The sequence below is a fragment of the Tachysurus vachellii genome, chromosome 21 (assembly GCF_030014155.1).
Source record: "Tachysurus vachellii isolate PV-2020 chromosome 21, HZAU_Pvac_v1, whole genome shotgun sequence".
NCBI lineage: Eukaryota > Metazoa > Chordata > Actinopteri > Siluriformes > Bagridae > Tachysurus > Tachysurus vachellii.
Window position 1 is genome coordinate 3,838,320 of NC_083480.1, and position 72,089 is coordinate 3,910,408.

At 38.8% G+C, this 72,089-nt stretch overlaps 2 protein-coding genes across 5 annotated transcripts; one reads left to right on the forward strand and one right to left on the reverse strand.

The window, feature by feature from the left end:
* Window positions 1-9,432: 9,432 nt before the first annotated feature.
* zfand2a (zinc finger, AN1-type domain 2A) lies at window positions 9,433-18,068 on the reverse strand. 4 transcript variants are annotated; one of them, XM_060857161.1, is made up of 10 exons: window positions 17,925-18,068; window positions 15,115-15,200; window positions 14,911-15,005; window positions 11,219-11,350; window positions 10,985-11,136; window positions 10,591-10,701; window positions 10,392-10,476; window positions 10,201-10,277; window positions 10,025-10,109; window positions 9,433-9,687 (listed from the first exon to the last, which is right to left on the reverse strand). In XM_060857161.1, the coding sequence occupies exons 2-10, from the start codon at window positions 15,167-15,169 to the stop codon at window positions 9,649-9,651; spliced, it is 831 nt and encodes a 276-aa protein (XP_060713144.1). In that variant the 5' UTR covers window positions 15,170-15,200; window positions 17,925-18,068; the 3' UTR covers window positions 9,433-9,648. The 4 variants fall into 4 exon arrangements, with proteins under 4 accessions (XP_060713144.1, XP_060713145.1, XP_060713146.1 ...); XM_060857162.1 differs by having other exon boundaries at window positions 9,969-10,109; XM_060857163.1 differs by lacking the exon at window positions 17,925-18,068 and adding an exon at window positions 13,203-13,284 and having other exon boundaries at window positions 15,115-15,132.
* A 16,500-nt stretch (window positions 18,069-34,568) lies between these two features.
* On the forward strand, window positions 34,569-38,180 carry uncx (UNC homeobox). Its single transcript, XM_060897595.1, has 3 exons — window positions 34,569-34,913; window positions 35,524-35,699; window positions 37,026-38,180. Exons 1-3 carry the CDS (start codon window positions 34,655-34,657, stop codon window positions 38,019-38,021), a joined length of 1,431 nt encoding a protein of 476 aa, XP_060753578.1. The 5' UTR covers window positions 34,569-34,654; the 3' UTR covers window positions 38,022-38,180.
* The last annotated feature ends 33,909 nt before the right edge of the window (window positions 38,181-72,089 follow it).

The window sequence follows — 72,089 nt, forward strand, 5'->3', positions numbered from 1 at the left end:
AATTGGACAAAATATTCTTCCCACACCCTGTTATTCTCTGGAGAGCCACGGTCTCATCAGTCTCATAACAATAGTGCAGCATGTTGGAGTGAGCCTCTGTACACTGGCCCCTGCCACCTCCCTCATTAAAACATAGGAAATGGAGGCTCTTGTCAAACAGTGCAGCGAGGAAACCGCCTCGCTCTATAATTCGATCTGTGGAGAGCAGTCTAAAGGACACATATGTCGAAGGCCTTTCACACTCTCTCTTTCTAGAGACACTCTAATAGAGGTCACCTAGAGCCATACAAGAGCTGCACTACAGGATATTTCCGGCTGTTTTTAAATAAAAGAGGAATAAAATAAAAGCGTCTGTATTATTATTTCTATTCGTCTTCTTATTCTTTTCCAATCTCCTTCCAGAGAATATTCATATTTGTAATCTAAAGTTGGTGGTCGAACACAGACAATACTCAATCCCAGCTCCACCAAGCTGCCATTGTTGGGCCCCTAAGCAAGGCCCTTAAACCCTCAATTGCTCAGCTGTATAAAAAAAAAAAAAAGAGAGACAGAGAGAGAGATAATGTAAGTCGCTCTGGATAACGGCGTCTGCCAAATGCTGTAAATGTAAATAGCTGGGAATTAAAAATCAAATCAACAACAACAACAAAAACACAAGGAACTAGTGAAGACAAAACCAAGAACGCTAAAAGAATTTGATTTATAATTGCAGTACTGAAACATACAGAAAAAGAGAAAAGTCTTTTTATACATAGGACATAGGTTAATGGGACAAATCTGGGAAGAAGTCCTGTGTGATATGTTTTTTTAATTGTCAGAACCAACATTACAGACAATTGTTAGACTTGCAAATCTGCAAATGAACCACCTGTCAGAAAGATGAATCATCTTTACAGGCAATTGACTGGGATGACAATTATATGCTGGTGAACTGACACCAGCTTTAGTTCATGTCACTGATGTGACTGCAAAGAGTGGTATGAGGAAATACTAAACACATCTGTCCTGTGTTTATACCTGCATATGCCTCATAGGCTCTGTGATGGACATTTTTTCAGGCAGGGATGCAGCAGTACTGATGCCAGATTGTCACTGTGAAGAAAAACCTCACATGTCTGAGCAGCCCTGAGTCCATATTTTGTCCAGATTTAAACATCAATTATATGAAACCCCACCTGTGACTCATAGCTTCAAAAACAAGCTGTCAAAAACACTAGCAACCGGAGACCAACATCAACAGATTTCGAGTAGGACCATATTTAAAAGGTCGGTCTATCATCAGTTTATTATCAGTGCTTGCTAACATCCTACGTCCTCTGTTTAAACCTGCGATAAAACTTGTATGCACACAGTGCACTGGTCCTGACAGATGGAACAGGAGCATTGCTTATTTTGTTAGATTAAAAAAATCAGATTCAAGGATTACCGTCAATGTCATGAAACGTCTAAAAGAAAGTCACATCACCCAAATTGCAGATATAAGAAAGAAGATTTGATTAATATGATTGTAACACTAGTAGATATAGTAGAATAGTAGAAACTTACGCAGCCCTACACAGGAGAGTTTAACAGACCTTTGATATTCTTTTATGATAAAACTATGATGGTGCTTCATTTACAACTCATTAGCTAAGTTTTGTTCTATTGCCTATTATAAATTAGCATCTTATTATTAGCATCTTTCATTCATTTCATTTCATCTTCTACCGCTTATCCGAACTACCTCGGGCCACGGGGAGCCATCTCAGGCGTCATTGGGCATCAAGGCAGGATACACCCTGGACGGAGTGCCAACCCATCGCAGGGCACACACACACACACTCTCATTCACTCACACAGTCACACACTACGGACAATTTTCCAGAGATGCCAATCAACCTACCATGCATGTCTTTGGACCAGGGGAGGAAACCGGAGTACCCGGAGGAAACCCCTGAGGCACGGGGAGAACATGCAAACTCCACACACACAAGGCGGAGGCGGGAATCGAACCCCCAACCCTGGAGGTGTGAGGCGAACGTGCTAACCACTAAACCACCGTGCCCCCCTTATTAGCATCTTATTATATGTAAATTGATTTATTTTTGCAGTAAGAGCTTCTAGATCCAATGAAACCTCCCTGGCTAATACAGAGCATCTCTGGTTATTACTTCCTTTTAGTTCATGCTAATATCAGATGTATAAAAAAAAACGTATATGTGAGCAGTATTTAATAACGCATTAGAAGGAGTTATAGTTTGATCATGTACGTTTCAGTATAAGAGCTATAGTATACGTTATAACTCTTCACTGTGTGTTTATGTGTGTACTTTTACTATTTTAATACTATAGGCAGGGTAGATAATAATATACAATTGAAGTACATCAGTGTCAGGCTGATCAGTAAGATTCCTGAATTGTATTGTTCAAGGGTTATGATAAAACTACACAAACACAGTCTTGGGAAGACTTTATATCTGTCTGCTTTAGCGTAAGATCTTTACTATAGAATACAACAGTTAAATATGTTGTTGAGATCAACAGAAGCACTCAGACATTACACACATACATGGATCTAACATGAAAGTGTGTTTCCAGTGGCCTGATATTTTACTGATTTGTCATTGACGTCAACGAAGCAAAACTGAATCAGTGGCCCTCCAGCTTGTGGATTAGAATACTTATGGATAATTATCTCGCTGAGGTCAGATATGATTGTGAAATGACCCAAATTATGAAGGTTATTGAGCAATGGCTACTTAGCTCTTTGATGCTAATGCATTTATGTCATGGTATTATATAAAAGCCTTGGTTTGAAACATGTGGTTGATGAGAAAATCCAAAAACGTGACTAACTGATAAGATCCATGACAACCTTAATCATCACCATTCGCAGTTGAAACAATCATTTTTGCAGTGTGGAAACTAGCTGCACTTATAGATTGGCACTGCTAATGAATCGCTAACTACACCATCTCATTTGTAGTCATTTTATTGTTAAATAATGTAATAATATTTGACTATATATTTTCCTGGTGTCAATGTTTTACCTTTTAATTGTGATTTATTGCGAACCTCCTTACTAGGCTCATAGTGCAAGTCTGAGAGCAATTGGTGAACTCTTTCTGCAGAAATGACTGCTTACGCTTACATAAAAATAGAAATAAATTGCAAAAACAATGCATAGTAATGATCTGAGAAAGAGTTGCATGGTGTATGCACATATGGCGAATATTACTGAATAATATTCTAAAAAATTATCTCCATTGCTTGATTATAAAAATACAAGATCCTGACAGCATTATACCCTTCTCCTTTAAGCTATGTGCTCTCAGGACCTAGAAACCACATGAATATGAGATTAAAATAAAATTAGATAGGAGCAGTTGCCTAAAAAAATAATCAGTAGCGTAAAACTGAGTTATATTACTTCTGTTATTATATTAATAACATAATATCATGACTATGAGCCTGAGTTCATGGTTTATATGGAAGTATTGGTAGTAAATGTAAATGTAATGCAATTTATAATGTAATATAATCCTGAGCAATCAGGATGTTATGGATTAAACCTGGTCTATCAATTAATCTATAGATCTGCAGTGATATTTTCAAAATGGATGTGTCAGGAATGTTAGTAGTGGAAAGGACACAATCTCGATACAGAACGAGTTAAAATAATGACAGGCTTAAAGAAATAAAATGTTTCATTATACAGTATTTTACATATCGTGTGCATTATTGATGCTCAGGTTTCTTTCTGAATGGTATGTTTAAAGGAAAGGATGAAGTCGTGTGACTCCAGTGCCGCCGGACAAGGATGATGAAAATAAAATAGAACATGGAAGTAAGAAAGCTAGTAAAAATTGTGTGCGCTATTTATTTATATAAAGATACAAAGCTCTGTTGATCTTACGTGGACCTTTTAGGAAAGCTTTGTCCCAGTGTTTCAAATGGATAAACTAAGTTACAATGTGTATGTATTTCTTCAAGTTCTTGCTGCACTGTTGCTCATCCTGACCCTCTTTCTACGTCTGCAGTGAATAAAAATCATCAAAGGATCTAATAACAATAGGGAAAGTGGCTAGGGGCCAGTTATCAGTAATGTTGGTCAGCTTCTAAATTTAATTAATGTCATTATGCAAAATATTCACATTCACGTACTCATACCCAATCCTCCTAGGGGTCCGGTTCATTTTCTCATCTTGCCTGGTCAGGCTTTGTTTAACTGACGTGAGATCTAAAATAATTGAAACAACAAACATATACAAACCAATATTCCTCATTTACATTAATGTTCATTTGAATGCAGATTAATATTTTATGTGTGTCAAATGACCTTTGAACTAGAAGAGTAATGATAGACCTGTGCAAATGTGAACCATTATAAGGCATGGAAATCAGAAAGAAAAGCATTTCTGCTAAAAAATATTGTTTTTTAATGTTGTTTCGCTTTCAATTTTAGCATCAACGCACTGGAGTTTGCACTCGATATAAGATGGAGCATTATATTCTCTAGGCTGCAATACAAATAATAATAATTCATTTATTCATTCATTCATCTTCTACCGCTTATCCGAACTACCTCGGGTCACGGGGAGCCTGTGCCTATCTCAGGCGTCATTGGGCATCAAGGCAGGATACACCCTGGACAGAGTGCCAACCCATCGCAGGGCACACACACACACTCTCATTCACTCACGCAATCACACACTACGGACAATTTTCCAGAGATGCCAATCAACCTACCATGCATGTCTTTGGATCAGGGGAGGAAACCGGAGTACACGGAGGAAACCCCCGAGGCACGTGGAGAACATGTAAACTCCACACACACAAGGGAATCGAACCCCCAACCCTGGAGGTGTGAGGCCACCGTGCCCCATCAAATATTAATGAATGAGTAAATAAATAAACAAACAAACAAAAAAAAGGATTTTAAAAATGGTATGTGTATCGACATTTCACGCTAATGGACCGGAAAGACAAGACCAAATCTTTTGTTAGCGCTACACAAGACATTCAATTGTTTAAACAATTGATATCTCTAAATGTCTACTCTTGGTGTGAGCCCTGGGTTTCACCTGTGAAGACTATTTTTGTTTAAAAAGAATAAACCAACATAAAGATCACAAGCAGGTCATGTTGAAGCTGAGAAAAGAGCCATTGATCAAGCATAGGGCATACACTGATCAGCCGTAAGATTAAATCCAATGACAGGTGAAGTGAATAACATTGATTATCTCCTGGCATCTGTCAGTGGGTGCGATATATTAGACAGCAAGTGAGCAGTCAGTTCTAAGGAAGACTGTGTAAGGATCTGAGTGGATTTCACAATAGTGATGGTTAGACGACCTGACATCGTCAGCATCTCCAGAACAGCAGGGCTTGTGGTGTGTTCTCAGTATGCAGGCACTTGTTAGTATCTACCAAAAGTGCTCCAAGGAAGAACAATCAGTGAACCGGTGACAAGGTCATGGACACTCAATGCTCCATGATGTCCATGGGGAGTGAAAGCTAGACTGCCTAATGCGATTTTTACAGAAGACGTAGCACAAATTGCTAAAAATGTGAACGCTGGCTCTGGTAGAAAGGAGTCAGATCACATAGAGCATCTGAGCTTTCTGCGTATGGAGCTGCGTAACTGCAGAGGATTCAGAGTGACCCTGCTGTCCCATGTACACCACTGAAAGCACATACAAAGAGCATTGTGCCTGCAACATGGACAGTGGAGGAAGGAGGCCTGGTCTGATGAATCACGTTTTCTTTTTTATCATGTGGACGTCCAGGTGCGTGTGCGTCACTTACCTGATGAAGAGATGACGCCAGGATTCACTATGGGGAAAAAAAACAGAAGCTGGCAGAAGCGGCGTGGGGCTTTTCACAGGGAGAAGGCAATCATGAATAGCTACAAATACCAGTCAATTTTAGTGCAAAATCTTCTGCTAGTAAAGTGTAGTAAAATGAAAAGGAATTTAACCTTTCAGCATGACAGTGACCCAAAGCTTACATCCAAATCAATAAAGGAACAGTTTAATCAAAAGATGCTTGACATTTTTGAATGACTCAGCTAAGGAGGAGGAATCAGGTGTATCTCCTGCTTGATTGAAATGAAAACCTGCCCCTACTCTGGCCTGTTGTGGACAAGACGGGACACTCTGAACTAGAATATTTTGGGTAAAATATTTCAAAGACATAATGTTCCACACTGATGAGTGGTGTAGAAAAATCAACAAGGTTTAATGACAGGTTTATTAGGTTTGAATACATTTTATTAGTTCAGGGGTGTGCACATCTATTTAACCAGCTTATTCAAAAAGAAAAACATTTTTCCCTAAAAGTTATTTCACTGATTCATCTTGGTTTGGTTTTCTTTATTTATTACAACAGGACATATAAATTGCAATTCTGATATATCGTTTCTTATTCATCTTTTGATCTCAAACCCAAATGCCTTCCAATGGGGACCGTATACTGTATAGAACGGGGCATAGAAGCCTTTATTATCGCCACATATACATTACAGCACAGTGGAATTCTTTTCTTCACATACCCCAACTGAGGAGGGTGGGGTCAGAGTGCAGGGGCAGCTTTGATGCAGCGCCCCTGGTGCAGTGCCCCTGCTCAAGGGCCCAGCAGTGGCAGCTTGGCTTTGCTGGGTCCTGAACCCCGATCCGCCGATCAAGAACCCAGAACCTTAACTAGTTGAGTCACCACTGGTCATCTTTTATTGTTTTAATTATTAAAATAATGCTCTGTAACTATAATATAATCAATGTTCTATTTTATAAGAACTAAACTATTCTATTCTTTTTTAGAAGCTTTTTGTATTTCCAGCTAAGGAATTCCAAATACATAAAAACCAGGGGAAGGCAAACTTTTTTGGCTCAAGGACCAAACTGGGTTTTAAAATTTGACAGACAGTCCCGGTCAGTAGCAGATGGGAAGATGAACTAATGTAGATATATAATATATATTTTTATTATACAGTTTAATATTATAATATTGTATAATTATTATATACATTATAATAATACATTATTTTAAATATGTAAAAAATGAATCATATTTAGCCATACATTCCTTATTAAAAACTCAACACTCATCGTCGACTTGACTTTACTTGTCTTTGGTCTATTCATTGGTAAAATAAGTTTCAATGCAATAGCAAACATAAAGAACAGGTCAGTAGTGTTTGGAGTGCGCCATCTGTATTGCAGGAAAAAGGAGAAATGAATGCAGTATTTAGGACAAGTTTGTAAATATTCGACATACCACCACTGTGTTAAACCATTTCAGTGAAGAGATTTTATATGTAATGTTTTCACATGGATCAAGACTGTCATCTAGTGGTCCAACAATTCAGACACTTCACACACACACACACAAAAAAAGAAAAAAGTAATATCTTAGTCATTCATGCCTCTGATAAATTCAGATTCAATTCAGAATACTATCATTGTTTTGCACGTGTTCTTGAAATAGCTTGTTTTAGTTTGACAGAAGCCTGACGTCATGTGGCATGTCCACTGGAATCGATCAAGCTAAGCTGTACCTCAACAATGATCTGAAAATTTATACTGTATTTTTATAAGCCAATATACAATCACTGTCTGCTTTATTATTTCTTTATTACCTCCCCATTTGCCCTCAGAACAGCCCGTGATCTTTGGGATACGGATACAACCAGGTGTTGGAAACCTTCCATTTAGACCGTGTTGACTTGAGCTTATCATATAATTGCTGCAAATTTCTCAGCTATTAAATTCAGATCTGGGGAGAGCATTGAAGCAGTCTAAACTTTTTGTGATACGGAACGTTATCATGATGGAAGAAGCCATTAAATGATGCGTATGCACACGGTCAGCTACAATATTCCGATTGGCTGTGACTTTCAAAATGATAGACTGGTATCAAGCATCCCAGCGTTTGGTCTGCTGCCGTCATTGGTACTCTTCCTCACTAGTGTATAAAGCAAACTAATGTTTGCCTGGAATACATTTCTCATGCCATTACATCAGCAGCTGAAATGTTGACAATAAGCAGTTTGGTTCCACAGATTCAGGCTGCCGATGCCAAATTCTGATCCTACCATCTGCAGGGTCCTGTTCTTGGCTGAAAGAAGAGGAACCAGATGAGATCACAACCATTCTGGAGTCCATAGTTTGTTGTACTGCAGTCTATTAAAACCCATTAGAGCACATTTAGGATGCTGAACAGAAACAGATGACTCTGGAGTGACCTTGTTGGTGAACCAGATTCGTTTCTACCCAAAATTTAATTAACCTTAATTCTACTGAATTCACAGAATTGCATGAAGGGGAACCCGCTGAATATTGTTATGCCCAGTATTCACCCTATCATAATATTTGGATATGGTAGCATTTTGAACATCAGATCAACCGTTTATCTGTCTTGGAAGAAAAAACAGTGGGTGATGGATGTTATCCCTATGGCCTACGGCCAGGCTGGACACCTGGTCTCTACTGCGAGATGCAACTCTATGAGCAACTCTATCTCCTCATGCAGACATGGAGCTCCAGGAGGTTTAACATTGCCCCCCCACACACCCATAGTGCCAATAGTAGGATCACTGTGGTTATCACTAACCCAAACAGAAAAAAAAAACATTTTTTATTGCCAAGACATTTTGGAGGTTCAGGGAACAAATAGGCTTTATGCAAGCAATATTTTCAGCAAAGACGTCTTCAGGCCTAATATTGAGATGAACCTGAATTTTGATTAAAAACGAAAGCTTCAAATTTGTGAGCACAAGGGTTTGCATTTCTTCATTAACAAGAATTTACCATCATCAACCCGTTTTATTATGTTCATGCATAATGCTTTAAGAATGTACAGCATATTTCTGTGTAATGAACAAATCAAGTTCAACATTCAATAACATTATTGATGACAAATTATATATTGGGGGGCACGGTGGCTTAGTGGTTAGCACATTCACCTCACACCTCCAGGGTTGGGGGTTCGATTCCCACCTCCGCCTTGTGTGTGTGGAGTTTGCATGTTCTCCCGGTGCCTCGGGGGTTTCCTCCGGGTACTCCGGTTTCCTCCCCCAGTCCAAAGACATGCATGGTAGGTTGATTGGCATCTCTGGAAAAAATTGTCCGTAGCGTGTGATTGTGTGAGTGAATGAGAGAGTGTGTGTGCCCTGTGATGGGTTGGTACTCCGTCCAGGGTGTATACTGCCTTGATGCCCGATGACGCCTGAGATAGGCACAGGCTCCGAGGTAGTTCGGATAAGCGGTAGAAAATGAGTGAGTGAGAGAGAGAATTATATATTGCTCAGTTCCTGTTTGAAAGTTCATGAAAATATCTATATTTTAGGTTATTAATGACAGAATCCACATTAGAACTTGATCTGAAAACTCGATCCTTGAAACATCCAGCCACGGGGCATGAAATAAAAGCAGGAGTTAAAACTCAGCAGGGAAGAAATGTTTAAAATAATTTATTTCCAGAAACATCTACATTGAATATTGATGAACATATTCACTGTATAAAATATGTACATAAAGCTTTGTCTGAAAAATAATTGCATTGGCAGACCCAGAAGATTGTGTGCTGGGTTAAGAAATAGTCCATTCAGATTACTGGGGTGTGTGTGTGTTTAAAAAGAGGCAGATTGCTTTGGGTCAGCATGATTTGATTTTAAGACAGACAACAGTTGGACTGCTTGGACTCCCTCCCCTGTTGGGTAAAAAATAAAAGTCACAGTCAGTGTTACAGTGCTTACAAGTCATCCATTCAACATGTATACTTTTGATATGTAGATATGTTCATTTGATATGTCCTGAATATTCTCTGAACCAGCTTGACTTTATTCAAGATGTCTAGTCAAGAGGAGTAAAGATGCAAGATGTAGTTGGAAAAATAAACTCGTTATAATTAGTGACATTAGACAAGACCACATGCTGCAAACCATCAGCCCAGATTATCATGCACCCAATAGCTAAAATAAGGACATGTACCTAATTTGAGGTCCTGCTAGCATAGCATGCTACTGACTGCTAAGGGTTCTTGATACCTGTTGTCTCTGCTGTTGTCGTTGGTACTCTTCCTCACTAGCAGCGAGGGCCTGAGCCAGGGCCAGATCCTCCTGCTCCTGAGGACTGATCACACACACACACACACAATCATCTATTATAACAGGTAGACCTTCACATAAGGCATTGTAAGATTAAGGCATGTCAGCTTAGCTACCTGAGAGTTGCTGGTGTTTGTCGGGATGTTTCTGCCAGGGACATCTCTAATGCACGCTGGAGAGCCTGCTCCTCTGTCTACATCCCAGGAAAGACAAATGTGCTTCATTATTTATGGTCATTTCTAATTCACCAGCATTTCAGCCAGAGTGAACATTAATTATTTAAAGTTAGAATGAATGAATATACTACCAGTCCAGCCTGATAGGAAGCTGATGAAGGTATTACATTGTGCACCACAGGGGGAACCACAGGAGGGGCTGAAGTCCTTTGTGCACTGTAGAGAGAACAATATTATTCCAACCTAAAGGCCTGTATTACAATTAAATGGTTTAGCAAGGGATTTAAGCAACATGACTGACAAATCTCACAATTATTCACTTTTACTCACCTACTATTCTGAGCACGTGGCGGTCGGCCCGCCGCACTAGAGCTCCCTTTAACAGAGGATCCTGCAGCATTACTGCTGGAAGCACCCTGAGCTCTCATTAAAGCAGCATGTCTGTAAATAAATAAAACAGATGGATGAATGTATACATACAGTACATAAGACGAATCTACGTGGACACCTGACCGATGAAGTGATTCTTCCCCAAACATTTATCACAAATGTCTTTGTATGGTGTAGCATTGCAATTTCCCATCACTGCAACCAAGAAACCTAAACCTGTTACAGCATGACAGTGAACCTGTGCACAATGCAAGCTCCACAAATACGTGGGTTTCCAAGGTTGAGAATGTTGAGAAATGGGTAAGAATGGGTCAGAGATAAGGGATATATTTACCCTGATTTGGAGACTGGCTTGCCATCAGTCTTACAATCATGGTCCAGTGGATGTCGGTGCTTAAGACAGTAGTTCAAGTGGCACTGGTCACATGTTACACGAATCATCTCTTTCTGCTTGCAGCCTCCCTTCGAGCACTTGTTTGTAAAAATCTGGACCAAAACAGGAAACAAGGCTTAGAAAGAAGATGTTCAAGTCTGACAGATGAGCATGTTAATGGTTAAATGTTAATACCTTTCTTTTCCTCTGTGCAGGATCTGACTTGCAGTCACGGTCTATGTGCTCTCCGACTTTAATGTCTGGCATTTCCCCTCTTTTAATGGAAATGGGGATATTGCACAGTGGACACACTGGGACCTGGACATCCTGAACGAGGAAACAAACAAACATTGATTAGAAGGCTCTTGTTAAATTGCTACACGTGCAATGGACCGGTTTTATCATACTTATAATCAACGATGGACAACTAGATGAATAATTAACATACTTATGTAACTAGTCTTTTTTCCATGGATGCAGGGGCAGCAATCATAGTACCCCTGCTCAATTAGCAGTTAATTATTCAGCTCTCCAGCTGGTGGCTAATCAGAGCTAATTAGCTGTGAAATATTTCTTTAAATAAGCAGCTCTTCTCTTTTTAAGGCTTGGTTATACAACAGATTCTAATTAAAGTAAAAGACTTGGTCACACACCGTCAACCCGAGGAAGTCCACGCTTGAAGTACAGCGCAACTTTCGGTCTTTTTTTTTTTTTTCCTGACTTGACAGCACAACAACTCGTTTCTATTAATCGTGTGCTTCTGGAGGTTTCTTGTCCTTATTTTTTATTACAGATGCTGCTCTCCATGCTATTGTGACCTCAACCATCTTATCTGTCCACAGAGATCTGCAGGCCTCAGGAACTAGCAGCCAGCTGTGCACAAAGCTCACTTCATCCCAGCTTATTCTGGTAGTCTTTCAAGTCACTTCTTGGAACTCACAGAGATTTGGTTCAACAATGAGTCTGTCCATACTGCACTCTCTACCACCGTCTTTTTTTTTCTTTCTCTCTCTTCCTGTTCTGTCTTCTGGATGGGGTAGAAGGGGATGATGTTCTAGAGCGTTATAGGAGAGTTATTCTCTTTTCTGGTGACTTGCACCCCTCTGACATAGCTTTCTTAGACTTTAATCACCAAACTCGTACCCGATCATTCACCAACTCCCTTCAACCTGAACCACTTGCAGTCACCAATAAACCCACACCAAGCAGCTTCAGGACTGTATTCACTGACACCTCCACTGTGTCAAATATCTCAGTAACTCCTCTTCTTATATCACACACTATTGTGTGTCATTTCTTTTTCTGTTGTTTCCCACGGTTTGGCATGTGGGAAGGCTCTGGGTTGTTTTCTCGAAAGGTCGGGGTCTCGGCGCAGTCAAGCAGCCGCTGGACTTTAAAATTAGGCCTTAAAGGGTTTACTTAAATCCCTAACCCCAACATCCTCAATCTGGGATATGCAAAGAAAAGAATTTCACTGTACTATAATGAAATCCCTACACAACGGTCCATACAGACTGTATACTGGTCCTGTCCTGTGGCACACTGTCTGCCTGTACTGTCCTTTGTCTTGTACTGTCTGCACTACATTGTGCACTATGCCCTTGTTTTTAATGGCGCACCACGGTCGTGGAGGAACGTTGTTTCATTGCACTATGTATTGCATCAGCTACATAAGGTTGCAATGACAATTTACACCCATTGACTTGACTGAAATATGTAAATCTCCACCTCTGTAGAAATGTTAAAACCAAATCTCTCTCTCTCTCTCACACACACACACATCATCCATACCGCAAATCTTTTCACACCTGGCTGCTGCTTCTACCTTCTGCACAGTCCTCCTAATGTCTGAATTTAGACTGGCCTGACCGTCTCCACAGTGCTTCACGATGCCAAACAGAAAATGGAGGAATATGTACCCACAGAACTTGCAATTACTGCACAATGTTTGCATCATTCAGCTCTTCCTTGCTTCCACCAAGGCTGCCTTCTTTAACTCTAAAATTAACACCTACATCTCTGACCCAAGTAAATTATTCTCTCTCTCTTCTCAGCTGATGTGACTTTGATTTAATAACATACACGCTTCTCTGGAGAGCTAAATGTCCTCATGTGTGCCACCCAGTCAGGTTATAAGGCCATGCGTGCCACATAAAGGTCCCGGCTGGCAGTCACTGACCAGAAAAAGTCAAACCCTGAGAAAACTCCAGGTCATCTGTCCTCATCCTCCTGTCCAATCTGCTGCCTCTGACTCATCATACCTACAGGATCAATCACACAATGTAGCAGTTAACGTTCATAAACTCACAGCCATACAGCTGAAGTCCCTCAGGGGTCAGTTTCTGGACCGCTCTTGTTCTGTATGTATAATAAACCACGGGGCCGAGTGATAAGTTCTCACGGGTTACTGTTATTTTCAGACTTGACTACTTGCTTGCTGATTACTATTTCATATGTGATCCCATACATCCTCTACTGAGGATTCAGGATGCTGCCTGATCCCTTATTTCTCACACATGACATTTCACTGAGTTTACTCCATTGGCTCTATGTTGCAGCAAGAATCAAATTAAAATCGTGTCTCTTATTTCCAGAATTCAAAATGATCTGCAGCCAGGTTCAAAGCTACACACAGCTCAGGTCTTTAGCCTTAGAGCTCCAGGTGAGTCTTTTATAAAGGTCTAAAAATATTGGCAGTTCCTTCAAAAGGCTTCAGGTATCATGTATTTCCAAAAAGCTCTAGACCCTCCTTGTAATTATAATTTTGTAATATCACTTATACAATTAGTCTAGAAGTGAACCCTTTTTGTTCCCTTTTCTTTTAGAGCTGTGTGATTAATCGTTATCAATTCATTCGAATTTGTGGTTTATGTCGATGGTGAAAAATGAAAATTAAGTTTCCCACAAAACACCAACCCCAAACCAAACAAAGCAGGTAAACATGGGGGACACATTTTCCCACTGTACCCCATATGATAAGCAGGGGCCTCGATGGAAAGATATGCTGTGGCGCGTTACATCACTAAAGACATTCTGCCCATAAACACAGTTGAAAACCCTGGATTTATTCGTATGCTCTAAATGATCGACCACCGATATGAGCTTCTAAGCCGAAAGTATTTTTCAGAAGTTGCTCCAAAAAAAAAAAGTTATCCTATAGTCTTTTGGTGTGTTATTCGTTTTTTTTTTGTTTTGTTTTTTTAAATAATTGTTTTAAAATCGAATTTTGTCTCGAAGATTCAATTTATAGGACATATCTATTATAGGACATCTAATTTCTGTATAGGGTTTAGAATAGAAGCCCTTATTTTGTCACATCTACATTACAGCACAGTGAAAACTCTTTCACATATCCCAACTTTGGAGGTTGGGGTCAGAGCACAAAGGTCAGACATGATACAGCACCACTGGAGCAGAGAGGGTTAAGGGCCTTGATCAAGGGCCCAACAGTGGCAACTTGGCGGTGCTGAGGCTTGAACCCTGAGCCTTGATTCAAAAACCCAGAGCCTTAAGCACTTATCACTGCCCTGTTTGCAGAGAATGTGAGGTGAAGAACTGCATCTTCTTTCTTGTACAAATCACCTGGAATTCTTGCAGACCAAATGAATATAAAAAGGTTAAAGCAGTGGCTTCAGCAGAAGTGCTTTAAGTAGCTGATGAAACTTAATGAGAACTGACTTCTGGTTCTGGATGTCAGTCACTGTGTACATGCTTTACTTTACTGGCCAAAGTAAAGTTAAAGTGAGGTGTGACATGATAACAGTATGTACTAATCTTCTAATGCAGCCTTAAGCTCAAAAGGGAAATGTTATGCAGGTTCATGCTTGTGTCTGATCGTTTGTTTTCTTCAGTAATCGGTCATTAGAGTTAAAATCATCAGCTCTTACCTTTTTGTATGAGGAAGTACACTTGTGACTTGCATAAGTGATGTGGTCTTTACAGAAAATCTCTTCACAGGCGTCACATCTCATCGGCAGGAAATCTGTGAAATAAAATCGAACAGCGTGGTTATTTTCCGCCAGTGGAGAAGTGAGCTATCGACTATGTAGAAAAGAAGCACGTAGATCGTCCAGCAAAATGCTTTCACTCACCCAAGCGCTTGCAGGATTTATCTGAACAGTGTTCTCCCAGGTCTGGAAACTCCATGGCACTGTGGTGAAAAGGATCCTCGTTCCAACTGCATTCACACATCAACACAATATTAAGCTCATTTACTTTTAAGGCAAACTGCAGGCTTACTAACAAGCTTTTTTCTGGAAGCTTTTATCTGGAAGACACTGTGCATGTGTCCATTTTAAATTAAAACCCACAATGTGATTTGGTTTTATTATTTTCAATACGAAGAAGTAAACGGAGACGTTCACAGAATTTAAAAAGAAAAACGTCTTGCCGATTTGAACTCCACTTAAAATCTACGGAGCGTTTTAAAAGTGTGAGTCCAGCAGAAAGACTCTCGAAACTTGAACTGATGATGTTTTGCCAAGAAGAATGGAACAAAATCCTGTAGCCACAATACTGTACAGTAAACATCTCAAAGTTACAGCAATGAATATAGTTTGTTTATTTGTTTATTTTTCCAGACTTCTGATTCAGGAACGTCAACAGCATCAATGGTCCGGAAAACAAAGCCAGAGTCGTTTGGGAAGAGTTGCGTGACCTCTACGAGACCGAGTGACCTACAGACTTTAATCGTGCAGACCTGAAATCAGAGCTGCCTAAATTCTAGCAGCTGGATGATTTTATGATTGTGAAACAAACACTTGTGTAACCTCAGACCACATCTCTGTTACACTAATCACAGCGTGCACTTCTGAAGGTTCTGAAGAACCTGGACTGAGGGAACCAGCACACCACAACACACGCTTATAAAAATACACCGTGTCAACGAACAGCTAAGTCAGCGAGTGAATACGTGATGTGACGTCCTACAAGATCATCACCAGAAAGCAGAACCGTGAATGACTTCTGAAGTAAATTTGCTACTGAAAAAACAACAAAAAAAATATATATATACACAAAAAATGATATCCTACTCCTGTTCCTGAGGGTCAGATGTCTAACATAAACACCTCAGAAGATAGAACACTCATTATTATAACATTATATCTTGTTAAATATTTTATTGGCCTTTAACCTGATCTTGATAACATGTTTGACACATTATATATTTGACCAATACACAACTTTATTACAAAAAGTTGGTTATGTGTGCAAATGTGTGCAAAGCTGAAGTGGACAGACTGTGAAAAGAGAGTGTGTGTGTGTGTGTGTGTGTGTGTGTGTGTGAGAGAGACACACTATATCACATCTAGGGCGTTTCCCTGCCTTGCACACAGTATTACACAGTGAAGCGTCTCAGGTTTCACAAATATATTTGATGCTTTAAAATAATTTAAGTATTTTAAAAGAGGTATTTTAATAAGTACACTGCAATGTTTAGGGTAGAACATTAAGAGTCTTGTGGACTTTACAACCTTGGATTCGGATTGTTTCAGATATTAATTCAGATTGTTTTGGGTATTAAGACGGATATTAATACGGATTCAGATTAATTCGGATTTTTTGGATATTAATTCGGATTGTTTCGGGTATTAAATAAAGATTAATTTGGATTGTTTTGGATATTAATTCAGATATTAATACGGATATTCATTCAGATTAATTCGGATTTTTTGGATATTAATTCGGATTGTTTCGGGTATTAAATAAAGATTAATTTGGATTGTTTTGGATATTAATTCAGATATTAATACAGATATTAATTCAGATTCATTCGGATTTTTTGGATATTAATTCGGATTGTTTCGGGTATTAAGATGGATATTAATACAGATATTAATTCAGATTAATTCGGATTGTTTTGGGTATTAAGACAGATATTAATTCGGATTGTTTCGGATATTAATTTGGATATTAATTCAGATTAATTCGGATTGTTTTGGATATTAATTCGGATTGTTTCGGGTATTAATACAGATTAATTCAGACTGTTTTGGATATTAATTCGGATTGTTTCGGGTATTAATACAGATTAATTCAGACTGTTTTGGATATTAATTCGGATTGTTTCGGGTATTAATACAGATTAATTCGGATTGTTTTGGATATTAATTCGGATTGTTTCGGGTATTAATACAGATTAATTCAGATTGTTTTGGATATTAATTCGGATTGTTTCGGGTATTAATACAGATTAATTCGGATTGTTTTGGATATTAATTCGGATTGTTTCGGGTATTAATACAGATTAATTCGGATTGTTTTGGATATTAATTCGGATTGTTTCGGGTATTAATACAGATTAATTCAGATTGTTTTGGATATTAATTCGGATTTTGGATATTAATTCAGATATTAATAAAGATTTTAACACAGATATTAATCCGGATTGTAAACATAGCTACTGTTTACTGGACTTCACCTCAGGTAAGTAACTAATGCTGAATCATGCTGATGTGGATGTAACACATAAAAGCTCACAAATGTATCTGAGGTCATAAAATGATTATAACATTAAATTGTCATTTAATTAAATTGTCCTCAGGATCTGACAGCTCAGTTTCTCCGAAATCACGAGTTGACACACAAACAGTGGCGTTTCTGAGAAACAAGGATTTGTTTATCGGTTCACTTCAGACCTTTTGTGAGAAACTGCAGCCTGTCAGTACAACATTATAATATAATATCATTATAATACAACACGTTATCGGTCCTTTTAACTAAAACTCCAGCTAATAAACAGCTAAGCGCTAATAAACAGCTAAGCGCTAATAAACAGCTAAGCGCTAATAAACAGCTAAGCGCTAATAAACAGCTAAGCGCTAATAAACAGCTAAGCTAAAGCTAGTTTAATATAATACACACTAAACACATAGAAAATCTCTGTAAGGACGTTTCTTACCGATGTCGTGCACCAGATATCCGTCGTTGGTCCCTGGTGTTTGCGTCTAAACACGAATTCCGTCGTCAAATCGCCGATGAGACACAAACACTGAGGGTTTATGTACGATACCTCGGGTATTTCCTACCAGCTTCATCCCGCTGAGCGTCGTGAAGCAAACGACAATGAACCACACACCAGCTAGTCAAAATAAAAGTACTATTCTTTACACACACACGTACACACACACGCGCGCGCGCACGCACACGCACACACACACACACGTAATTTGTGCTTTTTCCCCTATCGATTCCACAAGATTAAATCATTGTGCAATTATTTATTTTATCTGTATATGCTTTTAAAAATCCTTAAAATTTCCCTTCACTTTAGTTAAGAGACCCAAACATGACAATGCTCCTGTGCACAAAGCACAGATCTCCATGAAGTCCATTCACATCCCAAATGCTGTACTACACTCTACGACACTAAGTCATGGATAAAAGTTTTGGGAGTGATGTAAATTTTGTATTTTGCAAAGTTTTCTGCTTAATCTGCTGTGGACGTTATTCACATTGTTTCTATGCATTTTAAATAATTGCTAAATAAAAATAAAAAGCTTTATTGGCCAATAAATTTAACTTTTCCTGTTAAATTTCACTGTTTTGGGCCCTGGCAAAAAATATCCAGCTAACATCGTTTCTCTAATCATATCATCAGCACATTTGATAGTGTCATTAAGTACTAGTCAGGTGAAAGGGAAGAAGTGCTTCCAATTATTGTGAAAGGTTTACCTCTAAAGTCTTGAAGCTATGATATATTTGCATAAAAATGGCCTCACGTGCAAGGAAACTACTAAAAAGAGTATTGAACCTGAAAGAACAATTTACCAGATCATCAAAAACTTCAAAGAGAGAGGTTTGACTGCAGTGAAAAAGGTGTCAGGATGTCCCAGAGTGTCCAGCACGTGCCAGGACCGTCTCGTCCTGAGGAGTCAGCTACGGAATCCTGTCGTCACTAGTGCAGGGCTTGCTCAAGAATGGCAGGTGAATTCATCTGCATGCAAAGTGAGACAAAGTCTCAAGGACAGACTAAAATTTTGCAGAAAATACATGGATTAGACAGCAGAAGACTTGTTCAAAGTTATTTTCTCTCCCATCTGTGAAGCTCCCATCCGACTGTTTGGAACATCTGGAAATTCGATTGTCCAGAGAAGAAAAGGTGAATGCTACCATGAGTCCTGTGGCTTGCCAACAGTGAAGCATCCTGAGACCATCAATGTGTGGGGTTGTTTTCCAACCAAGGGAGTGGGATCACGCACATTTCTGCCCTAAATCACTGCCATGAATAAAGAATGGTATCAAAACGTCCTGCAAGAGCAACTTCTCCCGATGATCCAGGAGCAATTTGGAGATGATCCATGCATGTTACAAGGCAATCAGAATCAGAATCAGAATCAGAAAGAACTTAAATTCCTCGTATGTGAAAACATACCTGGCGATAGTCTTAGTACAGAAGCTCCACAGTGTAACAGAATGACATTGACAAAAACACAAACACATATATAATATAGACAGTTTGTATGTGCAAACTGAATGCGCAAATTGAAATAGAAATAAGTAAGTATGTGTTTTAAATAAATAATGTAAGAGTAGTGTTGTGTGTTCCGTGTAAGTCAAGTGTTCATCAGATGGATTGCCTGAGGGAAGAAACTGTTTTTGTGTCTGGTCGTTCTTGTGCTCAGGGCTCTGTAGCGTCAACCAGATGCCAACAGTTGAAAGAGTGATTGTGCTGGATGTGAGGGGTCCACAGTGATTGTGCGGGATGTGAGGGGTCCAGAGTGATTGTGCTGGATGTGAGGGGTCCAGAGTGAGTGTGCTGGATGTGAGGGGTCCAGAGTGAGTGTGCTGGATGTGAGGGGTCCAGAGTGATCGTCTTTGTCCTTTTGCTCACTCTGGAAATGTACAGGTCTTGGAGAGTGGGGAGAGTTGTGCCAATGATTCGCTCAGCAGTCCGGACTACCCTCTGTAGTCTTCTGAGGTCAGATTTGGTAGCTGAGCTGAACCAAACAGTAATTGAAGTGCAGAGGATAATTCAATGATGACAGTGTAGAACTGTTTCAGCAGATCCTCTGGCAGGTTGAACTTCCTCAGCTGGCAAAGGAAGTACAACCTCTGCTGGGCCTTTTTCACAATGGAGTCTATGTGAATGTCCCATTTCAGGTCCTGGGAGATTGTGGTTCCCAGGAATCTGAATGACTTCACTGCTGTCACAATGCTGTCCATGATGGTGAGTGGCGATCATCTCTACTGTCTTGAGCGTGTTCAGCTCCAGGTTGTTAAGACTGCACCAAACAGCCAGCTGTTCAACCTCTAGTCTGTAAGCAGACTTGTCACTGTCCTGGATGAGGCCGATCAGTGTGGTGTCGTCTGCAAACTTCAGGAGCTTGACAGAGGGGTCATTAGAGGTGCAGTCATTCGTGTACAGGGAGAAGAGCAGTGGGGAGAGGACACAACCCTGAGGGGCGCCAGTGCTGATGGTGCGGGTGCTGGATTTGAGTTTCCCCAGTCGCACTAGCTGCTGCCTGTCTGTCAGAAATCTGGTGATCCACTGACAGACAGAGGAGGGCACGGAGAGCTGGGTTAATTTGGGCTGGAGGAGTGATGAGATGATGGTGTTGAAAGCAGAGCTGAAGTCCACAAACAGGATCCTCACATAAGTACCTGGTCTGTCCAGATGCTGCAGAACATAATGCAGTCCCATATTGACCACATCATTCACAGACCTGTTTGCTCTGTAGGCAAACTGCAGAGGGTCCATTAAGGGTCCAGTGATGTCCTTCAGATAAGCCAAAACCAGTCTTTCAAATGATTTCATGACCACAAACTTTAGAGCCACAAGTCATTAAGTCCGGTAATTTTGGGTTTCTTTGGGATGGGGATGATGGTGGAGCTTTTGAAGCAAGAGGGGACTTCACACAGCTCCAGTGATGTGTTGAAGATCCGTGTGAAGACGGGGGCCAGCTGATCAGCACAGGTTTTCAGACAGGCTGGTGAAACACTGTCTGGGCCTGGTGCCTTTCTTCTCTTGATCCTGATCTTGATCTTCACTGAACTGAATTTTAGGTGTGTTGGAGTCAGAGGTTACAGGAGGTGTGAATTGGGCTTTTTCAAACCTGCCATAGAACTCTTTCAGGTCGTCTGCCAGTTGTTGATTCACCACAGTGCTGGGGGATGGTGTCGTGTAGTTGGTGATGGCTTTCAGACCTTTCCACAGTGAAGCTGAGTCATTAGAGGAAATCTGAATCCGTAGCTTTTCAGAATAATTCCTCTTTGCCACTCTGATCTCCTTTTCCAGTGTGTATTTGGCCTGTTTGTACAGGACTCTATCCCCATACCTGTGAGCATCCACTTTGGCCTGACGGAGCTGGCTGAGTTTTGCAGTGAACCATGGTTTATCATTGTTGTAAGTTAAGTGAGTCCTGGTGGGAATGCACAAATCCTCACAGAAACTGATATATGATGTTACAGTCTCTGTGAGCTCGTCCAGGTCGGTGTTAGCAGCTTCAAAAACATTCCAATCAGTGAGAGAGAACCAGCCTGTAAATCCTGCTCCGCTTCCTTAGTCCATCTTTTTACAGTCCTTAATGCAGGTTTAGCTGATTTCAGTTTCTGCCTGTAGGTCGGTATGAGATGAACTAAACAGTAATCAGAGAGTCCCAGAGCTGCCCATGGGACAGAGTGATATGCATCCTTTATTGTAGTGTCACAGTGATCCAGTGTGTTACTGTCTCTGGTATGTCATGTAACATGCTGTCTGTATTTACAGTGTGATAATCCTCAAAAGGCGAGTGGACAAGCAGAAACCCACAAATTGTGATCAAGTCTGAGCACTAATAAGGCAAGAATGGATCACCATTAGTCAAAATTTGGCCAGGAAGCTAATATCCAGCATGCCACAGTGAATTGCAAATGTTCTTTGAAGAACAAGGGTCAACACTGTAAATATTGACTATATTAAATGTTTTTTTTTTAAAGCCTTTAAAACTTATGAAATGCTTATCTATGTTTTCCAGTATACCACAGAAGCATGTGAAAAAATAATCTTCAAATGCTGAAGCAGCAAAATTTATCACTACCAAAACTTTTGCCCATGATTGTACACTATGCACTATATATATACTCTAGCATTTATTATATGGATTTTTAGTACATTAAAAAAATAATTCACACAGTGGAGGCTAATTTAAAAGACGTTTGTAAGGCCTCGTTCGCCATAGTGTCGTCATCCATCTTGAACATTTTGAAAAATATTTTTAAACATTGTAGAAACTGTAAATAATTTGTTATTAATAAATACATAAATCTCATTGGTTGCTGAGCCGCCTCGCTGCCGGACTTTTATTTTGGAAAACATCAGCTGGTGTATAGTAGCTGGCTTCCTAAAATTTGATTACGCTCAGTCACTCTGAGTCACACTGATTTAATGCTAGAGCTTTCTAGAAAATACTATGGGAGGCAGTGATACAGCACTTTATGTTTACTGCTACTACTAGTCATAATAATAATAATAATAATAATAATAATAATAATAATAATATATATTTTAAATTTTTTTTTTATTTTTATTTTATTTAATTTTTTTTTTTACATTTTGATTAAATGTAATTTTTTTTTCATTAAAAAAAGTGAATTTAGTTACAGATTAGACAAGGTTTATTTCAGGTTCCTGTCTGTGTGGACTTTCTGTGTATGTTCTCCTCTACATTCCCTCCAGTTTTCTCCTGCCTCCCAAAACCAAACCAGGATGAGATAAATATCATGATTAAATGACCCCAAGTTGTAAATGAGTGTGTCAAACTTCACAAAGCATAGAATATGGATCTGTGTCTGTACTTGTTATTGGTGTTGCTGATATACAGGCGCATCTCAATAAATTAGAATATTGTGGAAAAGTTCATTTATTTCAGTAATTCAACTCAAATAGTGAAACTGGTGTATTATATAAATTCAGTACACACAAACCGAAGTAATTTAAGTCTTTTGTTCTTTTAATTCTGATGATTTTGGCTCACATTTAACAAAAACCCACCAATTCACTATCTCCAAAAATTAGAATACTTTATGAACATTTTTAGTGAATTGTTGGCCTTCTGGAAAGTATGTTCATTTACTGTGTATGTACTCAATACTTGGTAGGGACTCCTTTCGCTTTAATTACCGCCTCAATTCGGCGTGGCATGGAGGTGATCGGTCTGTGGCACTGCTGAGGTGGAAGCCCAGGTTTCTTTGACAGTGGCCTTCAGCTTATCTGCATTTTTTGGTCTCTTGTTTCTCATTTTCCTCTTGACAGTAGCCCATAGATTCTCTATTTCTCTATGGAGTTCAGGTCTGGTGAGTTTGCTGGCCAGTCAAGCACACCAACACCATGGTCATGTAACCCAACTTTTGGCAGTATGGGCAGGTGACAAATCCTGCTGGAAAATAAAATCAGCATCTTTAAAAAGCTGGTCAGCAGAAGGAAGTATAAAGTGCTCTAAAATATCTTGGTAAGCAGCTGCAGTGACTTTGGTGTTCAAAAAACACAGTGGACCAACACCAGCAGATGACATTGTACCCCAAATCATCACAGACTGTGGAAACTTAACACTGAACGTCAAGCAACTTGGGCTGTGAGCTTCTCCAAACTTTCTGAAGAATCTAGGACCTTGGGTTCCAAATGAAATACAAAACTTGTCTCATCAGAAAAGAGGACTTTGGACAACTGGGCAACAGTCCAGGTCTTCTTCTTCTTAGCCTTGAACCCAGCCTCAGTTCAGTTGGCATGTCTCCATATTTCAATTTTTTGAGATGGGGGGGGCACGGTGGCTTAGTGGTTAGCACGTTCGCCTCACACCTCCAGGGTTGGGGGTTCGATTCCCACCTCCTCCTTGTGTGTGTGGAGTTTACATGTTCTCCCCGTGTCTCGGGGGTTTCCTCCGGGTACTCCGGTTTCCTCCCCCGGTCCAAAGACATGCATGGTAGGTTGATTGGCATCTCTGGAAAATTGTCCGTAGTGTGTGATTGCGTGAGTGAATGAGAGTGTGTGTGTGTGTGTGCCCTGTGATGGGTTGGCACTCCGTCCAGGGTGTATCCTGCCTTGATGCCCGATGACGCCTGAGATCGGCACAGGCTCCCCGTGACCCGAGGTAGTTCAGATAAGCAGTAGAAAATGAATGAATGAATGAATGAGATTGGTGGGTTTTTGTTAAATGTGATCCAAAATCATCACAATTACTTAAACTTACAGACTTAAACTACTTCAGTCTGTGTGTACTGAATTTTTATAATACACGAGTTGTACTATTTGAGTTGAATTACTAAAATAAATTAACTTTTTAACGACATTATAATTTGTTGAGATGCAGCTGTATATTTACTTATCTACAATCTACGTGGAGCTTCAGGGTGCAATATTAGTATCATTAGTCAAAATAGTTCCAACATGTCTTCTGCTGTTATAACAAGCCCCACACTTTTCTCCTGGGAAAAGTGTTTAGTTATCAGGTTCTAATTCACATGTAAACCATTGGGAAGTGGTGACTGTGATGATGGTTGTTGAAAAAGCAAGTAAACTGTGGCATAGCTTAGCTAATTTAACCTTTTATTGTAGAACAAGTTGGCGTTATTCTGAAATCGGTGCACCAACACAACACCTCATCGTCATATAGGTGACACTGCAGGGTGTGATTATAAATATACAATCTGACAATTGTGTATTGACATCAGGAGGTTGTCTAAGACCACATGTAGTTACCGTCTCTTGTATTCTAATAGACTTAATAGCTCTCTTATATAAAACATATCCCCAAATTACCCCATTGGAATACCCCCTCAGTGATAAGATGCTGTATTCAGATATGAGTTGTGTGTGGAGCAAAGCATTAATACTTAAACAAACTAGCTGTCTTTCTGGCTTGGTTTTGGACTTGGTATACAGATGTACCTTAATGTCTAATGTACCTCAAGGTTGTCGTCGAAAGCAATCTTTACAGGAAATATCCACAAACCTGTTGTATGTGATCCAATATTCACCACAAGATGGCAGCAGATTTTTTAAAAATATATTTATTTATTTATTTATTTATTTATTTATTTATTTATTTATTTATTTTTAATGAATTTATTGTGTGTTCCTCATTTATAAAAATCTAGACCCAAGAAAGGAGTCATTACATTTGAATCATATTTCATTGACAGAACTGAGGCAAATAAAGTAGCATGTGTATAGCAAACTACACACACTCACTATAACTCACACACTTTCTACCACTTAATCTGAACTACCTCGGGTCACGGGGAGCCTGTGCCTATCTCAGGCGTCATCGGGCATCAAGGCAGGATACACCCTGGACAGAGTGCCAACCCATCGCAGGGCACACACACACACACACACACACTCATTCACTCATGCAATCACACACTACGGACAATTTTTCCAGAGATGCCAATCAACCTACCAGGCATGTCTTTGGACCGGAGGAGGAAACGAGGTGTGAGGCGAACGTGCTAACCACTAAGCCACCGTGTCCCCAAACTACACACAATAGTTTATAAATATTGAATAACTGTTGGTTAGCATTAGCACACACTAGCTAGGAAGTAAGTTCTCCTTTGGTATCTGGAACATTTTAGCTGGAGCTCAAAGCGTTGACACTTTTTAATGTGTGTTGATGTGTTGTAATGTTAATACACATAATACACACCATGTTGTTTCATTTGTAGGATTTATCTCTGAAAACATGTGATACATTCAGCCAGAATAGTGGTTTTTATAATTATTTCATGGTTAGCATGTTTGCCTCACACCTCCAAGGTTGGAGGTTCAGTTCCAGCCTCCTCCCTGTGCTTTGGTGGTTTCCTCTCCCGGTCCAAAGATGTGTTATAGACTGACTGGCATCTCAATCGAGAATCCGTGTGCCCTGTAATGGCTTGGTGTCTTGGTTGAATTACATTAAATGCATTTATATATTTTATGTTATTTATATATTTATCCTTATTTATATATATATACAGGGAGTGCAGAATTATTAGGGAAGTTGTATTTTTGAGGATTAATTTTATTATTGAACAACAACCATGTTCTCAATGAACCCAAAAAACTCATTAATAGCAAAGCTGAATATTTTTGGAAGTAGTTTTTAGTTTGTTTGTAGTTTTAGCTATTTTAGGAGGATATCTGTGTGTGCAGGTGACTATTACTGTGCATAATTATTAGGCAACTTAACAAAAAACAAATATATACCCATTTCAATTATTTATTTTCACCAGTGAAACCAATATTACATCTCAACATTCACTAATATACATTTCTGACATTCAAAAACAAAACAAAAACAAATCAGTGACCAATATAGCCACCTTTCTTTGCAAGGACACTCAAAAGCCTGCCATCCATGGATTCTGTCAGCGTTTTGATCTGTTCACCGTCAACATTGCGTGCAGCAGCAACCACAGCCTCCCAGACACTCTTCAGAGAGGTGTACTGTTTTCCCTCCTTGTAAATCTCACATTTGATGATGGACCACAGGTTCTCTATGGGGTTCAGATCAGGTGAACAAGGAGGCCATGTCATTAGTTTTTCTTCTTTTAGACCCTTTCTTGCCAGCCACGCTGTGGAGTACTTGGACGCGTGTGATGGAGCATTGTCCTGCATGAAAATCATGTTTTTCTTGAAGGATGCAGACTTCTTCCTGTACCACTGCTTGAAGAAGGTGTCTTCCAGAAACTGGCAGTAGGACTGGGAGTTGAGCTTGACCCCATCCTCAACCCGAAAAGGCCCCACAAGCTCATCTTTGATGATACCAGCCCAAACCAGTACTCCACCTCCACCTTGCTGGCGTCTCAGTCGGACTGGAGCTCTCTGCCCTTTACCGATCCAGCCACGAGCCCATCCATCTGGCCCATCAAGACTCACTCTCATTTCATCAGTCCATAAAACCTTAGAAAAATCAGTCTTCAGATATTTCTTGGCCCAGTCTTGACGTTTCAGCTTGTGTGTCTTTGTCGTTTTTCAGCCTTTCTTACCTTGGCCATGTCTCTGAGTATTGCACACCTTGTGCTTTTGGGCACTCCAGTGATGTTGCAGCTCTGAAATATGGCAAAACTGGTGGCAAGTGGCATCTTGGCAGCTGCACGCTTGACTTTTCTCAGTTCATGGGCAGTTATTTTGCGCCTTGGTTTTTCCACACGCTTCTTGCGACCCTGTTGACTATTTTGAATGAAACGCTTGATTGTTCGATGATCATGCTTCAGAAGCTTGGCAATTTTAAGAGTGCTGCATCCCTCTGCAAGATATCTCACTATTTTTGACTTTTCGGAGCCTGTCAAGTCCTTCTTTTGACCCATTTTGCCAAAGGAAAGGAAGTTGCCTAATAATTATGCACACCTGATATAGGGTGTAGATGTCATTAGACCACACCCCTTCTCATTACAGAGATGCACATCACCTAATATGCTTAATTGGTTGTAGGCTTTCGAGCCTATACAGCTTGGAGTAAGACAACATGCATAAAGAGGATGATGTGGTCAAAATACTCATTTGCCTAATAATTCTGCACTCCCTATATATATATATATATATATATATATATATATATATATATATATATATATATCCTCTGATGAAGATTTAATTACACACACACGCATGCACGCACACACACACACACACACACACACACACACACACACACACACACACACACACACACACACATTATTTAGAACAAAGCACTTTCTTTAGCTTGTATCAGTGCAAAGTCATGTTCCTGGAGGCCATGAGGGGAAAAGATCACATTAGAGTTCATTTCCGATTCCTCTCTGCTGCACGAGCACCTGGCTCATAAGCTCCTAATTCTGCTGCCAGATGGCACCTCTCACAGAACACCTGCTTCATCATTGGAATTCCTTTACATTGCTCACACTGCTGAATGGTAAAATGATTGTAATAATTTCATATCTCCCTTTACACACTGCCAATTCACCTTCCCCCTGACACACACACACACCACCACCACTACTGACAAAGCACACATTTATACCTACAAATTTTCTGTGGCTTGACGCCAAAGTCTATACCTAAGCCGGTCTTTATTTCTGCTCTTTGAAAGCGTTTTTGTTGTTGTTGTTGTTGTTGTTTAGAGACCACTGATCACCGATTCTCACTTCACCAGCGTGGCTTGGTTTCCCCAGGGTGACCAACATCAACATATTTTCTCACCATTTTTATATTCTAACCTGTGTGGATCTTGCGAAAAACAAATGTACATTCATTTCACACCGTCTAAACTACTGGGGTTTGCCACTAAATCCTGAGCGCAGTTTGACTCAGCTGAACACACACACCACTGTGATTTCACATACAAGCAAGAGTGAAGAATATTTGGTGCTTCAGGGAACTGTATAAGAGAACACTGATAACAGCGCATACATCTGGTAACACTAGCCTTTGCTGTATTCCTGTGGACCTTTCATTAACGTTTTAGTTTCCTACTTGCCTCACACCTCCAGGGTTGGGGGTTCAATACCCATCTCTGTCCTGTGACAGTGTGCAAAGTTTGTATACTTTCCATGTACTACAGGAAAGCATCTCTTAATTGTCCGAAGCGTGTGAATGAGTGTGTCCGTGTGACAGATTGGCACCCCATCTGATTGTACCCTGAGTGAGATCAGCTCCAGGTTCTCCATGACCCTGTGTGGCTCTATGGGGGTATGGGTAGTCGCTATCACTCTTCCATCCTCGGTGATGCTCCGGCCTATAGGGATGTATCGATTTAGTTAAAAGCCTGAGTGTGTATTTGCATTAAAAATGCGTTAAAATAATTAATCTGATTTTTTTCATGCCGACTGTTAATGTCATTGTTAATTAAGAAATTGATGTTTGAGTAATCCATCATTAATTATTAAATATGCAATATTAAATTAATTATCTTTATAATTAACCCTCCAGATGTAGAGTAGACTCATGAGAGTTGGATTTTTTTCATATTATCCAGAATATTTTTGAATCCTAAATTGGACACAAACCAAGATATCTAAAAAAAAAAATAAAAAATTCTAATACATTTAACCATTCGTAACCATACAAGCCTTAAAATACAAATTATTAACAAATACTTTTTTGATTGTTTTTTTTTTAAAAATGATGACTTTTTTTTTCTCTTGTGTTTTTCTTGACCGAATGTGCTGTACTTAGGTAACCAAAATGTTCACATATATTTTAATCTACTTCAATTTGTGTGCACCTCCCAGACATTTAAGTAATACAACCATCTTTTTTACTTCTTGATAAAAATGTCTACTTCTTTATGGCACCACACCTCGTCACGAAACCCTTTTTTGAGAACGGACCTCAGTCTTAGTGTCTGTATCGTGTTTATCTGAATGATTTTACATGAGAAGTCATTTCCTAATCTAGGATACACTTCAACTTTTGTTGTTTTACAACCTTATTGAAGTATAATTCGGTGATCTTCATAATCGGCCTAAATATGCCCCTTTTCAACATAAAGATTTATCACAATAAAATATTAATGTATTCAAAAATAACGTATTAAAATATCCTGGAAAAGGTAGTTAGCATGAATTCTAAGATGAATATCTTGATTATGATGTCATTTAGATTTACAAACACATCCATACATGGTTATGTACACAAGTACAAATCCATACATAACCATCTCACCAAGGCCACAGGAATTTCTTTCCTTTGTTTGCTCTGGTTTTCCATTTAGCAAGGCAGATATAGGAATGTTACACATGGTGCGTCTGAACTGGATGGTAATTACAGCCACGACAAATTGGAGGGAGGAAATCCAACTATTTCTATTATGAGATAGTATTATTCCTGGTTAATAATTCCTTTATGCATGACTGAATTTTGATAGGCTATGTGCATGATAATTGTACCTAATAAACCACTGCATCTGAAGGCGTTTTTTTGATTTTGTGCATATCGGTCATTTTGATTCAGAGTATGACAGTAACTTTGGCTACTGATGTTGTATATTTGGCAAACGTACAGGGAAAACGCTACATCTGTGCTCTGGACAGGGCGATCAGACACGTGAGTCGCCGGAAGATGGCGCACATGCATTCGGGTTTATATTAAAGTGTCCCTTATGGTTACAGTTGCATGCACATAGTTGTTGTTGTTGTTGGTTTTTTTTTTATTATTATTATTAAGAATGTAAAGTCAATTAGCTTTTAGTGACATATAGTGATTTTGAAACAGCTTGCACAGGTAACTTGTAAATAGTTAAGCTGAAAATAGTCTGAATACACGAGAGTAAAAGACACCGCAATTTACTTGACAAAGACAAACCAGCGCGTATAATTCATTAAGGAAAATAGCTTGTTAATTAGCGCTAAGTTAACCTGATTTCTCTTAATTAAAACATCTTTCCCCGTTTACGAGGTGGATCTAAGCAGATCTCCTGGGTGTTGAAATGTCTGCAGCAGCAGATGGTCAGGCTGTAATGGTTAACGCTCTCCTTCTTGCAGATCCTTACGACCCACGAAGAGATTAACGGACAGCCATCTCTTCTTATCAAAAGCAACATTTAACCGTTTCTGATCCACGTCGGATGTGCGTGAACGTGGAACCTGTCTCTCCTGCAGTGTATGCCTTAAATGCATGCAGGGCCGCACAAGTAGTGAGACCATGCGCAGCCTATCACCTGCTAGGAATACTTAGCTGGGTCCAACTTTAAACACACAGACACACACACACAGTTTATATCAACCGTCAGATACAGAAGTGATGAACGTGACCCCTGTTTTCACACATGCCCGATGACATGCACTGATTCTTTAGAGAGAATGAGAATCTCTCTCTCTCTCTCTCTCTCTCTCTCTCTCTCTCTCTCTCTTTCTGTGCATTCCCTGACATCCGAAATAACTGGGCTACTTTCAGAAATAAACGGCAGTTTGGGAAGATTTGGCTATTTTCTTGCCTGTTGTGTTCCATTACCAGATTGAAGTTGAATAATAAGCGATGAGTCAAACTGCGCACCCTTCATCTGCAGAGCTGTAATTAACAGGGGAAAAACGCAGGCGGTGAGGAAAAAATGCAAATGATTCCGCACAAAGGCTTCTCGCAAATTGGCGTCACCATTCCTCAAATTATATCATTACTATATTTTGAAAATGTTAATCTGTTGAGCGGATTTCCCGCGGGAGTTGAGTAAATTAGTTCTATTTCCGAACGGGCTCTGTGCGTAAAAGCGCGCCGGCGACAAGCACCTCTGATTTGCTGATTACAATTAGACTCCCCAGTTTGCGCTCCTTCAAGCATTGATAATTTTCGGCATATTAAGCACGTTTTAGCAAAGGTGATAAGTCAGTTTTAATTGAAATGAAATTATTATTCTAATGGAAGTTTGGTTATTATTATTAGAAGGCAGCGCTCATTTTGGATCCACTTTTTTAATATATAAATGCGGCGCGTAAAAAGGGTTTGAAGGGCATTAGGGTGTCAGGATTGAATGAGGTAATTTGAAGGGAATTACTTTCCCTTCTATCAGAAGTGAAGAAGTGAATTAAAAGTCCAAATCAATCGCCTTCACTCCCCCATTCTACTTTGACAGCAGCACAATTACAGATAATTAGATGGAGGAAACTTTTAATTGTGCGGATTAAGGAGGAGGGGAAAGAATTTTTCAGGATCAGAGGAAAAATTTAGGAGCCGAGTGTCTCGCCTGCGCAAATCGAATCAAAGGATTTGGTCGTTTAAAAAAAAAAAAAAAAAAAAAAAAAAAGCATCACGAAGCCTTCTTCTATTTTAATTGGAACTGCATCTCTTACATCGTATCAAATCGTTCACAACAATTAATGTAGATTTAATTCTATAATTATCATCAAATCGAATAAATGTGCGACTTAATTTAGATAGTTAAAAATTAACGTGCGTGAAGTTAATTGAGTAATTAAACTCCTCAACTGCCGCCTATTAATTTGCCAGCCTAATTAAAAATGAATTTGATTTTGTGTAATGTTGGTAATGTGGGCATCGGTGTTGGATGGGCGCTCTGATTAGTTTGTTTGCTTGGGTGTTACGTTCGAACACCTGCTGCTAATGGGGTCAATGATGTCTTCTTGCCTGCACATGCTCATTTTCTGCCAAGGGGAAGCTTTGGTGTATATCAGGGGTGCATTATCATGGCAGGTCCAAACCCAGGTAACACACTGATATTCTATCAGGCAGTACTTGAGTGCAGACTTGAAGTAATTTTGATGTTATATCCATCTCTGGTCCAGCTCTGTCTTCCACCCCCCGGGGAGCAGATTTAATGAAGCATGGGATACTGTGTGTACTGTAGAAAAGCAAAAGTGATAAAGCATTTTTAATAATTATACAAGAAGGGCAAGATCTTCTAAAAAATAGCAGCTGAAATTTTGCATTAGCGATCAGTGATTTATTAAATGCTTTCTATTTTATACATACAGGCGCTATGCGTAATGACATCTATCTCTTTTTATTCAGTAATGCTTAAAAACATACGAATGCCATCGAAAGGCCTGCATGATGGCTTTATACCCACAAGTAATAAATATATGTTTAAAAAATAATATGAATACAAGCACTCAGACAAGCAGTTGGAGTGGGGTGAGTGCAGGTCTTTAAACGTGAAGCATTAAATCCGCTGCTTCTATTGTACGGGCAAAATGTAGATAAAAATTCAAATAAGAAGAAAATAAGACGGCTAGCAATGTGCCTGAATACGAGTCTTGTTTGTCTTATTATCGGGTTAATTAAAGCTCAGATCTGACAATGTCGGTTGGGTGCAGAAAAGCGGATTTAAATGCAGAGTCTCCCGGGAGCGCGTGTCAAGGGCTGCCGCTTTTCACTGAGCCTGGACGGGCAATTATTGAATATTTGATGTTCAAAAAAGGGCGATACGAATAAATGGACTTATTCATCGCTGTGTAGGTTATGTCAAGATAACAAAAACAACAGCAAAAAAGTTTCAAAGCTCAAAAAAAGGAGGACGTTGAAAGATCTCTGACTACTGAAGAAGGAAAAAAGGCCGGATTCTGAAGCATTTTTTAAAGGGGTTCATTAAAATGTACACATTGAAATGCAGAGGGTTGCATTTGGGCTGGAGGTCAAGAGACGAACGGATTATATACTTCCTCATAATAATATTAATTAAACAATTTGCATGCTAATAAGGTAACAATTACCAGGGCCCCTGTTGAAAGATCCGGGTTATTACAACACGCCAATCTGGGGTGCCAAGGGTCAGGGAGGGAGTGGGGAGCGAAAATTTCAGCTCAGATTAACATTATGACAGCTTCAGACATTGGCTAAATAAAGTCGAATTAATTCCCTGTAATGAGAGGGGCGACGGAGTCTACTTAAAGTGGCGGGATTGATTAGCATTCTGTATTCATAAGCACGGTTCACTAGCATGAATAGGCTGTGGCACTGCATTCACAAACGGCACTATGATGAGTTTAGTGTAGGTGTAGCATGAAAAATAAACTACTGTTAGAACTCTCTCTCTCTCTCTCTCTCTCTCTCTCTCTCTCTCTCTCTCTCTCTCTCTCTCTATATATATATAAAAATATATCTATATATATATATATATATATATATATATATATATATATATACATATATAACACATAATGGACACACATATGTTTGTGCGTGTGTGTGTGTGTTATATAGGCTAGTCAATACATATAGACCTTTTACAATAAATGTTCAGAAGATTTTAGGGTTTTTGGTGCGGGGGAAAGACTTGGGTGTAATTTTGCAATTATGATTTAGACTCCATTAATCACACATACAGCCCAAGTCTGGGGAAATACCGCTCATTAGATATTAGGCAATGCTAAATTTCCTTTTTTTAATTAATGGCTCGTGTAATTAATAGGTTCATTTATGTTTCATGCAGAAACGTAGGATCTCCCCCACCCACCTCTTCCAGACATTTAAACAATGTGTTCATGTTCATGTATCTGCGCCTCTGTATATTGGACCAGTTGTAGTTTTGAATTACATCTGACAGCTCTGTGATAAATGTCTCCTCTTGACCGCATGCTCGAGCGAAGTATCAACAGCCAACACTGAATCCAGTCACATTTGTCAACAGTGCATTGAAGTGGGCTGCTCTTATCTTTATAGACCACTGTAACGACCTTATCTCGTTTGGCGTGCACGTGCGCGCCGTGCGCGTTTACGGGAGCGCGTAATTGTCAGAGAGAAAAAGGAGATTTGTTATAAAGACACATTGACTCAAACGACGGTGAATCTGAAGCTCGCTGGGTTTTTTCCTCCGAGGTGAGATTTCAGTGTCTGTTTAGCGTTTAACTGGGTATCAAATGCGATCGCTCTCGTTCGAAGGCCCCCCGCGTGGTCGTCATGTAGCCTAGTCCTTATCAAAGCTCCCCCTCCCTCTGCCTTGTTGTGACAGCTCTGATATTGTTTATCGAGGTGGATGTCAGGTTTAATTAGCAATCGATAGGGAAAGCGCTCTCTGCCCGCGTCTCTGACGTCACCGCCGATTAGCGCTTCTCATTGGTCTCAAATTCCCCGAGCCGAGGCTAATTATTGGAAGGTGGCCGCGTTGATAAAGTACAGCTCGTCCCCCCTCCTTTTCTCCCGCACCATGTCCCCTCCTCGGCGGCCGCGCACGCTGCGTGTCTTTTAAACTCTGCGCCGCCGGGTCTCTACACGTCGCTTCCTCTTTTTTTGCCCGGGAGATGATGGACAGCAGGATACTGGATCCACCTCACGCCCAGTTCGGAGGCTCGCTCGGCGGAATGGTGAGCTTTCCGTACCACCTCAGCCACCACCATGTGTACGAACTGGCCGGGCATCAGTTGCAGTCAGCGGCCGCCGTCCCTTTCTCCATAGACGGATTACTGAACGGCTCGTGCGCCGCCTCGGTGGTGAACTCAAACCCGCTGCTGTCGTCTGGCTGCGCTATGAATGGAGATAACCAGCAGTACAAACTGACAGGTAGGCTACGCTAACGAAACACAAAATACTAATAATATCAGAGACATACAACAACAAAGAATATTCGTGCCATTAAATGCGTTAAAAAACGATTTAAAAGCGCAATGTTGAAGGAACGCTTTGATTTCCTCTTCAAGTGGCGTCCAAAACAAGAATGCTAGAGCCAGATGAAACAAAGAAGATGTGTAGTTTGTTTACAGCACTGAAAGCTGCTGAAGTAAGATGCTTCATTTAGGCGATTAAATGCGCTTGGAATCTTGACAAAACACACAATTTTTATAATAATAATAATAATAATAATAATAATAATAATAATAATAATAATAATAATTATTATTATTATTATTATTGTTATTATTATTATTATTACTGTTGTAACAACAACAGTAATAATAATAATACATTTTATTATTATTATTACAACATTAGCTGTTATGATGATTGCTAATAATAATAATAATAATAATAATAATAATAATAATAATTTGATCTAAAGCGAACATTAAAAAACACACGCAGAATAGGAAGAAAACAGGGCCAAATTGGAAACTCTGACTTTAATGTCTGACAAAGCGTGGTGTTAATATTCTAACATATTCTATTCTCGTAGATTCGGGAGATCCAGAGAAGGATAGCCCTGGTTGTAAGAGAAGGAGAACTCGCACCAATTTCACTGGCTGGCAGCTGGAAGAATTAGAGAAGGCATTTAATGAGAGCCATTATCCAGATGTGTTCATGAGGGAGGCTCTGGCTCTCAGACTGGACTTGATAGAATCGAGGGTGCAGGTAAAAATACGAAATATTTCTATTTAATCTCCCTAATGTTGGTTTGAGTCATAAAATGATGATAAGAGGATGAAAATGATGATCCTTTAGAGGAAAAAACATTGTTCAAGAGAAATATGCAAATACATTCATATGCTGTTAATGGAGCCACAAATGGTGAGAGAAAAAAATCGATTTTTTTTATGCAAATAATATTTCATAGTCTTGGGAATTTAAACTGCAATTAAAGCTTCTTTTCTACTGATCTACTGCTTTTAACTGTAGGCCCACCGTACACACAACTAACCTTACACATAACCATAGGGACTGTAAATGACATCAACCCGAAAGTTAAATTCTAAAAAAACAAAAAACAAAAAAAAAACATGTGGTAGCCAAAACTAGAATAAACTCAGAATAGACTCAGTAGACTCAGAATAAACAGTCGTCAACAACATTAATGAATCGTTTTATTAGATGATTGGTCCTTATATACAGAAAAAATATACAAAATAAACAAAACTTAAACAAACAAACAAAAAACTATTCTAGACATGTGACAATGGAGAGAATATGTTAGCAGTGTTCTCACTGTGGGTGCTTGTATGATAACCAACAAATATGTCATTCATCTTATTAATTTTGGTTGTATATATATACATTTATTTTAAAATTTTATATTTTAACAATAAATCAAACAATATACATAAAGTTTACGTATTTGGGATCAAATCCTGAATGTTGCCAAGTGAGTTTTAAAATAAAATAATTCACGAGAGTGTATTGCTATAGCGTCAGGCCTAGTCATAATAATTGTATTTATGCACGCATAAAAGCCCATATTACAGTAAGTATAAATCTAAAATAACTAGCTAATTTAAAATGTTTGTTTGGTCTCTTAAAAAAGTGACACATGACATATGCTGCATAGATATGCTGCACCAAAACAAAGCAGCCAAACATCTAGAGCGTTTCCATGTAGCTCATATTAATGTAGAATTGAATGAGCATTTTAATCGTGTTTTGCAAGGAATATATTTACTCTGCATAATTATGTTGATCTGGTTTTATTCATTCATTTTATTTATGTTGATGGGGCCTAATTTGCCTGGTTGTTGAATCGTTTTCAAAGTGTTTATTTTATTTTATATTATTTTAACTTCCTTTTTATTGAGCCTAAAATATGGTCAACTCAAGTAATATTATGTAGATCAAGATTTCAATTGATGTATCAATTGACATCTGTTTTGAAGAACAACTCCTGGAAATGGCGTTGAACAATAGAGTGGGAAAAATATGGATATAATTTAAAAGATATATATATTTCCCCCGTCCAATAATCTGCAGGTGTGGTTCCAGAACCGCAGAGCCAAGTGGAGGAAAAAAGAGAACACGAAGAAAGGTCCAGGCCGACCAGCGCACAATTCGCATCCGACCACGTGCAGCGGTGAGCCCATGGACGCTGAAGAGATCGCGCGGCGCGAGCGCGAGCGCATGGAGAAGAAGAAACGCAAGCAGGAAAAGCGGTTGCTGCGGTCGCAGAATAACAAGCTGATATCCGGGGACTTGTTCCACACGCCGGGCTCGGACAGTGACAGCTGCGTGTCGCATGTGACGGACAGCGAACACCAGAACATGCAATGCGAAGTTGTCGGCCGTCACCAAACGCACGCGAACTGCGAGCAAACGCCAAACCAAAGAAGTGCGCACGCAGACGCGAGCGGAGCCGAGCTGGACTCATCCGAGGGCGCGCGTCAGGCAAACCTCGCCAGATCTCCCGGCCTCCAAAAAGCCAATCCTTTCAGCGTGGAGAGCCTGCTGTCGGACTCCAGGCCACGGCGTAAACCTGCTGTTGACTTCCCAGTAGCCTCTGCGCGGCCTTTGATAGGGAAGGGCCACTTTTTGCTTTACCCCATCACACAGCCGCTCGGTTTCATTGTACCACAGACTGCTCTAAAGGGCACGGCGGCAGGTAACGAGGAAGAGTACGAGCACGGGCCAAAGGTTCCCGTAAGCGACAGTGATGCTACCGGAAGCCCAGTACAGAGGTGTGACGCGGAGCTGAGCAGTGTAAACCCAAATGCGACAGCAATCAAAGGCCAGGTCAGTCCATCGGGTCCACTCGCGTGTTCACTACAGGCCAGTCCGGGCCAAGCCTATAACGGGCCCTCACCGGGTGAAGTGTGTCCGCCAGATAGAGAGTCAGAGCTCGCCTGTCCAAAGTCTCCCCCGACCGAAAAAAAGGAGCAGTCGTTAGGCGTGTTCGATTATCCACAGAGCTCCGAATCGCCTTCAACCCACACGGACACCGACAAAGACTCGGCTCATGTCGATATGGGATAAATTGGGCTTTGCATAAATCGAGGAGTGTCAATTTATTTCCTGACACTCATTCGAAGCTTAACCGAAGAGGAAAAACACACTGATATATCAACGCGGCCCCCTTTTATTTTATTTTTTATTATTATTATTTTTTTTTCCATTGACATATTTATATTATGATTAGGGGAAATATCTGTGTGAACACTTGTGTATGTATGTGGTGGGCTAAATGTTTATTGGAAAAAAATAGATCATCAGCAGCAGCTCCCTGTAACAAACTGTAAAGAGAACAAGACAAAACCTCAAACGTTGTAAAAAGTATTAAAATATTTATATATGTAAGTTTTTCATAAATAAATCGATTGTATACTATGACATCTTCACGTGTACGATACTAAATAGCCTTTATATTGTTGGTAAAGGTAGCCTCCATCTTTTAAAAGCCCAATATTGTATTTTTATGTGTGTATTGCTTTAACAAATTTATTCATCTATAAGCCCCGCTGAAATGAGGTTATAAGCCAGAGGCGAAAAGACCCGTTCGACTCCTGCAGAGTTTTGATATGAAAGTAATTATTTTCCCGGTGGCTACTGCAGGGATTCAGTTTATTTTAGCCCAAAGGGTTATAACACATTACCGATTTCCAGTGATATGAAATCACATAAACTTCCTAGAATAATAGAATTAGCATGAAAGGCTGGGGTGTCAAATTGAAATAGGAAAATAATAGCCCCGGCAGCTGGGAGTGTGTGTGCGCATATTGGAGTGGAGATGGGAATTCGTGGGGCGGAATTTTCATGAGCTTCCCCACTTTGTCCAGGCCCTTGTAGCCAGCTATATTAAGATAGATGTTCGATGATATCCCTCATTGTTCTGTCGCTTATATTGATGTCCTTGTGTTATCAGCCTATTGATCATGCGTCGGCTGTAATAGGACGGGCGCAGCAAACGTGCCTATTTACAATAGCAGAACACATTTGTTCTAATAGGGCTGGCGCTCCCTGGGGACGCTGCGGGGGCTCGCAGACATCTGCGCCTGGACAACATTAGCAATGTTGACCAGATCTAAAGGCGAGCTCAGAAAGACAAAAAAAGAGGTATAAAATAATACATCACAATCCGATCGCTTTAAATTACACCTGGACTATAACTGGTAAATATAGCATCAATAATACATGCCCAATGCGCCGGTATGGAAGGTACGCGCTCTCTCCTTTTCTCTGGTCAATCCGTTCGTATTTTATTGTTTTCTTAAATTTCCTCCAGCCCTTCCGGCTCTCGTCGCATCTTGATTTGCAAATAAATTGAAAATAATCCGAGAGGCAGTGCGTTTGAGGCGGCACAAATGAATTTCTGAGCCCGTGTCCCTATCAAAATATTTACATACATTTCACCAGGCCACTCATGTTAGCTCTGGAGCAGGAGAAGACTTAGCATATGGAGTTCAGAGCCAAGCATAGCCTACAGACAAACATTGAGCTAGATAAAAGCATACACACACACACACACACACACACAAAACGAGTTTTTTACGCACACAAAAGATCCCCACCTCATGGGCCCAAGTGCCAAGACAGAGAATCAATAACAATAATCATTTAATGTTCACATGACTATAAGGCTAAAACAATGACGTGAATAATTCATTTCTCCCTCGTGTTTCTGATTAAGCAATTACTGAGCAGCTGTCATCTCATCACCATCTCAAAGTCGACCGAGGAATGTATTAATTTCAGTCAACGAATTGCCTTTTAGATGGGGAAAAAAGCAAGTGTTTGGAAAACGTGAGCAGTCTGGGGGTGTCCTTCAATTTATTACACTCTCTCTCTCTCTCTCTCTCTCTCTCTCTCTCTCTCTCTCTCTCTCTCAGTGTTGGTGGGGGGCGTTCATGTTTAATTCATTTGCAGTCTGAATACTAGGTATCGCTGGCTGCACACTGGTGGCCTTAAGGTGAAATTAGCGATTTGCTTAAGTAGTTAAGCTTTTGCCTGAAAGCAGGCTGACGCACGACCCAAGACAAACTATCAATCGATATGGAGCCACGCAGCCTCCAGGAGATGTGTCCTCCATGAATCACACTTTATGAATTCAATTTCTACCCGGAGAAGTTTTCAATTTGAACGGCGGATCATTATGGGAGAGTGTAAATTGTTTTTGCTCTATTATGCATCGGACGCCATCATTTTTCTTTCTAATTACGGAGGTGTCAGGTCGGGCTGTCATGCGGGCGCTGATTTTCAATTTAACTGATCATCATGCATTCATTTTCCCATTTGATAAATTTGCTATCTCGACGCCGCGCCATGCCTGGAATGTTAAGAGAGGCAGAACAGCAGTGTGTGTGTGTGTGTGTGTGTGTGTGTGTATGTGTGTGCAGCAATAAGTGCGGATCAGGCAGCTAATTTAGCACCTCCTGATATTCCATCTCCATTTTTCATTTTCAACTCTCAAAGGAGAGCAAAGCAGCCCAAAGGCAGCTAGCTGATATTCAACAACACCAGAGTAAAAAAAAAAAAAAACACTCTTAAAAACGCTTGTTTTTCTCAACACGTTTTCCAAATTAGGATATCAAGCTTAATTAATGCTAATTGAGCTCCTCAATAAGTGTTATTTTTATTTAATAGAATCAAATTCGAGCAATTAATTATGAAGGTGATTTTAAGAGGCTCATTTGCAACACCCAGGCCAATCCCCTCCCTCTCAGCCTTGTAGATTAATTTCTTTTGTCATTTCATATTCTACCCCTCCAAACCCCCTCCCCCCTCCCCCCACCCCCCAACTCAGGGGGTGATCCCATTCCTAGAGGAGAGCTGCTATTAGGGATACTCCAATTATGAAAATGCACTTCATTAGACTACAGTCCAGCATGATAGGGAGAAAGACAAGACAACGACCAGTAATGTGCTGTTGAAATCTAAAGAGAGGTGGATCTAAAATGTCTATGAGAAATAAAAAAGGACTTACTGTTTGTGTTAATGGCGCAGTAAATTAATTATGCCCTTTCCCATAGCATCACAGATGAAGGCAGGTAAATAGACAGGCTGATTGTGATTAACTTAATAAAATTGGTTTTAGTGACCTTCCATAATTAATTGGTTTTAAATGAAAGTGTGCAAACAGCTCTCCAATAACGCAGACCCGCACTTCTACTTCCAGTTATCTATGTTCTTAAAATAGCATTTATTTCAGCAGTCTGAGAGGTATGTCGATGAAAATAGATTCGATCTAACCACCAGGTGAGAGAGGAAAATTTAATTCGGCTTCATCGGCGATTAAGGCTGGAAGAGTGCGTGCGTTTTTTCTCCCTCACTTAAACAACCAGCAAGGAAAATCTGAAAATTAGAGCCTACATAATGCTTAACCACGATATACGTTTCAGTAGATTTCCAGATGATGAGGGCAAAATCAATTTAAGGATAGCGCATAAAGAAAAGAAAAAAAAACAGGGCAACATCAGTTCTTATCCAGACCCGCATTTTGCGTGATGCTGATGAGAGCTCTGGGGTCGGCCGGTGCATTAATGCTGAATTAAAATAATCCTAAAATGCATAGCAGAGAAGCTGCAGGATAGAAGCCAAATGTCAAGTAGCGTTTTAAGTGATTGGGAGGGAGATCCAAGTGGTGCTGCTCACTGGCTAGCAGCCTCTCAGCCTTGCATCACACACCCTTTAATCACTTTGTACTCTCCACCTCTTATTGCAGTCTTCATAAGATGATGGATTATTGATTGTAGGCCTAATCTTTAATATTTCTGCATTTGTTTTTCCTTTCACAAATCACAGTTGTCTGATTTGTTAAAAAAAAAAAGCAGATTCTAAAAAAATGCGAAAAAACTTTTAAATAATAAACGTTTATTTGTAGACAAATTCAAACTAAAACAGGATTAAATTTATTGTTCTTTTGTGATAAGTCCTTTTCTAATTAACATGTAACCCTTATTTATTTATTGATTGATTGATTGATTGATTTATTCATATCTTTTTTGTAGCCTAGATAATTGTCGACATTAATGAATTAATTTAGAATACAGAGATCTTTATATTTGCAAGTTAAACACTGAAAACATTCAAACCATAAAGCCAGTATAAAGGTGATGGACTTACAGAACTCATGTATACACGATTAAACATTAATCATCTTACAGAACACAGAAAGACACTACATGTTAAATCCAGCCAAAAGACAAAAAAAAAAAAAAGCCAATTTATCAATTAAAGCAAAATTCACTCAATAACAATAATTGACACTAAATGACAATAATTCATGCTAGTCATGATTTTACACAGCAGACAGTACATATACCCACACTGCTTACTTTGTTATTACCAATTTACAGATGAAAAGTTGCGTTTGCGACCTGGTAAGTCAGTTTTAGAAGCATGAACCAGACGTGGACACTATGTCTCATCAGTCACTGAGGTTATTAAATGCAAAACAAGCAGTTACCGCTTCGGTGTTTTTTTTTTTCTTGCTAATTATCACCTTGTGCAATGTGTTTCATTAGCCAGTTTCATCTAATAAACCACAGAATTCTGGCCAAATGAATATTGTTGGGACCATGTCCATTATCCCACAGAATGTTATAGAGATGAAGAGAGCTGACCAGAACAGAACAGTGCATGCTACACTTATACAGAATCGGTTGTTTTGTAAAGACCTGTCTTACATGTTACGCCACCATTTTATACGCGTTTACATTTTGACGTGTTTCAGTAAGTAAAGCTTATAATAGACTTTGCATATTTAAACAGTCCAAGTCTGCAAACATTGCAGAAAGTTAATACAATACAGATAAAGCGGGTAACAGTCCGATAAGACAGAATTGCAGTAATAAGTGTATGCTAATATTAGACAGTATTTTATAATTACAGGTTTTTACACAATAAAGCAAAATGACCACTAGAAAAATTTAAACAAAAGCTAAAAGCAATCTGAAGATTTTAGCATCTGGACATAACTTTGTCTGGTCATAGGATAACGTAGGTGTCTGAGTATGTGATAACATTTACATTACATTTACGACACGTCTTTATCGATGAATACATTAACACAGGTTCACTAGGTTAAAGACTTAGGATACCATCAACCTAAAACTCTGTTCTGGGTGTTTTTTTTAATATACAGGGAATAAAGTGCTAGTTTAAGTGTTTCAGTAAGAGGTAGGTCTTCACCCTTTCTTTGAAGATACAACACCAAAAGAAATCATGAAATCATGAAAGACTTAAACTGATGTTCATTATTGTTGACTTGTCTTGCCTTCATACATCTGTGAGAAGAGAAAACCATTGTATATTTGCTTATTGTTCCCATTGCCTTCATATTCCTAGCTACATATAGTATGTAATAGACACAGATACACCAAAAATCAGTCAGTGGAAATGAAATGATGTTTTAATGCCAACTTCCATTGTTGTTTTCCCAAAGAATGATATACTACTTTATTCAAGTACTATGCACCAGACTTATAATGCATACTGTACAATACGTGCTTTCAGTGATCCATTTTAAATTAGTGATTATTTTAATGAATTCATTATATTGCTTTAAACACAGATATCCTGTTCAAAAGGAGTATCATATTTTCTTTTATACAATTCACAAATGCATTGTACAGTTACACAAGTTGTTCTGGTCCATTTATTAATTTATATGGCTCAAATTAAAGTTTAAGAGGAGCTAGTTAGAATTATTATAGACTTATACCTCTGTCATATTTACATCAAACTGACAAATATGAACAATATTCTAATAAATAAATAAATAAATAAATAAATAAATAAATGTAAATTCCTAGATGCAGTGGAAATCCTCAAATCTTAAAATATAGTATACTAACATTAGCTTTAATTGAATTTAGACCAGTGAGATTCAGACCGAAACAAAGACCTCTACTCAAATAAATCACTTTTTTCAATAAATATCGCAAGTTTATAACCGTTCAGTGCACATTACATGCTGGGAATCTTTATTAGTGAAGTTTTGCTTTATTTACTACTTTAAACTATTAACTCAATTCTTAACTATTAACTAAATTCTTCACTGCATGTCTGATTTATCCATTTCTTGGACAAAATCCACACCAAGATACCTAGTGACACCTCCTTGTACTGTAGACACACAACTGTGAGATGACACTTTAAATTCATTCTCACTTTGGAGCCGATTCATTATCAATTAGAAGTGAAAATGGAGCTGGGTGGGAAAACGCCTTGGAGGGCCAGCACCTGTATGTTCTTCGCTTGGCATGGTGATGGCTAAACCACTCACCGGTGATTTAGAAAGTGCTGTGTAAACAGGCATTTTGCTCACCCTGCCTTCCCAGGGACTCCAGGCTCTAGAGGTTAATGAAGTGTGAAGTGTGAAAACTTCCAGAGATGGGATGAGTTAAACAGTGTTTCCAGATGTTAAGGCAACACTGTCCAAATCTATTTGGGCCTGTCAGCCCTTTATATGTCACAAATTACTCTAGTTATGGGAGAGATAAATAAACTCCACTCTGTTCATTTGCCGGTATCATCCACCTTAGGCTCCCTGCTGGACCTAAAATATCGCTTTCTAAAGAAACAGAAACCAAAACAAAATTCAATGAATAACATTACCATCAAGACAATCATACACACCAAGGCCATATTAACCTAATGATATAAAAAGGACATCAACAAAATATTGATGTTGAACGCTAAATAAATATTTCTTTACAAATAAAGAAAATGACTGTTGATTTTTTGTTACAACATAATTTAACAATACTGGTGATCATATCAAGAGCATGTCTGTGAATTAGATTTGTGCAGGCTACATGTTTAAAAACTTAATATAATGAAATATTTTTGTGTAGTTTTTTTTTTTTGTTTGTTTTTTAGGAAAGACAGCACTAACTAGCACAACACGAACATAGCAAAAAAATGTCTGGGCATACAATTCGAAAAGAACTAGCTGCATTTCTATTATCTGCGTGTTTATATTAACTAATCAGTTCATAGAAAATGGGAAAAAATTATCCATGTGTTTAATATTTAATCAAAGCAGCAAAAAATGCACATGGATCCAAAAAAAAATGTAAACATGGTTATTTTTCTAAAGAAGAAAAGTTGTACTGGGATGATGAAGGAAATCCTGAAAACTAAATGGAGTGATAAGGTGGTCAGGTGATTATGGTCAGTATCATCAAGCACTGCAGACAAAAACAGAGTCTCTGAGCAGTAACATGGCGAATTTCTGATATTTCAAGCTTTGCAAAAATGCAACAAGGTATTCTGGGGTATCGCGTGTGAAGAAAGTGAAACCGATCCACCGAGATGTATTTCGATAGTTTGGGTTACCACCATAAAATAAGTTAGACGCCGGGAATTTACTGAGGAAAAAAAATGGAGGTTTTTCTTGATGCCTATTTATATTTTCAGTGTATATAATGAGAAAATAGAAAATATCTATGACATTTTACACTACACTTCAATGCTAGCTGTTCACCTGCCATGGAGAAATTGTGATAAATAAGAACTGATTATTGTTGTTAAAAAAAGTTTGTGCACCCCTGACCATCACACATTACCAAACACACATCACACTTTACCAAAATTACCGCTATAGACAACTTCCTGTATAATATAATCTCTTTTAATACCGTGTTAGACACTGGCTCCACTTTTTTACACCGTATGGATTCCTAAAGTCTTATAGGGCTCGGGTAAATAATTACTTAAGTTTTAAAGGTTTTCCCGAGTTAAAATAAATTAGTACAAATAATGAGCTATAAAGATTTTTTTCACACTTATACACAAGTATTTGTGATAAGTTTTGAAACATCCTGTATAACCTTTGTTACACCACACGATGATTTACACCACAGACTAATATCTGTTAAACCACAAAAGAATATAAAAATGATATACAGAATATAAAAAAGATATAAAGAATTGGGTGAAACCTAGATAGTTATTCATTATTATTATACTTAAACGTTACCCTTCTCTCTTTTGTACAGAGAAATCAGTCATGTATGATGTCTGCGTACAATATGGAAAAACCGAGAAGACAGAATCTTTTCAGACTTATTTATTTATTTATTTATTATTATAGTCAGGTTCAGGTATCACAGTTACAGTAACAGTGAACATTTTGTTATAAGCAAGAGATCCATGGTATTAAATCTAAACTGCACATCAGGACCAAAGTGTAAGTTTGCATTTTTACATTACTGAGAATATAATCCTCTGACTTCCTGGTGACACAAACTGTACGTCCATCTGTTTCTAGTCAACAAGGCTCATAATGGCTCAAGGACAGGCCCCCCTAAAAAACTAAGATTGACCACTATTTTTATATTTAATGGCCCCAGGGAAATAGTGTCTAACTGTGCCTGAAATGTCACTATCAAAGCATCCTGTAGCGGAGCATGTTTCAGTCCTGTTGTTGTCTCAATCGATCACATTAGAGCAAAGGAAGTGGGAAGATGTGACAGACCAGAAACACTTCAATACTGACATGCTCTGTTTGAGAGCTGCTAACTCAGTGCTTACACACTACCAATACACACACACACACACACACACACACACACACACACACACACACACACACACACACATACACACACACACACACACACCTTGTTTTAACCCATCAGGTGGGTGTGATTAGTCATAAAGGTTCCCAATGTGCAGTGGTTCAAAGAAAATTAGAGATGAGAGAGAGATAGAAGCAATAGTATATATCTCTGTGACCATACCTACTGTATCAATGGCCCCAGACCTACTGCAGAGTCAAGGTTTCATTTAAAGACATATTCATTTTAGTGCTATCACTAAAACTGTTTACAGTAAGCAGATCAAAATAATTGAGTCTAATTTTACCTTTATTATCCCCAGTGAGGGAAAATTTAAGTTGAACAGCTCAAAGTAAACTCTAGTTTCCTCCCCCGGTCCAAAGACATGCATGGTAGGTTGATTGGCATCTCTGGAAAATTGTCCATAGTGTGTGATTGTGTGAGTGACTGAGAGTGTGTGTGTGTGTGCCCTGCGATGGGTTGGCACTCCGTCCAGGGTGTATCCTGTCTTGATGCCCGATGACGCCTGAGATAGGCACAGGCTCCCCGTGACCCGAGGTAGTTCAGATAAGCGGTAGAAAGTGAGTGAGTGAGTGAGAGCTCAAAGTAAGAGGAGTAACAGTAAGTTAACATACAAATAGTATAAAATGAAAGGAAAACCATTTTCATAATAAAAATAATAAAATAAGATAAATCTGTCTGGAAGTACATATGCTAGAGCTGCAGCATTTAAAGCCGAGGTTATAGCTAAAGGACTTCAATGTATTACAAATTACTGTACGTGGATTTGCCAAAAACAGACTGGCAGGAAAATCCAGCTCAATAAAAGTAGCCTATTGTAAATTTAACCCTAAAAAGGCACACTGAAAATCTTCAATCAGTATAAACAAATGAGCTATTTTATCACCACAAGTCTGATCTAAAATGAGTCAGGAAGTGAGATTATTATTTTTTTCCCTCTGTTGATAACCTTTTTAACAGAATTGTAGCAGGTGTAACACCTTCAAAACTTCGATGGTTATAAACAGATACTCGGGGCATCTCAGATAGCATAAATGGGTTTGATATCAACATTTACTTTGAATATTAAACATTTGGATAAAAAAAATATTATTATTATAGATTTTTTTAATTTCTATTAAAATATTGCTCCTAGTAATACTTAGGGAAAAATGACAAATTCTGAGTGTCTTGTTTCATATGAGAAATTAATCACCAACAGAAATTCAATGCTGAACATGGACAAGCTAAAACAGCTGGAAAGTCCATTTTTTTTGGCCTCTGGGAAAACCTGAGTTTATTTGTTCTCACTGGTGTTTCCATGAGTTTTCTCCTGGTTCTCTGGTTTCCTCACACTGTAGGGGAGGAAACATACAAATAGGCAGATTGCACTAAATTATGTGTGTGTGTGTGTGTGTGTGTATGCATGGTGATCTACAATGGACTGGCATGCAACCGAGGGTGAATTCTCCTATCTTGTGTCTGGGGATCCTGGGATTGGCTTCGGATCCATCCTGATAGAAGGTGACTGAACGTATAATACAGGACAACACAGTTGCAGCAGTGCTATAAGTGCTGAGTTTTATAGAGTCAAGTCATGCTCTATGAACTACTCATTGGCAAGCTTTATATTCCACACCTGCCTCACTCAATCTACAAAAAATCAGTCATACTGTACCACATAAACGTCCAAAAAAAGGTTGCGGTTATTTTGAGTCAGTCTGTAATTCCTTTCAATAATCCAACTGGTTTGCCAGAATAAAGCTGCCTCCAGTGTAGAAAGAGCATGTGGTGTGTTAATCCCTACTAGTGATCAAAAACCAGGCAAATAGTGAGCTCTCTAAGCAGGAAACATTTTTTTTAATATAACTTGACACATTTTTTGATCTCGTGAACGCTGTCACTCAAAGATCAGTCGTCGATTAAATGCTTACAGCTGTTGGTTTCTGTAAATGAACAATTTGTTTCATGGTGTGGGGTTGTGTAGTTATAAAAATAAAGCCTTCGCTTGAGCTCTCTGAACCATCTGGAACCGCAGGCAATCTCAATTCGCTTGATTTAGTGGTATAATGATGTTTTTTATGAAAGTAGCCATTCAGATAATTGGTGGTTGTTTTTTGTCTTTTGTGCAACAGGCCTACAAAACTCACATTCAAGGGTTTAACTAACTGTCAAAGCTTTTTTTTTTTTTTTGGTTCAACATTCAGCAGAGGCACTTGTGCCGAAATGGTGAGAAAACGATGCCCTTACCAGCGTAGCTTAAAGATTATTATCTTTATCGGCAGTTAATCTTCTAAGGTCAAGATAAAAGCTGAGTGTGAAAGTGAACTCCTCGTGTCCCCAATTAAACACAAAGTCCGAGGGAAGGGAAAGGAGGGTGACAGAGCAATACTCAGATTAGCCTGCAACCCAGGTCCCTGCAGTGAAGGGTAGAATAGAAAACAACACAATTAAATTATGACACCTGACACTTAGACCTTACCTCAGTGTAAAAAAAAAAATCCTAATAGACTAAGTGAGGAAAGTGAGATGCTGTCAGACGATTACTGTGTGATCACACACATTAGCACATTCTTATTCTCTCATGAATCTTCTTACCTCTTTGTTTTGCCCCGCTTAAAATGAGAACATTAATGTTAACTTTTTTTTTTACAAGTTTTAAATGAGTGTAGTCGTGATACAACGAGTCACCATGGTGTGCGCTGAGAAGCGAGGGGATTATTAAACTACCTATCAACAGAACAATTATATGACCGATATTTAGTTTAAAATCTGTGATCGACGGTCGTTCCTTTTTCCTGTATTTGAAACAATCCTCTTGCAAATTGTAAAATGATCCAGTGTCAAAAACAACCCGGTGTGATGTCTCAGTTAGGTTTAATCAACATTTGGGTGCAAAACAAACACTAATGAACAATACAAATCTATTACCTCAGAGACAAAAGGACAAAATGTTCACCTACGCGTTTACAAGCACAAATAACACCTACACATCCTTACAACTCTGGGGATAACTGTGGGCTTGTGATGGGGAATTCATGTGACAAACTACAAAAAAACATGTTTAATTGTTGCTAATGCGAACGGAGAATACAACGAAAATTCGCTCAGCTGTCTTGAGTCCTCTTTAAAACCATATGGATTTTCCCTACAAGAAAAGATGAGAGGAAAGTATAAACAACACAACAACGTGTTCCAGGTCCTTATGGATCACGATATGATTAATGTATATATGGGGCCAAGTTCCTGAACTGTTCACAAATGCCAAAATAACAAGGCTGTGTTTTGTTTGCAGCTTTTCAGCCAAGAAATTTATAATTTGAAGTGAAACTTAACAGTAATGGAAACTAGCTGAAGGAAAACAAGCTATATTATCTAGTTTAAAAAAAAAAGCTATATTAACAGCTGAGGACAAAAGATATGAAATAAGGCATGGTAATTGCGGGAATACCACTGAACGCTGTGGTTAATAGAAGATAAGGCTGGAATGAAATTTGACACTACCATCACAGAAGATCGACAGAGGTAGTTAGAAGCAGGAGGATGGGTTTGGGACCGAAAGTCTGTTCTGTTAATTACAGTTCCGTCTCCACTCCAAATCTCTAAATTAGCTTTGCTGAAATGATCTGCGTTCGTGGAACAGTGAAAGGAATCAATTTGCATGCTAAATATAACCCTGCAAATTCAATGAAGGGGCAGTTTTAATATTTTCCCCACTTAAGATAATGGTGGGCACCACTGCTAAATTTGGCCCTAATGGATCCTTTAAAGACAAATTACGATTTTCAACAGGAAAAAAATTACAATGCACAGTTCTATATCTCTTTCTCTTTCCTATTAAATTGTGTGAAAAGCAAAATTGCACTTTACTGCATTTCCTCTGACATTTTTCTAAAAATCATGTGGTTTTCATTTAGATGATTTTTTTCTTTCTCTTTAACGTGAATAGTTGGGAAATTTATGGGTCCAATTATAAAGGCAAGTTTTGTCAAAATGCTAAAGTTTTCAACACAGTTGGGTTCGCATTAACATCCTCTGACACAACCAAAGGCACAACCTGAACAAATCTACAGCAGAGAGAGAGAGAGAGAGAGAGAGAGAGAGAGTGAGAGAGAGAAAGAAAGAGAGAAAGATCTATTTCCAGTTTCAGCAGCCAGCTTGATTTTCTCATACTCAAAAGATACTCGAAAGATCTACAGAAACTCACTCTCTGAGCTTACGGTGTGTTGGATAGCAGAGTGTATTTCGTCTTCTGCTCCATTGGTCCATACCAGATGGATGATTCCTCAAGGTGATTTTTTTTTTTTTTTTTTTTTTGCGCTAGAGCTACATTGATTTGGTAGCAGCAGGCAGATGTCACACATGTGCTGAACAGTGCTCAATGACTTTGCTATCCCATTCCCATTTAAATTGCTTCTACTTTTCCTTTCTGACACCTGTTTAAATCAATGTCTTCCTCTGCAGGTCATGGGCTGAATGTACTGAGGCGCTCACCGAACCGCCTCTCAAATCCACTAAAATCAACACAATAATTGAAATATTTTCAAGCTGATTACACCAAGGCCCGAGGCTCGGCTGGTTGCTAAGAGCGCACTCCCCGGTTGCTAGGGGGAGTAAATCATCTTGCATTATTTGATTTTTGTTACTGATATGAAACCCCTAGTCCCTCGATTAAATGTCTCACAGTCAGACACCTAGGGGACGGAGAAAAGAGACAAAATAAAACAGTCACAGTGAACCTGTCAAATAGCATCTCAAACTTTTTCCTGTCCTCCGGGCTCGGACACAAATCGGTCTGCTTATTTGTGTTTGTTCCAGCCGGAATGACAAAGCAGAGACGAGGGAGCGAGCTGATTGAAGTGGAAGAGGGCAGGCGTGGTGAAATGTCAGAGAATCACACATCAATCTGTGCTTTGCTCCTATTATCAAGCTCACTTAGCACTCCCAGACTAAGCCTGACTGGGTCATTCAGGACAATGAGAGTGGCGGCAAAGCAGGACGAGAACAATTTAGGCAGTGTTTCCTCTTATTCCAAACTGCGGTAGTTCTGTTCAAGCTATTGTGTATTGTGTCCTTGTAGAAACCTATAGGCGTCTTTACGGTTCTGTAAAGAGGTAAACATGATTGTTTACGGATCTGTAAAGATGTAAACATGATTGTTTATCATGTTATGTAAGTTCAGACCTTGGAATTACATCCAACTTCCATGTCCATCTTTTGTTAACAACATGCTATCCAGGAAAATTCGAGATTAATGAATGATGTATACATGTATTACCCGCACAAATCAACAAACTGTAGAGTCCGTGTTATAGATTTAAGTTTAAAGACACAAAAGTGCTGTTTTCTGTATTGTTGATGCAGTGGGCAGCCATGTCGCTTTGAGGTCAGTCGATGAACTCAGGGTTGAGAAGAAAATCCCATGGTCCAGAGTAGAAACTCTGAATTGAAGTGATACTTTGCTTGTTTTTGTCCTTTAAATCGAATGCAGTATTAATTCTGAGTCACAAAATATTCACGAAGTAGAATTATAACTTAAATTCAATTTAATAAAATTCAGTTAAATTCTTTTTTGTATAGCCTCTCAAATCACCTTTACAGAACATAAGGAACATAATATGAAAAAGTTCAAGATTAATGTTAGACTTATATTTAAATGTGTTTGTATTTATCCCTAATGAACAAGTCTGAGGTGACTGAGGCGATTGTGGTGAGGAAAAACTCCCTTAGATGGAAGAGGAAGAAACCTTGAGAGGAACCAGACTCAAGAGTGAACCTCATCCTCATTTGGGTGACACTGGAGGGTGTGATTATAAATATACAGTCTGACAATTGTGTATTTATGAGAAGGTTGACCACATGACCACGTGGAGTTGGCTTCTCCTCTTAGTATGTCAGAAAACTTCATAAAGCAGAGTCCAACTGGTGCTGGTACATCTCTAGATGCCTCTGGATAACTAACCTTTCGGAAATGACTCCTGAGAAAGCAGAGAATGCAAAAGTGTAAGAAATGCTTCTTTATGTGAGAGAATCATAAGAGCATATTGTGAATAAGATAAGTATGAAATACAGATAGTACTTAATTATTTAGCCAGTTTGTAAGGTAACGTCTGACTTTCAGCGTACCACTTCATCAGTTTTTTCATCAGTGCTTAGCATGCTAGCTAACTTATAAATGATAAAAACCATACTTCCAGTTTTACTTAAAATGTCTTTTTAAAGGGCTACATTTATTTCAGAGGTTTTTAATTTTACACTTTAATGTTAAAACGCTTGAATTTTAGATTTAAAATTCATACTACAATTTCCAGATATAAAATATCAATCTCATAACTGCATTTAGACAGAAATCAATGCCTAGCTAGTAATCACAGTACCGATGCCTTGACATGCTAGTAATACAATATTATGAGAAAAGTGTTATAGTATAGTATGGTAAAGTTTTAATGGAATAAAATCATTTTACAGTGTTAGAGTCACAGAGATGTCAGCTAGATAGTGCTCACTATCACTTATAAACAGAACATAACCTACAGAATGAGCTAGCCAAGTATAATGCTAGCTAGCTATAAAAAAATATAACATTTTCTGGCTGAAGCATTGTCCTACTGCTAGGCTGAATGTACAGGCTATTCATGATGCTCTGTGTATCTTCAGGGATGATAAAACTACAACTATAACTTTAAGGCAAACCCCTTTACGTGCTCTGTTTTCCCAGTGTGTTTTATTATCTATTCCGTGTATTGTGTTGATCTTGTCTGTCAGAAATGAGCACGATCTGTATAGTGCTATCACTAGATAAAATACAGAGCACTAAATATAGTCTCACCATGTCTGAAATACAAAACTACAGAGATACACACAAATACCTCCCATTAGTCACTAGCTAGCTATCATGAGCCAGCTTGATCTCAGTTCTCGATGTATTTTATTATCTAATCTGTGTATTTTGTTTTCCAGCTTGTCAGACACGTTGGTCATGAGCCAGATTTGCATTTGGATTTACATGGTAGCTGAAACACAAAGCAGTGAATATTACACAGAGGGAGATCACACTGCCGAGATGATTCACTCTTGCCCAAGTTTCAAATCTAAAAAAATACAGAGAAAAACCTCCAGTTTTTAGTTCAACTTCACAACCGGGCAATGATACAAACTCTAGAAAAATGATAAAACTGAACCCTTTTCTTCTTATAGTGCTTGTTTGTTTACTCTAGCACACATTTACTCTATTCTCTCTCTCTCTCTCTCTCTCTCTCTCTCACACACACACACACACACACACACACACACACACACACACACGCACACACACACACATGACTGCTTGTCAGCTCTACTCTGTTACACTGTAGTCTGACCTCTTTCATGCCTGAAGTTAGGGCATGATAACATTTGACATATCTGAGATGGCTGGTTGCTAATTTTCCGACCTGGCTCCCTGACACATTACTGACTGTGTGTTACTATTACAGGATTGTCAAAGCGACCCTCAACAGCTCAGGAACATCAGGTTTTTAAGTATGAGTCTCTACTAAATTAATGTTTGTTTCATGTTTAACAACCATGAACTGTAGCTTTACCTTGAGCAAGGAAACCTTTATGCTTTTGTGTTGTTTTTTTTTTTAGATTTGCATTCCACTGTGTATTGTTACCGCCTATGAAAAATAATATTTTAATATACATAAAATAAATTGACAGTTTAGTCCTGGTCATATTAATGGTAGATCCGGGGTGTATCCCTGGAACACTAGGCATAAGGAACTAATACAATAGGAATATTGGACCAGAGATCCTAGAACTACAATAGTACCCGATGACTCAACATATAATCTTGTGATATAACTGTACATATGTACACCTTCACCAGGCAACAGTGTGGAAGTGCACAGTTTTACAGAAAATCTAGATCTAAGAAGCTCAAACTTGTTCAAGCAAGACAAAATGAGCTCCATGAAGACATGGTTTAGGAAGATTGGAGTGGAAGAACTCAGCCCAGAAACCTGACTCACTGACCACCTTTAGGATGAACTAAAGCCCAGACCTCCTCACTCTTCCAACATCAGTGTCTGATCTCACTAACGTTTTTGTAGCTGAATGAACACAAATCTCCACAGATACACTCCAACATCTAGTGGAAAGACTCTACAGAAGACAAGAGTGGAGCTGAATATAACAGGAAAGGAAGGACCGGCGTTGATATAGGACGATCAACAAGCACAGGTGTCCACATACTTTTGACCGTAGCTTAATACTGAATACATACAGCATTTAAATTTTTTTAATTTAAAATTAAATTCCACTATGAATACAATCTACTGATGCCAGAAGATCAGGTTAAATTTAATTTCCAGTACAAGCACGACTAAATCTTTCGTACAGCCAATAAAAGAGCTGTGTTCTTCCACAATGTCCCTGAAAAATGGTCAAATCCTAAACACTATAAAAGAGCGTGAGTGTTTTTTTTATTCACATCATAAGTACCGTCCAATTTATCATGAATATCCAGCAAAGTATTTAAAGATCCTTATCCACAAATTTGTCCTCTGATAGTTATCATTAAATTAACTTTAGTGCACATTTTTGTCATAAAATCAAGGTCTGTGGTTTTCTCCAAGCAGATCGACCTGAAAATGTTTTAACCCCATTAAAATTTTAGCGCAAAATTAGAAACAATGACATTTTAGTACAAAATAAGAAAAAATGTTGTTTCCCATTTGGCACCAATTCTACAGGATTTACTACAAGGGCATCAGAGACAAGTGGAAACTGCTGGTGCTTGTGTTACTAAATGAGATCAGTGCTGGAAATAATGAGAGAGGTCAAGTGGAGGGAATCACATTATTTTAATTGTCAGTCAGTCAGAGAACAGTCACGCATGCTTTTAGTCAGATAAATACAGCCTTAAAGTGATAAAACACAGCTAGCAATTTATTGGAAGCGGCCAATAGAGGATTCAATCCTAGTTCAAGCACAGCGACTGGTTAATCAACTACAATGTGAACATGTACTGTGTCTGACCTTTAACCTGCGAGGACACTAGAGGCATGTAGGGCCTATTTAATGCTTAGAATTTCACACATCCAGTACTAGGAGGACTGAGAATAGGTTTATTCTTCAGGAAGAACCTTTTCCTTTTATTTTTTTTAAGTGTAAATCCAGATTAAATCAGAACTGTAAAGAAATAACACCTTTTAAGAGAAACGTTATATCAATACTATTTGTGTTATCTAAAATACAGGGGGTCTTTGAAAAGAGTACTATACACTAATAATACACACTTTTTATGTCATATGCTACGCTGTATTTTTAAGTCAATAACAAACACCCTACAAATATCATTCCGTGACCTCCATGCCATTTCATTCAGCATGGAAATACCACAATAGCCACTAGCCCAAAGACATGTTCCTCGACAGGGAAATGTTTCAGGGGCAGTCAGGTGAACAATGGACTTTATCCCTTAAGGGGTTAACACATTATCACAAATAAATTCACAGTAAGTTAAAAAAACAAAACAACAAGAGTTAAAAAGGCTCCCGTAAGAGAATTTGTGGGAATTATTGTCAAATAAATTCCCAGTGACGCCACAGTGATATCTGGGGTGAAGAGAATAAAACGCATGTGTGAGATATTTTATGATATTTTCTATATCACTTTTTCTTACAGTCACAATAGACAGTAGTAATTATCGTGATCTCGTGTATGCAAAAGAGGGCAGATAGCACTTAACTCCAAGTGTGTTACTCCAAAGAGTGTGCTGCCCTGTGATTTGGTTGGTCGATTCACCTGTTCGCCTTCATCACCTCCATGTTTAGAGCTGGCTGGTAGATGGGAATTGGCAGGTGACTAAGGTTGTGTCTTAATCAACTCTAGTTCAGTTGTAATCAGGTAGTCTTCCATTTTAGGGTCTCTCTCTCTCTCTCTCTCTCTCTCTCTCTCTCTCTCTCTCTCTCTCTCTCTCTCTCTTTCTCTGTCGCTCTAGTGCACTGGAATGCTCTCTCTCTAAATAAATCCCACAATGCACTGCACAATACACAGAACTCACTTTCCGTGGTCACTGTTCTCCCTTTTTGAAAATGACGTCACCTTCCACCAAAAAATTGGCGGAAGAACCAAACCCTTAGCCAAATTTGTCTACAAATGTAACTAGCTTATTCCTGTTGTTTGTTGTAGCTCTCAATTGATTACTTACGATAGTGTAGAGATAGTGTCCCTTACGTTAGTGTAGATAGTGTCCCTTAACTTTATTTATCCTTCTGGATACGGTCGCTTTGAGACTAACAACATTTACGCTTTTTTTTTCTCTAAGAAATCCAATCGGTGGAAATGTCATGAGGATTTTTAAGAGAAAAATTAAAGTATTTTTTTTAGAATGTGCTTGAATTAGCATAAAAAATATTAGAAAGATACCTGTCATAATGTTTGATGTTTGAGGTTTGACAACATAACGCCGGAAGTCGAGTCATCAGTGTCCAGATATGGAGTTTTAACCAGTGCCTGAACTCATGTGCATGATATACTAAGGTAGAGAGCTGACTGAGACAAACCCCAAATTTAGTAAGAAAGTGTCAAGGGACAAAATGCCAACCAGCAGCTAAAGCTACAGTATCTATGAACTAGGGAATAAGTAATAATTTCTATTACATTTATGAACACATCATCATACATTTTTTGATAGGTATGTGTTTGACTTAAAAACAACAGTTTTATTTATATACTGTATATACACCTGATACTTTCTACATTTCAGTCTCAGTTATTTTGGGCTGTTAATTGATCAATAAAAACTGTGAATCTTTCCTCTTAACACTTCTCTGAACCTAAAGGGACGACGATAACAGCAGATAATTATATCCGAAGAGTCACAAATATTTGGGGCACGACCTAAACCACATGCTATTCTACTGAAAAGAATCGGAAATCCGTATGATAATTGTACTTTATTGGCCAAGGACACTTGAGAGGAATACACTAGGAATTTGTCTGGGTTGTTTCAGTCTGATTATACTAATGCGTCTGTTAAGAGCACTCTGAATCCACACCTCTCCCTCTCCTTTGCTCAGGAAGGTCCTATGTGGAAAAACAAAAGGGGGGAGTGTTAAGGCAGGGCCGATCACAGGCCTCCCCTTAAATAAACATGAAGCCTGCTGGCCAGAGGTCTTTCATTAGCCCATAGTCAGGCCTGGCGCGTGGCAACCAGATCGATAAGGCAGCCCTGCTCCCTTTATTTACCAACCTCCACATTTCTTGTGGCCGAGTTGTCTTTTTTTAATAACCAGGCAGCCCTGTTTAACTGCTTTATTCAGGGCACTCGGTGTGGGACCATCTGGTCCCCTGCCCTGTAAGACTCTCCTAAAGCCCGGGCCTGACAAGCAAGAGATATGTCAATGCAGACCTGAGCACAAAGCAACATCTGCCGTGCCTGACACCCTCTATTGTATGGCCATTTAATCTGTCCCCCCTCCTCCCCTTCAGCGGCGCACAACAGCCCCTCCGTATTATGTTTTGCCACTCAATTAGCATTATCATCGCACTGAAATAGAGGCCAATTTACTTTTAATGACATCATTGTTAGATGAGTGACAGTGGGCCGGATAGAGCTAGATAAACGCGGTCCAGCCCACTGGCCGGGGAAGAGGCGACCAGCCAATCAGAGCAGCCCCCTTCCTCAACCCCATCGCCACCAACATTGTTTCCTCCAGTTCACAGAGGCAGTGTGCTGGAAAATTGAGTCCAGATTCATTAGGTTTCCAGTGCGCCGCTCAAGTCAGTTAAATTGATACATTTCCTAACAAAATTGAAGTGCTTTTGTGCCGCCTGCGGATGGCTGGTGACCTCGCCCGGCCTGCTGAGCAGCTGAAGCAAGCTGATGGATCCATTAGACCGCTTATACCGCTTATTCCGTTCCCTCCATCTCTGACTGACACTGTAAATCTGAACCAATTTCAGCCTCTAATCACCATTACAAACCCCCTTTCCACTGTCCATTTGTTACTCCGCAATTCGAATACACAGTGCAGATTGGTCCAGAAATCCCAGTTTAAAGGTGCAGCCCTCCCGCTTCCTTCAGGCTAAATGGTTCATGACTGGCAAGACCCTTTTCTTCCTGCAGAGAGAGAGAGAGAGTGAGTGAGTGAGAGAGAGAGAGAGAGAGAGAGAGAGAGAGAGAAAGAGGTAAAAAGAGATACAGAGGGAGTAGGATTGAGAGCAGAAGAAAATAGGAGACAGAGAGACCGAGGGTGAAAACATACTACTAAGAGATAAAGGCTAAAGATAAGAGTTCAAAAAAACCACAAGGCCTTCACCCAAATCCCTAGAGATATGCAGGAAATTAAAATGGAATAACAGAAACTAAAGGAAGGAGGAAAAGGTTGGGAGTGAACTAAAAGATAGAAAATGGATGCGTGTGAAATTTAGGGTGCTTGATTCCGGCAGGCCTTAAGGCCACCATGCCAGAGGCAGTACAGAGCATCCTTTGAATAACAATCACTTTTCCACCTATGAAAACATTTTTTTCATCCACTCCAACATTTTTACACCTGCTTTTATCAGAGCAACGGAGCGTGCCGCTCGGCCCGAGCTGGAGGATATTATTTTCATGTTAGCCTCGACCATATAACTCCATTTAATATGCGCTCTATAATTTCAGACACTTTGATAATAAAGTGCGCATGCGCTATGTCATATCGCCATAACCTTCAACTTATGTTCAACTTTTCAGTAGAGAACTTGTCCTCTTTATACGGAACAGGTGAAGACAAGGGTTCCGCACACGTCGCCGTTAAAGGTTAGGGATGAAGGAAAAATTATTTAGGATATACGCAGCAAAAAAAAAAAAAAGGAAATCTAGTATTTCCGTGTAGAAGATTATAATAAACCAAATGTAAGATGATTAAATCTGTTTCTAGGCATTTTTAACTCTTTTCGAGCTTGACATACGTATTCTAGTTCCGATGCAGATAATTTAGCTGTTTGTAAGATTTTACTTCTGAAAAAAAAAAAAATCTGTCAATAGAACAAGACTGAATATTTAAAGCTGGAGAAGAATAAAACAACGTCTACAAATAATCTTATATTTGGTTTTGTATTATAATAGGAAATACTAGAAGAATTAGAATCTATTCAAGATATTTTCTCTTGCTAAGATGTCTTTATTTATTTCTTTATTTTTGCGCACTGGATTTCTGAGGGCTTTAGACAAAAAAAGCAGTCTGTTCCTCTTGTCAATCGAAATTGTCTAATTACAATTGCTCCTCATATCATCCAAGAGCAGTGGAAACACTTTTTAATTGATATTGAGATGTTTATGCCCTCAGAAAGTAATTAAGAATTTCAATTAATCCTGTCTAATTTCTGGACATCTTGCCTGAGCGTCCTTGAGTGCCCAGCGTATTAATTCAGCACTAAAATAGAGCTGGTTTACTGTATGTTACGCTGAATCCTGGCCCTGTAAATGAGGCTACATACAACATTTAAATTAAAACCAAACCCATTTATTTTTAAAGTCGATTAAAAATAAAGCTAGGCGCCGGAGTCAGGAGACGGCGAGCTCTCGTTTCTTTGTCTTTCTGCTTTTGTATCTGATCTTCAGACCTGATGTATCAAGAGCGGATCTGATAAAGGCCTCAAGGCCAAAGGCTCCTCAATAATCAATACCACAGTGTCGTAAGAATCAATTAAACAACTCGCCTCCTACAAATTCAGCTTCATTTGGGAAGGGGGTGAAAAATTAGAGCGCTGACCTCTCACTTTTTCTTAATAATGAGCTAATTTATTGCTCTTTATTCACTGTTTGGTCAGGGGTTTGTTTATTCAATTCAATTAGTTAAATTTTATTTGCAGAGCAGGTTTAACAATGGACATTGTCTCAACTCAAAGCAGCTTTACAGAACATAAAAAAAATTATATTATACAAGGATTAATATTATACAAATGTTCAAGATTAATATTAGACTTATATTTAAATGTGTTTGTATTTATCCCTAATGAACAAGACTGGGGTGACTGAGGCGACTGTGGTGAGGAAAAACTCCATTAGATGGAAGAGGAAGAAACCTTGAGAGGAACCAGACTCAAAAGTGAACCTCATCCACATTTGGGTGACACTGGAGGGTCATATTTATATATAAATATACAGTCCGACAATTGTGTATTGATGAGGAGGTTGTTGTCCTCAAAGACCACATGTAGTTGCCATCTCTTCTTAGAATGTCCAAAATCTTCATGAAGCAGAATCCAACTGAAGCTGGTTCATCTCTAGATGCCTCAGGATCCTCACAGGATTGATGCCTCATCTCAATGAAGGTCCAAAATCTTCATAACAAGGAACACAACTGTACCTGGTACAGTACAATCTCTGGATGCCTCAGGATTATACGTAAAAAATCTAGAGAAGAACATTTTCTTAACAATCCTGTTTCTTCTAAAAGTGTACCACACCATATAGAAGGCAACCTGGAAAAGGAGAAAGCACCAAAGAAAAAAAAAAGAGGCTGCATTTCATTCATCTGACAACTACACGATGCCATCCTGGCCTCAAAATCCTCAGTGTATTCCACACTGCGTGCGTCTTCCATTTTATGTATTACTGTAGAGGAAAGCAGAGAAGCTCCTCTTAGACTATTTATACTCGCAACTCCTGAGCCTTTGGAATGAACGACAGAAAAGTGACAACACCTCTGCTGCTTTCACCTCTGTTTGTAAAGGAAAGAAATAAAAAAAGAACAATTCCCACTTTGCTGGCCTTGCACTCCTTTTTTCCTTCACACATGGAGTCAGTTGCCCGGCTCGCCCACCCGGTCCCGCATGAGGGATTAAGGTGACATAATCCTAGTGGTGGCCTGAGTGTAGGGGTGTTGAATAGGTTTGAACCCTCTATGCCATGTGGAGATAACATTTGTCAACGGGGCGTCTCTGCTCCCTCATTCATAGATTAGTGGACCGGCTCTTTTCAGCGTGTGAAATGGCTTTGGCACTGCAGCATGTTTATGCTAAAAAAAGCCAACCTCCCTGGACAGGCAGCATGTTGTGTGTTCCTTAAAGACAGCTTCTGCTAGTAGTCTTTGGCCAGCGTGGAGTTCAGCAGCTCATTTTTATCAGAGGATGCTGGCAAGATGACTGTGATAGACACTGCTGCACAATTTGTTAGCAAGACACGGCTAACAAAGGGTTTGTTGAGATACATTTAATACCCTGACATAGGGTTACATGGCTGCTTAATAAAACACACTCTCTCTCTTTCTCTCTCTCTCTCTCACACACACACACACACACACACACACACACACACACACACACTAAGAAAAGGGTCCACTATAATGTGGCAAAGTTTATTATAACATCCTTAGCGAAAAAAATACCGATTTAAACAACAACAAAAAAAAGCCTCCTGCATCAGTAACTCTGTGTGTCCATTTGAACTGTTCATGTCTGTTAAATCAGAATATGTATCATCATAGACCTTTTGAAGGAACTCTAATCAGTCAAGTCCACACTTCAAATTTCGAGAGATTCTTTGCGTCTCAAAGAGCTCGAGAGCGGAAATGAGATGTGACATTTTGTTTGTGCCGTGCACATGCTCTGCAGTAAATAAATAAATATCGGTGCGTGACAGACAGAGACTGCCTAGTGTCGTCTCCTCGCACCACACTCTCTGGTTAACTGTCACACCATTAAATTGTCTCTCTCTCAGACATGTCGCCCTCCTGATTGGTTAGCAGATGTAAAGTGAGGGAGCACTTGCCAAACAGTTTCCGAAAGCATGAAATTGACATTGTGAATCACATGTGACACCCTGACTTCTGTGGCTTGTAATTGATCTGCATTTAGACCATGGGCGGTGGGGGGAACAGAGGCAGACAGACAGGTGACACGGAGACGAGGCGAAGGATGATATCGCCATTACAGCTGGAAAAAATGTTTCTGAAACCTCTTTTCTTTCTGACATCACCATCCCCACCTCGCACCTCAGGACCGATTCCTCAGGTTTGTTTTCATACCTGTGTTATAAGGACACGATCGAGGCTCGAGATATCTCTCAACTACTCAGAGTCTGCTGCTTATTGCTCTTTCAATTGAAGGATCTCTTCAGTCATTCTAATTAAATTGAACTTTTTAATCTGGCTCGTTTAATCCTGAGTCTCGTGTGGCAGGGCCTCGGTGATGTGATTCTGAAAGGAAGTACTCCAGATTCCCATATTTGCTCTTATCTCCATCCTACTTTTGCCTACACAACCAGAGGTTTATGCATGGCACAGAAGAACCGTTAGAATATCTTCATTCACTTTATGTGAATATGATGCAGAATGTTTAAGGTGTCTGTAAACATTAGGCTTATTTTCTTCATTGTTGTTCAGAAACAAATAAAGTAAAACATACAGTATATTAATTTTATTCAGTTCAATTCAATTTATTTGTATAGCTATTTTATCAATTCACGTTGTCTCAAAGCAGCTTTACAGAAGTATAGAAACAGAATAAAATATTAATGTTTAACATTAAGTTACTATTTATCTCTAACATTTATTCCTAATGATCAAGTCTGAGGCGACGGTGGTGAGGAAAAAACTCCCTGAGATGATAAAAGGAACCTCATCCTCATTTGGGTGACACTACACAGGAAATAATGTCATGTAAATAATGTCCTTTCTATGAATGTTTATAATCGAGTGGAACTGTGAAAATAAAGGTCCTGAGGAACTAATATGTCAGGGTAATAATTGACTTATTATTATTATTATTATTATTATTACTATTATTATTATTATTATTATTATTATTATTATAATAAAATTAAGTAATTAATGTATTTATTTATTTAATTCTTTATTTAATGTTATCCTCATGTGATGCACCAATTTCATGCTCTCAGAGGAGTTTCAGAGGGATGTGGAAGCTTAGTACTTAAGGTGTTTCCCCACTGGTCAGAAGGCTGTGGGTTTGAATCCCAGGTCCACCAAGCCACCACTGCTGGGCTGCTGAGCAAGACCCTTAACCCTCAATAAAGTGAGGGTTAAATGTAAGTCGCTCTGAATAAAGCCTTCTGTGAAATGACGTAAATGTAAATGTGTAGTCATTTACTAAAAAATTGTGTGTATATAATTGCAAAACATTTCAATCTTCTTTATATTCATAGGTTTGAGCATGTAGACTGCTCGCTGTTCATTTATTCAGTTCACAGGTTTACATTAGAGTTCAAATTCGGACACTGAGCTTCGCCAATTTGTTTTCGTTTTCCAGTAAACAGTGTGAATATGTGTGTGTGTGTGTGTGTGTGTGTGTGTGCACAGTTAACTGGACCGCCAACAAGCTGGCATCCCATCCGTGGTGTATTCCCACCTTACGAGCTGTAAGCTCCTGATGCACTGTGACCCTGTACGTTTGGGCATCTTGACAATTTTGTTTAATTATTAAAGATAAATTAAATGAAATATTTAGTTTGAGTCTCTTTGTATCTCCTCCCTTTCGTGTAGTTCCAAGAAACATCTGTCATTGCATTGTCGAGCATAATGATGGATGACGTCTGTAGCCATATATTCATAAATGCAGAGGCAGGAACACAGATTTTCTTCTACTGCCACAATTTATTTACATTTATTTAAATAAAAAAAAAAAAATAGCATTTTCATTTTAAAAATACTATAAAATATCGGTTATTTTCTGCATTTTTATTAGCATGTTGACATTATTTTTGTAATAGTACCCAATACTCTTCAATAATCACAGACAGTTCTGCTTATAAGTTTACACTCCCTGGGAAAATTGTTTGTAATCTTAAAAAAAGCCCAAATTTTTTAATTAATTAATTTGTTTGTTTGTTTGTTTGTTTATCTATCATTATTGCTCAGATAAAGCTATTCATCACCACATTAATTAATTAATTAATTAATTAATTATATTATTATATATTAATTGCTGAAATGACACAGTGGACTGTAGTTGGTATAGTAGATGTTCTCCTCTCTTATACAGAAGTATTAAACATACTGGGTGTTTTTTTGGTTTTATATTCTTTCTTTTTTTATTTTAAAACCCTTGTGTGTTTAAGTTGTTCTTCTGGAGACATCTTTTAAGGCTCCATGAACCCTGAAACTACATTTTTTTAAGTAGCTAAGAACCCTTAATTAGTTAATAAACTCTCACTGCAAAAAAAAAATATAGTAGAAAATGTATTTTATATTTCCTATTACACAAAATTAAAAAACCTGTCTATTAAACATATTTCTAGACATTTGTAACCGTTTTAAATAGTTTGGTTCTATTGGCAGATTATTATTATTATTATTATTATTATTATTATTATTATTATTATTATTATTATTAACACTGGCTAAAAATAGTTTTAATAATCTTATATTTGATTCATATTTCAGTGATTCAACTAAATTTAAGACTATTTGCAAAGATGTCTTCAGGTTTTGCTCGTCCTTCTTGTGAGACCCTTCAATGTTTTATTTAGATCCTTGAAAAGGAGTATGTTTAGGAAGTGTAGAACCCTTAAATATTCAATGCACACTTAAAGAACAATCTTATGTTCAAAGACAAGAAGACAAATGAAACGAAAGCGAAGAAAACAGAAGCAGGAAGTGTTAACTGCACGATAAACATAACCGCAAGGATCCAAAGTTAATGAAATTTGATTTCCTTTTTATTTATTGGTGCTGGACACCGTCATCATCCTCCATTGTCTTTAGAGCCATAGGTATATGAGAAGCTTGTGTGGTTTGCTCTTTAAGATTCAGATCAGGAACAGTTGTGATAAAGCTTGTTCTAGCTGGGGATCCAGAGATAGAGGTCTTACCTGAGAGTCATTTTCAGCATGATCGCCTTTATCTGGACTAAGCTGACTTCCTCTGTCCTCTCTCAGCCCTTGCTAACCTCTCACCTGGACAACACCATGCCACCAAACATAGGATTGCATCCTGCCAAAGATGCTTGTTTGCAAGGGATTAGCCTTTTTTTTTTCAGTTACACTGACCAGGCTTGGGTGCCATAGTTGGTGAAACACATCCCAGGACAATCGCTATAATCAACATGGGCTAAAAGCCAAAGCATATAAACACAGAAAAGCTCTGGACATTCCATCCTGTTTAACCAAGAGAGGAGCCGTAAATCTAGCAGAGTGAACAAACACATGTTTACAGTCAAATAGTGCTTTATTTATTTATTTATTTATTTTCAAACAAATATACCATGGGAAAGCAGGGGGAGGGAATTTAATTGCTATGAAAATGATGATGCCCTGAGAGTTGTGTCACTAGGATGGTGCGGCAAATGAATGGAACAATGAGTCTTTCAGGCAATTACCTCATTAGATTGAGAGTAGAGTTTCATAATTTATCAGGCTGTCGAGATTAAAGTAATCCACAACACTGAAACTCAAGAGCTGATCTCATAATGGATATTTTAATCATGCCCCTCAAAAAGAACGAGGAGCCTATTAACTTTCCATTTCAATTTTTTAAATAAAAAAAAAAAAATGGCTTTGTGCACCTCTGAAATTACCAAGGCATCCCACAAGATGTTACAGTTGATTATTTTCAGACTTTAAAAGATCAGAACTGGATTCTAGGCTATTGCAGGCAAAACTATTTTTTTTCTTAATGTATCAAACGTATTGTCGTTTTTTTAAAAAAAGGAAGGAATTATGTATCATGCTACATATTGAATTCATATATGTAAAAATAAGACATAGGAACACCAGGCTGGAGGTGATAAGGGTATTTTTATACAGCAATCATGTTTGGAGCTGTCTGGTATTAACCCACACTGAGTAGAGTGGCGAAGTACACTAGGGACCGCAATAAGGTTAAAAGTCTGGTAAGAAGCGTTTCTATGGCAATGATGCAAGTTTATCCAGCGTATTTACATCCGAACCTCCTGAGAGGGATGTTAATGTAAGACTGGCGCCCTTACCGCTAGCCTCGGATAAAATCCCACAGAAATAGAGCTCACATCTCACCTCAATTTCTTCCTGTTTCTTTTCTCTCTCTTTGAATTTCTCATCTTCTCCTTTCTTTCATTACAGCAAGCATGCGATTAAACATGTTCTCCAAATCAACACAATGCTGAAGGAGGAACAAATTCTGACGCTGGATTAAAGCGTGGACACAATTGTCTCATTACCACTAAAGACTGATGCTTTCCGGCCCGATGCAGCTGTCGAGAACAGCCGATAAGATGGCTGTGATCCATTTGTTTGAATTGAGGCACATTAGAAACTCAAATAGCCTGAATTAGCAGCTAAATGTTCGCCTCAAACTGTCAAAGCAGTGGTAAACAAACAGCAGCAGGGTGGGAATAGAGCGATCCAGGCCCTGTGGAGGCACACTCTAGGGGCTTCCTGTGGAGACTTCCCCATAGTTACCACACTCGATACTGGCCCTGTGAACTACACCGAGGATATTTTCAACTAAGCAGGAATATGTGCTCTGACAAGGTTTAGCGTTCAGGAACAAAAACCTAAAAATGCTAGCCTTCTTCACATGTGAGACGTGCAGTTACATAAGATTCGCTAAGTTCATAAATCCATCTTGGATAAATTACAATTGCCTGTATTTATTTTGATATTTAGGGCACATTGCTATTTGTCCGACAAGGTTAAAGAACTGAAAATTGAAATAAAAAGACAAGCGAGATGGATTAAACGTGTTCATGGATCTAGTAATCGTATCATAACAATTCTATTTTCCTTATACACCTGGTGCATAACACATATGACATTTCGTTTTTATGTCGCCTCATACTTTTTACACCGTTACGATAAACTGGTCTTTCTACGAGAACCAGAAAAAAAAAAGAAAAAAAAACACAAGCAACTCGGTAACTCAGTTTCTAGCTCAGCTTTACAACTCCTCAGTTCAATTATGATATCAGTCATTTGATAGCACTCATGAGTATCCTCTTTGTAGAAAAGAGCAGAATAAACTCAAAAGCTTCTTATCTTTCACCTAAGGATGGATTGTGCCTTAGCGAGTAATTCATCTTCAACCCTCCATGGAAAAGAGACAGGCTGTGAGCTGACAAAAACACCAAGAGGATATGTGTATGTTTGTGTGTGTGTGTGTGTGTGTGTGTGTGTGTGTGTGTGTGTGTGTGTGTGTGTGTGTGTGTGTATCTGTAGCTCAAAGGGAAATGAATAGAGTGAGGTCAGTCCTATATTGAGCAGTGAATGGAATGATCAGGTCTTTAAAAGGCTATTGTGGGTTTATATTTGGTGAGAATAGCCATATTATCACATACTAGCTCTATTGTTCCGAAGTCAAAGTCATATCCGATGATGATTGGCTTGGTGAAGTGTGTTGATGGAAAAAAGCAGAGCCCATTGCCTCCCCATCTCCAGCGCACATTGCATTGGCATATGCGGCTCACTGAACCCCAGTTTTGGCCAAAATTGAAGAGCTTACACAGAGGAAAATAAATAGGTGGTTGAATAGCAATAGCCCGTGCCCCTGCACCTCTTATCAGTGGGAATCTAACAGCCGTGCTGTTTCAGAATTTCAGTTTAGCTTCCGATTAAGGTATGTCCCGGCATTTTATTCCCTACATCTCTATGCTTCATAGCTCTCAAAGACTTCTGGGTAACTGCCTATTATCCGACAGTTCCACTCCACTGACCCTGCCAATAAAACTTTTCATATCCCAATAAATGAACTCAATTGCTGCATTCTAAACATTTACACTGCGCTAACAGATCATCTCGAGACCTTGGAATTGGCTAAATTCATTTTTCCTGATGAATATATAGAAGGAGATTAGAGATATGATAGCTTTTCAGATTGCTGCACCCAGAGAAATTAGTTTAGCGGGCGTTTACAGAGGCTAAATTGGAACCATTAAATAGCGGATTGAATTGATAGCACATTCATTGTCTCTCCATCGGTATCACTGTAAAATCAATTAGCCGTCACTTTTTCCAATCCCAATAAAGTGTGATTGTCAGCCACGCATGACTACAGAGAGCCTGACAGGCACTTGGAGTGGAACACCATGTGAAAACAAATTTGTGTGCTGGGCGAACGGTGGTAAATGTGAGCTGTAATTGGGTGCGGAAGTACAATTGTCTTTATCAAAAGGCAAATGGGCATGGTATGGACTATTAGCTGGAGCTCTGGCCGTTCAGAAAGAAACTCATGAATTCTTTAGAAGTGCTAGAATGGCAGAGCGAAGACAAAAGGGATATTTATTACGTCTTCATTAGCACTGCAATGCCAGCACGATGGTTATACGTGGTTATACGTAACGAGATGCACGCTTAAAAATCACTGCTGATTTTCAAATGTAGCGTCACAATTTGAAAGAAATGTGACCTTTGACGATGTTGTAATGATGTAATGATGCAAGCAACTGAAGTAATGAGTGTAAAGGCATGTTGAACAGATGACACAATAAGGCTCAGTAGTGATGTGACCCTGATCAAAAGGAGAACATAAAATTTACCGACTTGTGCGTAAAGTTATATGCATTATTTAGAGGAAATAAAATTCTGTGTGGGAAATCAATCTAATTGCCTTTATTTAAAATCTAGGAGATAACTGGGGGATAAAGTAAAAATAAAAAATAGTATGCTTTATTATTATTATTAATATTATTTATTTATTTACTTACTTACTTACTTACTTACTTACTTACTTTATTTTGTATTTGTAAATTTGTCAGTATGTGTAAAATAAATCTAAAAAAAGGTGTAAAATGTTATTACGTATTTAAAAAATTAGGTTTACTATTATATATACTGTTTTTTTTTTTAAATCTAATATTTATATGAGAATACAGAAGAGTGTTCACTTTTTATCCCTCACACTTATCAATACTTACATTACTTTAAACCTGTTATATTATTTTAAACATTATTTTAAAATGGCAGTTTTTTGTTTAAAAAGCAAACATTTGTTTGACACCAGAATCATGTTTTAAACATCAGGTTCATTCTTTACTACTTGTGCTTTAATCTGTTCATGTGGAATTTGTCTTAAGTTTAATCTGTTTTAGTCGTTTACAGTCGTTTTGTTCCAATTTACTATGACAAATTGCACATCACTTTCCCACTATTATGGAAATAAACGTTTACTGAATGATCTGACTACACATACGGCACTTTGGGGAAATAGGATTAAAGATTTCAAAGTCTTTAGAAACTCAATATACTTATAGATGCATACTTATAGATGTCTATATACTGTACCATAGGCTGTATTTTTTATTTTGTGTACAAAATCGTGTCTTTTTCTAAGAGCTGCATTCATTCTGGTCAGCTAGTTCCCTTCAGAAGCAAATCAAACCACATTATGCCTGTCAATTTGCCACAGGCGTTCCCGGATGTCCTCTGAGATCAAGACTTTCATCTCATTTTGCCTTCTAATGAAATCAAAATGGGAATCCTTCTATCCCTTGCCTTTGTGCCAGGAATCCTATTATCCTTACATCGAGCAAGCCTTAGTACCATATTGGTGCAACTAATGCCACGGTTTTCGCATGCGACACATATGGACGTGCCAGCATCGCGAGTGGCTACACTATCACATATGCTGTGAAATTATGAAGCATGTGACATGTGGATATCACCAAACAGGCCCACAACAGATGAAGACCCGGGAAAGACCCAAGCGCCCAGCAGGAGCAGTTTGGAGAAGGACGAGAGGTTATTAATTGGAGGCTGATTAAACCGTTTGTGCGTGGAGTTGCCAGGATACTGTGCAGAAATTGTGCTCAAATACAGCAAAGCACTCAAATTTTTACAATCAACAGACTCTCGACAGATCTTATACCACATACATGTACTACGGCGTGGTCCAAACTCCAATATCAGTATCAATTAATATCAATATTACATCTAAAAATATAATGAAAGTAAAAAATAAGGTTGGAATAATTAGTCAGAAATTCCCAAAGATCAGTGTAATATATTGCAATATATTAATAATTCTTTAGTATGTTATATGTTTGTTTGTTCATCACTTAGTCTCTGAAAAATGCACTATTAAATTAAAGCTGTAGCAAATATAAGACTGAACTAACAAAGTTATTAAAACATCACAACAATTAACCCTAGTTGCTAGTGTGTCATTTGAATAAATAAATAAAATGAATAAATAAATAAATAAATAAACTGAATAAAATATCATGCTGCAGCTTATTTAAAAAAAAAAAAAGAAAATAAGAGGGGAAAAAATTCATTTCAGATATTAAAAATATATTCTTAATAATAATAATAATAATAATAATAATAATAATAATAATGATTAATTGCATATTACACACCGACTACTAATTGAGGTATAATGTAAGAACTGTGCCAGAGACACAGCTCCAGATCTGAGGTTGTTTTCTCTGTCCTTTACAGCTTGCACTTCTTTCCCGGTTCATGTTTCGGACAAGATTGACAAGAGGTCAGGGCCATCCCCAGGTCACAAGCCATCCCAGCTCGTCTGTCCAGCAGACGAGGCCTTTAATGTCATCCAGGCCATCGAGGTAAAGGAGGTGAGAACTTCTGCAGCAGGTTTTTCTCACGAACCTGGATGACCTGCGGGAGACCTTTCCTAGACGGTAGCCTCAGCTCGAGTGGGTGGCCGATCTGTAGAGAGGCCTACAGGTGTGGCGCAGATGCCAGTGGAACATGGCAGGTTTGAGCTGGGATAGCTGGGAGTTGGGACAGCAGCTCCCTTCTCACAGCTAGATGCTCACATCTGCTTCACCATTCTCTTGCAGTAATTACCCATCACACACGCAGAGCAGATGATGCACTCCACACCATTCGCCACCCAGCCAGGACTATTTAAGCAAACAGCTGAGAAGATTTCAATTAGGAAGCCACTCAGTAAATGTATTCACTGTAATCATTTTTAGAAATGACTTGAAGGTATCTATGGTGATTTTTTTGGGCGGGAATAAATTATGATAAAAAACAGCTTATAGTGGTTTAAAAAATGTTTAATGATTCCTGAATAAAGCGCATAGCAAAAAGTCATTTAAGTGTCGCTCAGCTCTGTTCAGGACTTTACAATTACAGCGACCTGTGCTATCAGATGGAAAGAGGAAGATAAAAAGCCAGGAACCTAGTAATGGAAATGTGTTTGGAGAGGTGCGGGCTCTAATAACTAATTTTGCCTAATAAACTATAACCGATTTAATCTCCACCTTATCAGGCCAAGATTTCACCACTTTCCTTTTTAATTGCCTATTTTGTAATCCTGATTCCCAGCGGAGCTGATGGTCTGGCTCTGCCTCCGGAGGGCTCGCATGAAAATCAGTTTGAAACGGTGTGTCAGTCTCATTCTGAAGTGGCCATCTGGCCAGCGTACAGGAGCACTGAACCCCGGGGTCTCACCCAGGCAATCAGCAGCAGCTTTACAAAATGTGTTAATGCAAATTTATTAGAGATTTCCTATCGGTCGCTCTAATCTGCTTTATTATTCTCCTCAGAGCCAGCCTGTTTTAAGGATCGAATAGAAAGCAGTCTGGCTCAATGCAACAAACTTTGATACTTTGCACACACACACACGTACACGTACACCGACATATGGGTCCGTGCAAACACACTCAC

Coding starts and splice junctions, on each gene's coding strand:
- zfand2a (XM_060857161.1), bottom strand. CDS start 15,169: ATGGAGTTTCCAGACCTGGGAGAACACTGTTCAGATAAATCCTGCAAG. Junction 11,351..14,910: donor GTACTTCCTCATACAAAAAG/GTAAGAGCTGAT, acceptor TTCCTCGTTCAG/GATGTCCAGGTCCCAGTGTG. Junction 10,110..10,200: donor CAAACACCAGCAACTCTCAG/GTAGCTAAGCTG, acceptor GTGTGTGATCAG/TCCTCAGGAGCAGGAGGATC.
- uncx (XM_060897595.1), top strand. CDS start 34,655: ATGATGGACAGCAGGATACTGGATCCACCTCACGCCCAGTTCGGAGGC. Junction 34,914..35,523: donor CCAGCAGTACAAACTGACAG/GTAGGCTACGCT, acceptor CTATTCTCGTAG/ATTCGGGAGATCCAGAGAAG. Junction 35,700..37,025: donor TGATAGAATCGAGGGTGCAG/GTAAAAATACGA, acceptor AATAATCTGCAG/GTGTGGTTCCAGAACCGCAG.